This window comes from Tiliqua scincoides, chromosome 1 (assembly GCF_035046505.1).
Source record: "Tiliqua scincoides isolate rTilSci1 chromosome 1, rTilSci1.hap2, whole genome shotgun sequence".
Taxonomy (NCBI): domain Eukaryota; kingdom Metazoa; phylum Chordata; class Lepidosauria; order Squamata; family Scincidae; genus Tiliqua; species Tiliqua scincoides.
Window position 1 is genome coordinate 67,215,842 of NC_089821.1, and position 68,297 is coordinate 67,284,138.

Genomic DNA, 68,297 nt, shown 5'->3' on the forward strand with positions numbered 1-68,297 from the left:
GTTGTCTTAGGGCTCCTCCAGATGATTATTCCTTTCTTCAGTTAGTGAGCAGGTGTTAATATCTTGATCTTGGATCCAGAGAATTTCCTTTCAAGTAACGCTTTCTGTGGCAGCCATTTCCTCACAAAAGAGCAGAGGAAGAAGTGGCTTTTGCTTAGCCTTGAGAGCTTCCTATGGAAAGGTGGGCCACAAAGTGTTCCTGATAAAAAGGCAAAAGGAAAGCGAGAGACCGGAAAACATGACACAGACAACCAATTCCCTCAATGGTAGGGTGTGATGGGTGGGTGCAAGTGGGCAATGTTTGGAGGAAGGTTCAGGACAGTAGAACAATGCAGGAATCAAAGTCCCTTTTCAAGGCTACTTTTAAAATATTAGAGCCCTAATGAATAGGCTCCAGAGTCAGTTGACTGCTTCTCCTCACAACGGCCTCCCAGTGTCTGGCTGCTCCGGTACATAGGGCTGCTGGAAGTATCTGGATGCAATGCTGTGTCAGTCACCTGGGTGGGAAGGGAAAAACAGATATTGTTGTCGCCTTCATTAGGTGGGGGAGATCTTTGCAGCTTGCAGAACTCTGAACAATTCAACTCACGCTGTCCTCTACTAGCAGCAAGTCCTCTTGACATAATGCCTGAGATCAAGAGCATAATTTTCCTGGAAGCCTATATCTTGGCATCTGTCCCCTGCCTGCCCTACAGATCTAAACTGCAAGCCTAGAGAACTCTCACACTCTTTTCTCAAAAATGAATACAACTTATGCATATGTAATTAGTATAACTTTTATACTACTTTGCCCAATGAGCATGCTTTGTCCCAAACCAAACATCTAACTTTTCTCAACACTTGGAATTTCTTTGAGATATGTAGTGATTATTCTAGATCATCTCATAAGCTTCCATCCAGGATGGCATTTGAATTAGCTGATCTTCCTGGCCAAGAGACTGAACTAATTGCTAGGTGGGTGAAAACAGGTTTATGAAAACCAAAACACAACACTGCTTTCTGCACTTCTCATTTTTGTGTAAAAAACAAAAAAAACTCCAAATCTGCTAAAAATAAAACCAGTTTATTTGGTTTTTATTATTTAATGGAAGGAGGGTGCATGGGTAATGATTGTGGCTGCATTTGCTGACATTATACCACATATATCACCTACCTAGTACACTTTTAAAGTGATTATAATGTATGATTATAATGTAAATTTTGAATAAAACTACATACACTGCTTTCTGCACTTCTAACTTTGGAAAACACTGAAATTTGTGAATAAATAAAATCATTTTCTCCCACCTCTACTGACTGAATAACTATTAGTCTGTTCCAAGTAAACCATGCAAAGCTCTCGTCAAAATAGGCAAGTCTGATTTGCCCTGAATTCCCAAGTTTTTGTAGGTTCCTATTTTAAATTGCTAGCAGTGCAAAACTTATTTCTTGCAGGTGGCCAGTGAAACAGAATTAACTCAGTCTTTTCCCCTACGACAGTGGTTCCCAACTTTTGGTCCAGGGACCACAAGTGATCCGTGAGACCCTGGGAAGTGGTGCACAAGGCCTGGGGGGGGGGGGAGATGATCACCTTTGATCACTTCCAGTGTCTCTCCAAGAGAGTGCTCTCCCACGAACCGCTGAGTGTCTGCTGTGGTATAGGTAGACTATTTGCCCTCTCTGGTTGTCCAATGCTTGTTGAAGTGCCAGCTGTAGTCTCTGGAGAAGCATTCACTCAGTGAGATGCTTCCCCATTGACCAGCAGAGAGGGTGGAGAATGGACACCCCCCCCCGCAGAAGGTACTTCCATTGTCTCGCTAAGCACCTCCCCCATGGGCTACCAAACTGAATTGTATTTTTTTGTGTGGTGAGGATGGAGGAGGTTGCATGTGGTCCACGACAATTCCAATTTTTGCCTCGGTATTCCATGGGCTCCTAAAGGTTGGGAACCACTGCCCTGCAGAGTGTGCCTGTCAGGGCTTACAAATTATGAGGAATGGTTTGAACTGCTAACTTTCAGGAGCAAATTAACTCACATCAGGAAAGGATAAGCTTCTTACATCCTTTGCCTATATTGTTTATTTTCTGCATACTTTTTGTATCTAACCTCTTGAATGGTTGAGATGGATTACAACAATGTAATACGTTTGAATTTACAGGTCTCCTGTCTGCCCCCATCTAAAAAGACATGGTAGACATTCCTAGAGGACTGCGGTCTCTTGCATTTACTGTGTTACAAACAAACTAGAGCAGTGTTTCTCAAACTGTGGGTCAGGACGCACTAGGTGGGTCATGAGCCAATTTCAGGTGGGTTCCCATTCATTTCAATATTTTATTTTTAATATATTATACTTGATGCTACCATGGTATGTGACTGCAATTGGGGAAATGTAACAGATCTGTCCTTTTAATAGGCTGCTATATGTATGTTTTTAACAATGACAGTAAATGGGACTTACTAACTGGGTAAGTGTGGATAGGACTGCAGCCTAAGATTGTTAAAACTCTTTCTGCTTGAAGAGGTCACTTCCAGTCATGACATCACTTCTGGTGGGTCCTGACAGATTCTCATTCTAAAAAGTGGGTCCTGGTGCTAAAAGTTTGAGAACCACTGAACTAGAGGCTATAGAAAGAATTCAGGCCCTCTGCTCAGAGCAAGCTGTATTGTGTAACAGAAAGTGCAATGATAGGAAGGAACTAGGAAGCAAGTGTGCAAAAATCTGAAGGAGTCATGTAGCCATTCCATTCCCAGGCATGAAACCAAGAAATGAACAGCATTTAGGAGGGGAAGCAGATCCTTGCAGGATAAGGTTAACAGTTATTTCTCTATTTTACTCATTTATATCAGGCACTTTTTATTCCCAAAACTTAGAAGGGTTCTTGAGTGGATCCCACACATTCAGCTGTCTGAAAGAGAGTCACAAGCTACATTGGTTAGAAAACCCTAACCCTGGGCAGTTTCCTGTGTATCTCTTAGCTTTAAGTTTCCACTGAATGCTATCTGTGTTGTGTACTTAAAGTATATAAGTAACGGTCTGATCTATTTTGGGCGCTGCTGTCTGAGGTGAGCAGAGTCAGCCTTTTGCTTGCAAAATAAAACACTGCAATTAGCTTTACTCTCTCTGGTTCTGTGTTGCTTGCGGCTGGACAACAAACTAGTCCCGGTGTGACCCCCATGGGTTTAATAACAGAACCTTTATGTTTGAAAAGCAGCACAAAAATACTGTAAATAAATGTGAGCAGGAGAAGATTCAAGGCACAGATGAATTGAAACTGAACCCAGGAATATTAGGGCAGACAGAAATGGAGGCAAAGCAAAAAGCCAAACCAGGGAAAGAATTCAAGGAAGGCCAAAGACTCAGGGGAAAAGTTTATAGTGTATATACTAACTATACATTTGTGTACAGAGTTTCTAGTACACACACACTTTTCATATACTGTATCTTGCTTACAGTACTTGTGTAGGAAGAAAATAGGATAGGAGTTAAATGTGAGTTGTAGTTGTCGTCCCCATCAAGCACACTGAGCCCTACAGGAGGCTCAGACACAGCCCAAGGATGTCACTGTCTACTCCATACAAACTCACCTCTTCAAACTTCTTGGCCTTGTACTGATCTGCTCCTTTCAGGAAGTTGAGTAGAATGATGTCACACAGGACAGTCCCCTGAGAAGAAAAAGACATAGGTGAGATGGCTGCTAGGATTTGAGAAGGCAAACTGGTACAACAGAAAGACTGGCACTGTGAACACCACAGCCAATGCTACACAATCAGCATTTTTGATTAATCTTATGGTAGTAGAAGTGTGAAATGCTAGTTCAAATAAATGTGTAAGTTTACCTAAGTGTATGTAATGGCATGATAGCATTTTTCTACGGGCTATATTCTTCAAGGTAGGTTAGGTTATATTCTTCAAGCCCCTTTTTCTAAGCTTAGTCACAATGGTCATTGGCTCTTAGAATATGATTAGAAAGGCCTTCACAGCTGATATTGACATATGGGAAAATCTTTACCCCTCCACATCACTGAATCTTCCCCAAGTCTACAGAAGCTTGTGCAACAGAAAAAGACACTTGGGGGCTTTCTTTACAATTAAAGGGAATCTGCACTGACTGCAGTACTGTACTTCTGAATGTTTCAGTCTAGCCCCATCTGTGTGCATAATGTGTTGTAGTCTTGCTTCAGGAGCATTGAAAGTAAAGGAGGTACCCTCTGAAACCAAGTTCCATGCCAAGCAATGGTAGAGTAGCACTAGTACAGCACATAAGAGGGAGCATGCTGGATCAGATTGAAGGTCAGTCTAGTCCAGCATCTTTCCCCCAGGAAGCCATTGCTATTTTCCTTTCTTCATGGGGTGGAGGGAGGGAGCAGGCTACAGTTTCTCAGTGGCGAGGGTAATGCACTCTGCAGCCCTAAGTACAACGAAAAGCACTTCAAGTGCTGAGGAAATGCACTGTCCAACAGAGGTATAATCTTGGTAGAAGATGTTGGCAGTATGTGTGGCAAATGCAGACCAATGCATTATTTGCACTTGAACAATCTGGAAAGGTCCTGTCTGGGAAACAAGGGAAAGAAAGCATGATGCAGTGGTGAAGACATGGAGAATGGAGCTGCCACACAAATATCCAACAGATGCCCCCGGCATCATGTAGCCACATTCTACAGAGCAATCAATGTTCTAGATGAGGAGAAAGAATTGCATCTTTTTCACCTTCAAAATATTTTCATTTGAGTGCTGGCAGCAACGGTTTGTACAGTATGTAAACTGAGCACTTGCTTTACTAAAAACCAACTTTAGAAAAGCTTTCACTTAAACAGAAAATAGGAGGGAAGAGGGCTTTATTTTGTAACTCTGAGGGTCTTTGAATGTCTAAAGAATGATAGCATTTCTGGATACCTGAGATCTGTTTGGTGCAGAGCTAGGCAAATAAATGTTCTAACTGAAGAACAATGAAGGAAGCTGATGACCAGACACACTCGGCTGAAATTAACATGAACGGTGGCCCTCAACAAACAAACTATTCAATCAGCAGGGCAGACTGGGCTATGGTCTGGATCTTGGAATTTCTGCAGTTTTGGCAGAAGGGGGTATCTTGGATTTTCCAGTTGGATGAATCTACCTCAGTGGTTCTCAAACGTTTTAGCACCTGGATCTATTTTTTAAAATGACACTCTATTGTGACCCACCTAGGTTTACAGACTTTTAATAAAGGAGATCTAGAAAGAAATATTTATTTATTTATAAGTAGCAATGACCAGAAAAAAAGACCCTCAAACATTTATCTACCTATATTTACACATGCTTGCAAACTGCAGGAGCTGGGCTCTTTGCAGGATCACTAGCAGTTACAGTATCTGATTTTTGGATAGCCTCAGGGCCTGAGGCAATTAGTTATCTAATGTTTCCATCACTCTTTGGTGACCAACAAAAAATCAGGTGGTGACCCACTCCCCACCCACAGTTTGGGAACCGCTGATCTACCTTGATCACTTGGACTGTAAGATATTCTGTAAAACACTCTGTAAAGTTTTGTTTTGCACTAGCTAAGAAACTTTATCCTGAGGCATTGTGCTAAGTTTGGACAACAAGACAGATCTTGCCTATTGACGATTCTCTCCTAAAGCATACCAGGTTCTGTGGAATAGACAATGAAAGGAGACAATTGACAAAACCTTGGGAAAACCAAAATACTTACCACCCCAACAGATGTAAAGGCTGCCACAGTATTGATAAGGGTTGGGATGATGTTGAACTTCCCAGCCTGAGGCATCAGAAGGCAAAATTAGCATATATTAAAAAGCTTCAGTTCAAAGAAGTAGGAGTTGGCACAGGGGTGAACAAAATATGAAGGCAGTTGACTGGTTTTCCTTGCTTCTCCTGAGAAATGGTACCTCTGGCCATTCATTTAATATGTCTTCCTGTGTCATGTAGGGTTCCCTTGGAAAGACTACTGGATGGTCCACTGATCTTTGAACATTTCAGATTACCATCTTTGTTTTGTGCACTAGTGGCGTTTTAATTGTCACGGATCCATCATTCCTCAACAGCAAGATTACAATAAGGGGGCCAGTTTGCTTCACTCTATATCTATTGTTGATCATTCTGAGAGAACAGGAGCCCTTATTATTACTCATGGAGTAAATAAGAGACTTGCCAGTTTCTGTGCAACAGGAAAAAGGGGGAAATATACAGAAAGCAGGAGTTTTAAATCACTCCCTGTACTTGTATCCTCAGATGGTTTCCTGTTCATATCCAACAAATTGACTATTAATCCCTCCCTGACATACTTATCAATGACATACTCTCAAATAAGCACTTAATAATGCTTTTATTTTTGCCCTCTAGGCATTGGGGTGAGAGTGGGAGAACACGGTGTCTCATATAATATAAAACTCAAATACCTATTTTCCAGTGGTGCATAGCACACAAGACTATTAAGCCTACACTGGTTTTGTAGAGGAGAGGTTCAATTCAGGGTCAGATTAATGCAATAGATACAAATAGGCTTATTATGTAGGGAATCACAACATTTGGAATTCAAATCCTAAAAAGGAGGACTGTCATTCTCGATCTGGCTAAAATGTACACTTTCTGAGTCTCCTGATAGAAGCATCCAGATGCTTTTCTAAGGGCCCAATCCTACCCAACTTTCCAGCATTGGTGCAGTCACAATGCAGCCCTGGGGTAAGGGAACAAATATTCCCATACCTTGAGGAGGCCTCTGTGACTACCCCTACACCACAGGATACTGTGCATGCCTCATTGACATGGCTGTACTAGCACTGGAAAATTGGTTAGAATTGGGCCCTACAATCCTAATACACTCTTACCTATGAGTAAGTCCCACTTAAATAAATGGGATTTACCTCAGAGTAGACATGTATAGGATTGTGATGTAAAAGTCCTTGGTCAGCAGGGACACAGCAGCCCCAATACAAAAACATTAGATATGTTTCTCCTTGATTTTGCAACCCTTCATCAATCATTTATTGTACTTTCAAGTGTAACTTTCCAAAGTTTTCTCAACTTCTCCCTTTCTTTCAATCACATCTGCTCCAATATAGAACCAACTCAGAGATTTCATTTGCAGCCCAACCTGATGCATATTAGCTCCAAAGCAAAGCCCACTGAGCAGAGTAGAACTTACTCCCATGGATGTGTGCATCAGATTGCAGCCACAGAGACTGTGAAATGGTCTTCTACAGCTACCAAGACACTGCTGTGTACAGCAGAGCTTCCCTTTATTGTGCATCTCCAATATTGATTGCCTCTTTCTGTCTGGAACATTCACTTTCTTCCTCTAGCTTGCTGGAACCAGTTTTCCATGACCTGTGCTAAGGTCAATCCTACAGTTCTCTTCTGTTATTTTTGTTTCCAAATAAACTATGTATAGCCACACAAAGTTCATCTCACACAGCAGCCAGACCATGTGTAGTTAACTGAGAAGGCTGCTGGGTTACCATATCAATAATAAGGATATTATATATTTAGCATGTTTGTATTTAAGGGAATTCTTCCCTCTGCCTATAATGGGAGTTTAAGTCATACAAGCACCACCTACTAGAGACTGGAAACAGCAGTAGGCTGAGAAATCTCTGGTCATGAGCCAATGAGCAACAACGGACCATCTCCACCACAAATTGAAGACATAAAGCCTTCTCTCAGATGGAGCACTTTCACTGTGAAACACAAAATATGGCTGGAGACCATGAGAAACTTTCACCTTTTTCCAGGGTCAGCAAGTAACCGAGAGCCCAATCTTAAGCATGTCTTCTCAGAAGTAAGTCCCATTGCAGTCAATGGGACTTACTCCCAGGAAAGTGTGGATTGGGCTGTAAGTTCCCTCAGAAATACATTCTTTTCTTTCAACTAAACAACTGGGCAGGCCAGTCATACCAAACTCCTCCTGAGCCGATACTGTTGTGCCAATGGGGAGCACATTGCATCCTGCAGGGAACTTTCAGGTTCTGGAGGCCTTCTCAAGGTAAGCAAACATTTGTTCCTTGCCCTGGAGCAAGCATCTGCTGCCCTGATGAGTCTATTCAGATCTGCACCGCTATTTTGCTGGTGCAAGCCCAAGTGGACTCGGGTAGGCGAACTGAGAACAGGAAGGCTGTTGTCGTTGCTGCTGGTGCCTATATTGCCCCTCTTGGCCTCTATCCTGCTGGCCCCTTGCACTGACTTACTGGTGGCAGGCCATGCTGCATGGTGTATCACTTTTTGTGACAACCGGAAAGCATGCTGTGCCACCAGAGTGTGCGTTCCAGTGATGCAGCAGGCCATTAGGATTGACCCTAGTCCTATCCCGGTTTGGGCTGTACTGTGTAAGCATTTGTGACAGTGGAACACAGTTCTGCTGAAACAAAATGGCTGCCAATAGCGTGCAGGGCACTATGCCGGTGCCCATTTGGGGAGCACTGGCACAAGAAGTAGCTGCACTCTCTGGACATTACGACACTGCTTGGTCACCATCAGACCCCACCACAGCCACCAGAGCAGGTCAGGCAGGGGCACAGAGGGGGCAAAACTGGGCAGAGAGGAGGGAATTGGGTGGCTGGACTGGGAAGCTGCAAGATGAGGTGGATCCAGTGATGGTGGTGTGTGCTGGATATAGATGACATTCGGCAGCCAATCACAGCACATCAATCCCAGTACTAAAGCAGCTCCCACAGAGACCAGGGGAGCAATCCTAAAGCCCAACTCCCTTGCGCTGGCCCAGGAGGGGCATAAACATGCTGTAAAGCACGTCTGTGCCTCCTCTACAGTTGGCTGGGATGGCGCAGGGATGTGTGCTGGCCCGCAGAGGTTGAATCCAGCCTTTGCACTGGCTTAGCCAGGGAGGCTTTCATCGCCGAGCTTGGCTGATGGAAGGGTCTGGAGTGGGGGGAAGGAGATGAGAAGCAGGCCAGAGGGAGGCATTCTGGGGCAGGGGGAGGGTTGTCCTGGGGGCGGGCGGCCGGGGCTGGGACCCTGCAGATATGCCAGATCCTAGCCCCCTTTCCCAAGCAGCGCAGAGCAGCTGCAAGCCGCTCCACTCCCCTCGGACTAATGCCACCTCCAGAGTTGGCACAAGTCCGAGGAAACCCATTGGGGCTGCGGTGGCTTACCCAGGGGTGAGGGGAAGAGTTTCCTCTTGCCCCTGGCTGAGCCACTTTGGGTCCCTATCTTGTGCTGGATATAGCGCTGGCCTCCTGGCCTTCTTGTTCCAGCGCAAAATAGGATTGCGCTGCACAGCTCCAATGATAAGACATGTGGCATGGGGTTACACAGCTCTGGAGTCTCATAGGGGAACTTTGGTTATGCAAACCATGGTGAAAGTTTACTTGGTGCACAAAGGGAACATTTTGTGCATTCCTTTATGGAGATACATTTGAAGCTTAATAATATTTGTGCTGCCTTTTGTGATGCACATCTTTTGATTATGGAAACATTTACTGATTATTGGCTGACTCAAAAAAATTAAACTGGAGAGCACCTCCACTATGCGCAAATAGCAGGATACACAGCTGCCAATTTGGAAAGCTTATCCTACTATAAGATTTCTGTTCCCTTTGGTCCTAAAGGTTGGTTTGTATAACCAGGAATGATAGACTGTCTATTTGACACCCTTATGTCTGGCAACAAAACTGATTAGCATTTTAGTTGGAGATTATAAAGAGGGAAAACTGCTCACATTCCTATTCCCTGAGCATGACAAACAGTGTATTAGAGCAGGGGTCTCCAAACCGTGGCCCAGGGACCAGATACAGCCCGCAGCAAGCCTCTTTCAAGCCTGCAACCAACCTCTTGTCCCCTGAAAGCCTCTGGCCCACTCAACTGCACATGACCAGAACAGTGCTCTGATTGTGTCCGGAGGGTGTTCTGAGGGCCAGAGGGGTTGAATGAATGAGCCCATTCATTCATTTATTCACTCATCTAAGTTCCAACTTTAATTTATTTATTTAAATTTTATATTTAATTTTTTTTTCTGGCCCTCCACACCATGCCAGATATTTAATGTGGCCCTCTGGCCAAAAAGTTTGGAGATCCCTTTGTATTAGAGGGACACATGTATTAGAGGAACGCATGGGCTGAATTCCTGTGTCTGATAATGGAGACTTGTTCTTTTTTCATAGCAGAAGTAACTATGTCAAACTAATTCAGGTTCACAAGGGAGCTGAATAACATATGTGTCATGGCAGTTCAAACATTCTGAGATTTGGATGGGATAAGATGGGCTCAAATGATGTGGTATGAGTCAGATACTCCCATGGGCATCTTGCAACTACACCTTGAAAGTTCGTTCTCTCCTGCCAGATCACCCCCTGTTTGGTTCTAGTTTTCTCTGGTTTGCATGGCTGCCCTGTCACACTCACATTTCCATAAACCAGGACATCAAAACGAATACCATATGCCTTCATCAGTGTGCGGTACTCTGTTCCATTCTCTCGCTGGTAGTACTTGGCATACCTGCAGGCAAGGGAAAGGCACGCACGCACATGCATGCAAAAGAGTAATTGGCCTGTTAATTCCAGCAGCAAAGATATACTTGTATGTATGCATACATGCAATTAAGGGTTACCATATTTCACTAAATCAAAGCCAGGTGGTCTAATTTGTACAATAAGCGAATCACTTGCTGTACAATAAGCGTAAATTAAGTGGCAGATTGGGGTGGGGTTTAAGCATCGTGGCTGCATTTCCATTCCAAAGTGCCCTTCTCCAATGCTGCTTTGTAGAAAGGACGTGGTCCATTCGGCCTTTCTTGCACATTGTTGAATATAACATGTTCTGTTGCATGTAACTATTGCATGTAACAGCTATACAGTCTGACTTTGATGAAATGTCAGAGCATAACTGGCAGACTATATGCCTGTCACTGGGTGCCTCCTGGCATTTCAACGTGTGGTTAGAAGACACGCGGGCAGTAATTTGCAGGTGATGTACTGGGGTATTTGAAAGTGCATTGACAAAATTGCTAGGTGTGCCATGAGAATGCAGTCAGAAAAACTAAATAATGAAAATATCTGATATGTCCAAAGTACCCACTTACTGGGAGGCTGCCTGTTGATTTTCTGCATTAACTTATCTGGCCCATCCTCACCTCCTTCCTATTGGCATCTGTTGGGGGCAGGCTGTGCTGCTGTATATCCACTTCTGGCATGACTGGATCACTTGGAGAGCAATACTGATCCAGTGCTGGGCCAGCACAAGTCTCTTGCACTGGCCCAGGAGTGCCACAAACGTGCCATAAAGCATGTTTGTGACTACGTTTGAGCCAGTGCAAGGACATGCGCTGGCTCTCAGAGGCCAGATCCAGGCCCTGACCAGGTAAGTTTGTGCTGGCCAAGGGAGGCTGGCACAGGGGGTGGAGAGGGTGGTGGGAGGGTGGAACGGAAGGGGCATTTTTGGCAGGTGTGGGCAGATCTGGAGGCAGATCAAGCCTGGGAGGGGAGGCTGGATCAACTGTGGCACCTGAGGCCACATCTTAACCCCCACTCCTGGCCTGAACACACAGGCCACTCAAATTTGCATCAGTGAATTTGCTAGCACAAGTCTGAGTAGCCTCATAGGGGTGGCTGATGTGTGACATGGGGTAAGGGGTAAAAAATCTCCTCACCTTGAGTTGTGCTCCAGGCAGCACCTATCTTGCACTGGACACAGAACAGGACACTTGGCCTGCCTGTTCCAGAACAAAATAGAATTGAGCTGCCCATCACACCTGATGTCAAGGTGCAGCAGAATTCCTCTGCAGCCTTCTCTTCATGAATCATTGCTCTAAGACTGTCTCCTTCCATTTGGATGCTCAGATCAGAGATTCATGCAAGGAGTGAACTCATCTGAGGGGGAGTGGTAGGTCTTATTTGTACATGCTTTAAAAGCAAACCTTTGGGGCGTAAGAGTGTTCCTCCCATTTTAATTCAGAGCATAAATGTGCCTCAGGTGTTGAGATGTTTCAAAAATCCTTACTGGGGATATGCAAGACCCCGTCTATTTATGCATTGTCATGCTCAGAGTCTGGATGGCAGAGTGTCGGCCTGTGCATTGGCTCATAAACATGAGTTAGATAGATGAAAAAGTTGTGCTTTTATTATGGTATGTCTCAGGTGTGTCTGCATAAAATGAAGGTACTATGTAAGTGGAAGATGTATAACGTCTTTCTGTATGAAAAGAGGAGACTGAAAGCTTCCATTTTTGACTTTGAATGACCTCCAGTGTCCTGTTACATCCAATCAAAAGAAACTGGTTTATTTTATAGGAAACTGCATCTCAAACTGAAAGTGGGCATTTTTGATCTCTTTTCCTTGTGTGGGAGAAGGAGAGTCCAAGGCTTGCCTTAGCTCACTCATGACCCACCTAAGCTAGGATGATTGGACGAACTGCGCTGACCTGTGCAAGTGAGGCTGCAAGCATGGGGAAGGATCTTAGTTCACACAGTAGTACAATGAAGGAGAAATTTCTGGGTGCTGCATTGATTTAGGAAACTCTGGACTTGCCTGAAGTTGTATCCCGGAGAGACTTTGTTCTTTTCAGAGACACTGTCAAGTCGGTTAAAGGAGTACTTGGGGACACAGCGGTCCCAAGAATGGTCCAGGTCACACACCCATCCAATCTTGATCCCTATTATCCCCCCCTGGACAGAAAAACATCACTTTAGGACAAATCTCATTAAACAGCAGCAGTTCCTGGCTACTGGACAGGGGTAAGCAATTTGGCATGCACAGAACTCATTCTAAGGGACATACTCAAGATGATGTAATGCAGAGATTAATCATCCCATAATGCTCCTAAACTATTTTATTATACTGTACTCTCCTTTCAAGTACCAATAGGGTAAATATTGTTCACTTTTTCCATTCATCCTTATGAGTGGACTCCATAACCATGCTAGCAATGGTTTGTGAGTGGGTGGTAGTTCTCCCAGATTAATTAATTTAAGGGTGTAATCTTGTACATGCATTAGTCTGTCACTAAGAAGGTTCTCCCCCCGATTCCCCACCCATCTCCACCTGCAAATACTGCTATCCTGGCATCACCCTTGGAGGCAAAAACTGGTACAGTAAACAGCATAACTATTTATTTCCACACTTATTCCTATCCCTTCTGTTTCCTTACAGAGCTCAGAGCAGCATTTGAGAATCACATCCCTGCAAGGAAGGCTGAGTGAAGCAATAGGGACTATTCAAGTCCACCAGGACAGCTTCTTAGCTAAGCTGGGTGTCCAGGTCAAGCACTTCGCTGCACCATCACGGTCCTACAGCACCCACACCAGTGTCATCTGCTGACAGAAAAATTCTCACCGTGTTAGCCAACGTGGCAAAGTCTTGCCCAGCAAACTTCACTATGTCCCCTAAGCGCAGGATGGGGCAGAAAGGTTGCTCTACAGGGTCAAAGCGGCATTTCTGAATATCTTCAATGGTGAGGCTGGGTAAGATGTTTCCCCTGAGAAGGAGGCAAAAGAAGCCATCATGAGATGAGAACTGGGTCCCAAAAGAAGATGGGAAAAGACAGGAGGGACAGTCCTGAGCTTGTGTCCTTTGGCCCAGAGTTAGCTTCATGGCCAAGAATGATATGGTATGGGGATAGCTGGGCACCACCAATCTTCTTACTGGTGTGTAATTTTTAAACTCCACCTATTGCACTGACTCTGACATTTCTCCTGTTAGCAGTGAAGAAAGGTAGGGAAAAGTCTGAAGATGGTCAAAATGTGCACAACTGGGGTTGGATCTGTATTAGAGCATATTTGATGGAGATCTGATCCTTCAGCGGTTGACTCTGGTTCAACATATATGCTGAACATATATAACATACGTTTTATCCTGATAAGCCACAACTGCTGCAGCACAGCTATTGTTGGTCTGTGCCACAGTTTCCTTCTCTTGACACACAGGGCCTCCAACAATCCCCAGGGAATAAGTCACACCAGCCATGGGGCATTTCTGCGGCAGATGACTTTTTGGCAGGTTGTTTTTAACCAAAGTTCACCAAAAATCTACTAAATGCAATGTGAGCTTGAGTTTCTTACTCTAGAGTCACTCTAGTGACTCACTTCTCAAAATTGAAGAGCGGAAAGCGGATGCTGTTCTTAATGAAGAGGGTGAAGTTTTCTGCCTCCAGCATGACGGGTCTGTTGGGAGAAAAATGGTTTGAATCAACCTCTTGGAGCAGTGGATTTGGGGAGTTCTGGTGATGGGGGGAACATATGGAACAAACTAGTACTGAATCACATCCCCCACACCCTCAGAGGAACTGCCCTCTGTTCCTTAGCCTTGGGAAGCCCATTTTGATCTGGATAAAGTATGCATACATTGTAGAAGGTACCACTAAATGTCTCTCTTGACCAAGTGCATTTGATCTGAGCTCTTGACCAAGAGTCAACTGTTGCCAAAGAAAATAATCATTCCTCCCTTTGTTATCAGTTTGCATCTTAATATAATAGGATAATATAATAATGTAGGCCACCCACACAAGAGAATTCTCAGCTTCAAGGAATATTTGCCCACAAACAAAAAACTCAGTGGGTGAATGGGACAGTATGATTCCACTGACCACTTTTCCAACTCTGTTTGAAGGTATACAGTGTGAGCAATAGTGTCTTACTTTGAACAAATCAGGGATTGGGCTCTCCAACCACTTACACAGGTACAGAGTCCATCTCTGCAGGGCACCAACCCTGGATCTCACAGGTCTGGGAAGTGGCACTGTAATTAACACATCGGCCAGTCAGGATCCCTGCAGAAGGAAACAACAGCCTGTCGTGCCAACATTACAGTAAAAACCAAAGTTCAGTGTAATATGAAGCTACCTCTTTTCTCAAATCCTTTCAATGAATTTTGTGTCTCAGATACAGACACTATTTGCAATTCTTCAGTTCATGTTAATATGCCTAATATAGCCCTTAGCACTGAACACATTTGCTCACCCACAAATTAGACCACACTTAAGACCAAACCATCAGAGGTGTGATCCACATAGCTTTCTGAGAAGTGTGTTGCCATCATTGGGTTGATTGGTTGTTGAGTTGTGTTTTGTCAACTCATTTGAAGTTACCTACTAGCTGCTATCATCTGCAGCATTACTAAAAATCTTTGTGGCATCCCCCTAACAACCCTTCCAGGTAGGTCAATATTTTTCCCACTTTACAGATCCAGTCCAGACAATAAGCAGGCAGAGATATGCTTGAGTGTATACTGTATTCAGTGTACAATGTATACAGTGTAACAGCTTCATATCATGTGCCTTTGAAGTATTCTTAATAAAGAAATTATGTTAACCGTGCACAAGTGATTATGCACAGTACCCAGAGCCAAAACATTTTACAGTGAATGTTATGGTGTGAACTGTAACATGTTACAGTGAACATGTTAGAATGTTCCTCTTCTTTCAGTTCTTTCTTCAGAAACATTACGCGCTTACCCCCTCCTGTGGTGGGGACTGGCTTCTTGCATTCGCTGTCTGATTTACACACATATTTTTCTTGATTCTGGAACAGGAAAGAAATGAGACAGGTAAAGAGAAGAAACCTTTGAGGTACAGGTATTTGCTGCCATTTATCTGGTTCCCCTGCTGCTCTTTCAAGATGCATGGACTCCTGTGGAGCAGCATGTATTAAGCCCCCTCCCTGTCCTGCCTGCTGAAAAATAAGCTATCTGCTTCCAGGCTACAGGGTTAGTATGTTACAATATGTTCATATTCACATCCATACATATGGAGGAGAAATATATACAAACAATAGGGCCAAAAAGCTTAAATATAGATAAGTGCAGTTACCATCCACAAGAGCAGTACTTGGTGGTGATAACATGATCATCCTCGATTTGCTATGTTAAATAACACATGTAGAAGGACAGGGAACCACCATCTTAACTGAAGCCAAAATGGATAGAATAAAACTTCTGTTGAATTGATAAAACATGCCTGTCAGCTGAGGATAATAACTTCAGGCATTAGATGCTGTGGGTTCTAGTCAAGGAAAGTTTATGGTACAATAAATTGTTAGTCTGCGTCCACAAGACATCTTGTTGTGTCAACTCATCCAAGGGAATCTCTGCAAGGTGGGGAAGACCATATCCCACCTCTTATCTCACTACCCTCTCTCACTGCTCCTGCTTACCTCAGGGCACAAGCCTTGCACTTGATTCTTCGTCACAATGAGCTTGGTGATTATGACAAAGACGGATGTTCCCTGGTGATGGGAAAGAAGAAAAGGTGACAGGTTGTTGTGGAATGTAGGAGCACAATGAAAGAGGCAGTGCTGGATTGAAACAACCAAGTCTGCCATTATAAGCAAACAACAATTTTAACCTAGCTTGCCTACCTGGATGTGCCTATGCTTGTCATTTCTGGTACACTCAGGGCTTTTTTTCTAATGGAACACGGGGGGACGGAGTTCTGGCACCTTTTTGCGGGGGCCCCTCCCCTTCGGAGGCATTCCAGGAGGGGGGGAGCAAAACAGAGGCATTCGCTGGGTGGGTGCTGGGGGGTGCAGGGTGGGTGAGTGCTTGGCCCCTGCCTGATCGCACAACAACCCCCTCCTGCCCCATCCCCAAGCTCTCGCCTGAGCCCAGCCCGCCTCCCCTCCCCCTGCGCTCGGCTTCCCCGCGCAGCTTCCAAGCCGGTGGAGGGCGTGGGGGACATATGCCGACGCTGAGGAGGAGGACGGACAGCCAGGGCTGTGGCACCCACAGAACACCCAGGTACTGGCTTGGCGGAGGAAAAGGGGAAGGAAGTTGGCTGGTGCAACCTCCGTGCCAATCTGCAGCACGAGCCTAGGCGTGTCTACTCAGAAGTAAGTCTCATTGTGCTCAATGGGGCTTGCTCCTGGGAAAGGGTGCATAGCCTTGCAGCCTGAGAGCCCAAGCCTATGCATATCTACTCAGAAGTAAGTTCCATTGTGTTCAATGGGGCTTATTCCCAGGAAAGTGTCATAGCCTTGCAGCCTGAGTAGACAGGCAGAGGAGGGGCTCTGAGGCTGCAGTCCTCTCCACACCTTCCTGGGAGGAAGCCCCACTGCTTCTAGTGGGACTGACTTCTGAGTAGACAGCCATAGGCTTTGGCTCTGAGGCTGCAGTCCTCTCCACACTTTCCTGGGAGGAAGCCCCACTGCCTCTACTGGGACTGACTTCTGAGGAGACAGGCACAGGATTGGGCCTGAGGCTGCCATCCTATTCACAGTAAGCTCCATTCACTAAAGTGGACTTCTGACTAGACATGCATAGGATTGGGCTCTTAGGCTGCAATCCTAGGAACTTTCCTGGGAGTAAGCTCCACTGACTAGAATGAGACGTACTTCAGAGTAGACATACCTAGGATTGGGCTCTTAATCCTGGCAGACATATATATCTGCACCCATTTTCACATGCTAAGGGCAGGTGAAAAGGGATTCTATGTGTGTACAACGTGCTGTCCAGCCTTGCCAGAGATCCTCCTCATCCTTCCCCCACAAGCATGCCCACCGCCAGCCAGCGTTTGCAGCTCCTCTCCAGCAACGCACAGCAGCTGCTCAGGGCAGCAGAGATCATACAATTGCATGCCAAGCACCTTCCCAAAGACACAGAGTATTCTGATACCTGAATTAAACCATATTTAATCGCTTGTTTGCGAACGTAGCTGTTTCTGTGTGTACCTAAGGACCCCTCTTGTGTAAGAATTCCTTTTTTGTTCTTACTCCCACAGTTGCTTAGAGTAATTTTACTACATGGAACTCATGTAAGCCATTTTTCGGAATCTATTCACTGCTTCCTCTCCTCGAAGCAGTGCCACACTACATACTACATGCTACAAGTGCACCTGTACAGTATTTTTCCCCCTGTGTAGAAAAAGTAGCTAGGGGGAAGGGGATGTGGAGATTGACCGCCCAACCCTATGCATGTCTACTAAGAAGTAAGTTCATCTTTAGGGGGGAAGCACATAAAAAATATTTTATTTCTCCAATAAAAAATGGTTTAAAAATAAATAAATAAATAAATAAATAAATAAATAAATAAATAAATAAATAAATAAAAGATTGACAAGTTGTGAGTTCCTGCCCTTTTTTTTTTTTAACAAAAAAAGCACTGGGTACACTGATACCCTGAAGGTCTCAGATTCAATCCCTGGCATCTCCTGATAGGGCAAGGAAAGGCTCCTGTCTAAAATCCACACACAGTACTGATCTAGATTGACCACTGAGAGTCAAAGACTCAGTAAGAGGGAGATGCATATGACCTCCTAAAGGCTTTTCTTTCTTGTCACAGATTTCCAGGTCGGTGACTGTTTACAAACCTAGATTCAACTGTTTAAAATTTGAGCAATGCTGAGGCCCAAATTAGAATATACAATTGTGTTGTATATTACACATAACAGTGTTGTGTCGGTCATGTCGTGAGAATGGATGATGGCCGGATCCCAAAGGATCTCCTCTATGGAGAACTCATGCAAGGAAAGCGCCCTACAGGTAGACCACAGCTAAGACTCTTTCTTTATTCCTGAATGTGTCAGTAGGGAAAAGTTTATCTCCCTCATAATCTCCCTCATAATTTCTCCTTCTGTGCAGTAGAGAAGGACTCCGATAGTGGAAAGGGATGAAACTTTGTTAAAAATCACAGGAAAAGCAGAAACCACATTACCCACATCGAAAGGGAGATCTTTATGGCCTGAAGGCTGCAATTCTGAGCACCCCTTCTAGGAAATCAATCCCCCTGCACTTGCCTGGGAACAGAATCTGCTGGAGAGGGAGAGTGGAGAGGGGACCAGGTGCAATCCAACACAGTCCAGTCCACCTATGTCTGCCCAACAAAGGTACTATAGACTGAATATAACAGGATATTCATGAGAGAAAGTGCAATATCCACCCAAGCGAAGATGCTTGGTTGAAATTCTGGATATAGCCCAAAATGGAAACACTAAGATCTCCAGAGAGGAAACAACCCTGCCCTGGATGGTGCTAACGGTAATGTCATTTTCCCAGGGTTGCTAACTGGTGGTGGTGATCCCTCGATAATTGCAACAGCTCAAATAGCCCTTAAAGAAGCAATTACAAAGCTGGCAAGCCTATGACTGCTTTCAAGTTTGTCTTATATTCCTTCAGGGCTGCAGCTTAAGGCTGATGTTGACTGCTTAGAGATGTCTTAAAACATCAACAGGACATTAAGGATTGACAATCAAATTGCCAAACTGGTTCTGTCTTCTATATTTAGACCAAATACTCAAAATCCAATTCTTTAGACTACAAGACAATGTCATAAAGTCCTGAGAACCTAAGGCCAGCTTACAAGTTCCGGCCATCACATCAAAGGAGGATGCCATGTCAATACTTACCTGCAAAGCAGCTTTGTTGACTGTGGTCAGCTTTAATTCCAAGGAGTATTCCTAGGCTTGGGGTCTACAGTGCTCCTTGTGAGAGCTGTTGCCATACAGGGAGCTTTTTGGTGCAGTGGTGTTCCAGCAGGAGGAAATGTTCACCGTATCACCATCAATTGGCCCCGCCAGGGTCTTACCCCCGATAAAGCTGCAGCAGCCCCAATGGGGCTACTTGGATCTGTGTCACTGCAAGAGGTGGTGCAGATCTGAGCAGCCTGGAGCTGCCTCGAGCTGCCCAGGACTGGGGTTAGGATTTGGCCCAAGTGCCGGATCCTGGCCCCACCCCTGCTCACCTGCTGCCCACCCACAGGCCTGCCCACCTTCCCCCACCTCAAAATGCCCTCTTCCTGCCCAGCCCACACCCCCCAAGACCCCCACACCAACCTGACTCGGCTGGCATGGGTTTACCTTTGCGCCGACCCAAGGGGCTTGTGTAGCCTCCCAGCTCTCCTGGTGGCACGAAAGTGCTTTACAGCACTTTTGTGACATGATTGGGCCAGCACAAAGGTCTTACACTGGCCCATCTATGGGTTGGGATTGCACCCTCACTCATTCACCTATTATGGGCCCAATTTATTGCTGTTCTTTGCAAGCTCTTGCAATGGTACAGTTCAAGCAACTGCAGCCACATCAGCTGCTTCATTCAAATAGTTTCTGACTGGCAGGCTGCAGCCACATTGTCCATAAGAATTGGACCTTCAGAGGGTCAGCCTGGAAGGAGTTGAGCTGTCTGGCTCTGTCCTGATGAATGGGGCCCACATGTCCAGAATAAGGTCTGTAGTCATCCCAGTGGTGGCACAAGGTTGCTGGGGCCCCACATTGTGCCAGGTCCCATGTCACCCCCTGATGACGCACTGGGGGCTAGTACTGCTACTGGTATCAAGGGTTCATGGGTCAGCCTTGGTCAGTCCCTGACCCCTCATCTCAATTCTTAATCAATCTAGATCAGTTTTTCTGAAACTGTGGATCAGGACCCACTCAGTGGGTCGTGAGCCAATTCCAGGTGGGTCCCTACTCATTTCAATATTTTATTTTTAGTATATTAGACTTGATTCTACCATGATATGTCACTGCATTTTGTTAAGTTCTGATTTCCTCATTCACAATGACCAAGGTATTGTACAGTACTGTATTACGCTGCTGGAGAGGCTGACAGTCGGGCACACTCCAATACACAGGTTCAGCCATTACCCCAAGCTGACAGACAGCCCGGTGTGCTGCAGCCTTGACTTCTCTGGATTCTACCAAGCCTAAGATCTAGGGAAGGCTCCAGTCAGGTCCGGCCCAGCCATGAAGTCACCTGAAGTGGTCATCTCAGGCAGCAGATTGATGGTGGTGGTGGTGGTGGTGGTGGCGGTACCCAATACTGTCTGCCTTCTTACCTCCACTGCTCTCCTCCTACTCCTTGGATTGGAAAGTGGGGGGTAGAGAAGCAGAGGAAATGTGTAGGGGAGGAGAGTGCTAAGCTAGGACACACTGGAAAGTGGAAGAGCAGAGGATGGCTCATCGATGAATAAGGGGGACAGCATCTGGTATGCCATCTTGGGCCGACCCCAGCCCCAGCCAATACACTGTCTGAGCCCACCTCCAAGTTCTGCCATTCACCTTCATAAATTTCACTGCCCACAACCTCCTCCTGGTGCACATTTCACCAGTGCAAACTTCACCATCTTGATTGTTCTGCTCCAGCTCCAGTGTCACTTTTTGCAGAGTGGGGAGAACTCACAGCACAGCAGGGAGAACCCTGAACTCACAGCCTCCCCATTACCAGTATTCTCTCCACTGGTCATTTTACTGGAAGCAGTGGAAATGGGGGTTGAGGAGAATGAAAGCCCTCCCTGTCCTGCAAGCACAAGCTCTCTGCATGCGTGAGAAAAGGATGGGACTGCTGGGTGGAGAGGCTGGGCAAGCTATGAGAGATGGTAGGTGGGTGGGTGGTGTGGGGCACTCTCTGAAAGCTCACCACCTCCCCTTGCAAACTGCCTGAAGTAAGGGGTTCAGCTGGCTTTATGGATGGGCCACTCCTACCCTGCCTTAATACACACCCGTTTGACCGGAAGATGCAGCAGTCATTACAAACACAGAGAGGGAACACAGTGTCAATGGGACAATGTTGATGACTGCAGGATTTAGAGCAGCTGCTCCTATTCTCTTTGATAGAAGTGCCAGTCCATGCTTTGCTCACAGTGTGTTTACATTCATGCAACCTTTCCCTTTGGCATGCTTTGGATTTTTAATGGGCCTGTACTAGTTTGGGGAATTTCTTGCTCAGCTGGGGAAGGTGAGAGCAGCATTAGATTTCTGTGGCAATTGCATTGGGGGTGGAGTGGTGGTGGGGGGACGGGAAGAGGGTTATCTGCGGTCCTACAAAGTACACTGCATATATTTAGAACAGAAAGTGCTTGTGCTCACTGACCTGTCCCAAATTTGATGCTGAAGGTACAATGAAACCTGATTGCATATCCGTAGAACATTCTGACTTTAGAGTCCAATAACCTTTACCTACAGTGCTGCTGATGCCAGTAGTTTGTTCTCTCGGACCCACAGGATGGGATCTTCATGCCTGCAGCAGTATGGATGCTACTAATAATGTCACATTACTATCTGTTATGCAATGGTGGGCAGGTATATTGTGAACATGACGTCACCATTTCCCTGAGCAGACATTTTGAGCTGCTTCAAACAAGACTTCTTTATGCTCATGCATGACTCCCCAGAGCAAATAAATACTTCCACGGAGCACATGTGTATTTATAGCTGTCACCCCTTTAAAATACAAGCCAACACAACCTTCAAGGACATGTTCGCTAGCAAGGACTTGAACCACTGAAAAACAAAGCCCCCAGACCTAGCTTAGCCAAATGTCTCAGAAGGACACCATGGTCAATGGGGTCAAATGCTACTGAGAGATCCATCAGGACCAACAGGGACCCACTCCTTTGTCAAGTCCCCGGAACAGATTATATTACACAGCCGAACATCCCAAGATCCAGTTGGATTTAGATGCCGTTCTCTGTTGTGTGTCATTTCATCTTCCGGCACTTCAGTTTTCCTATTCAAAAATGTCTTTCATCTTGGACTGGGCAGTGATGGTTCCGTGGAGGCATGGAACATCTGCTCCATTGCCATGATGAGAGCACTAGCCCTGAACCTGCTTCACTGTACATTTTTAATCACAATAGCTATAGGCAGAAAAGCCTGTTCATTTCCTTTAATCCACCCCCCCTCTGGTGTACAGAGAAAAAATGGATTTTTAAAAACAAGGACATGTTTTTGAAACAGTACAGTGTTCCTGTGGGAGACAGTAGCTTCACACTATTTTTTATTGATTTTAAATAGCTAAAGTGAGAACCTATGTGAATAAGCACCCATCCTTTTAAATACTCTTTTTAAAAAGATAGGACAGGGTTTTCTTTTCAAAACCATTCCAAGCCAAAACAGCTTTAGGGTTGGAATGGGCAAAGAATGTGTTAGTTACCAGAGGTACCATTTCATTGGTGCTTGCAACAATCACATAAACACAGATATACTTCTATTGCAGCACCATTGTGGGGCAGGGGTGGCAAATATAAGACCTGCGAGCCGGATGCGGACCCCTTTATAATTAGGCTCTCCCAGCATGATAATTCTGCTCTCTCATATCTTGAAATTATGAACAAGTTTTGCACATTTCCTCTTCTGTCATTTGCAGCTAATGAGTTTCTATGTGAGAATAAAGCGCTTATTCTGGCCATCATCTGCTTAACGATGTCACTTTCTGCTTAATGATGTCTCTTCCAGCCCTCAGTAGGCACCATGAATGCTAACTTTGCTCCTCTGTATGAAATGAGTTTGACACCCCTGTTCTAGAGGCTAGTGTTGGATTTTTCAGGATACAGCTTGAAGTGCAGTGAAAAACTGGAACTACTGGTACTTTAAACCATCAGAATAGGATTTAACAAAGAGACACACGGAACAGGTATGGGGCTGCCGTGGTGGGTATACAATATGACACACATCTCTGAACAGCTTTCAACCTGTTTGATCCATCACAAGGGGTTCACATGTGAAGATGAGGTGGATGCTGGTGAACATCTAGGCATGTACTTGCATCTACATGGCAATATGCATCCAGGTCCCACTGAACCAGTGGATATATCTCTTAACATGGATGGGGATGAAAAAGGTCCTTATCTGCAGCTATTAATCCTTGCATACAACTACAGCTGGAATGAGATCTCATATACTGCTCTAGAAGGTAGTCCTAAGCACATCACTGAAAATACACTGAACTCAAAGGGACCTTCTCGCAAGTTAATGCACTTATAATAGAGATGTAAATCCAAAAGGAGAGGAGCAAAACACAGCCACTGACACCAAGAGATCCTGATTTAGGGGATCCCCCCTTGTTGTAGTTATATTCTATTACTCCATTTACTTACAAACCAAATTCCCAAGTCTATCCTTCAGCATACCTGAGGAGGTGTGACGTAATCAGCTGTGTCCATGACGTGGTTGCTGTACATGCCAAAGCCCTTCACCTTTGTCACCACAGAAGATTCGATGGAGGTGTCCCTCATCTGATAGGCCTTCTCATGCAGGAACACCCACCTGGGGAACAAGAGGCCAATTAGTAAGCTCTGGAGTGAAGAAGGAGGTAGTGCTTGATATGAAATGGAAAGATACAACAAGAAAACGGGGCAGAGAGCTTCCCTCAGGCATTGGTAGAGTTTCCAGTAAAATATTAAAATGGCTTCCTCATGCATTAGATCCTGGTCCCTGGCGGCTTCTCTCAAGCTTCTGCTTGGTGGATCCTGTACAATACATTGTGAGGTCTCAATTATTTTCATAGCTACCCTGTTCTATTGTCCCCAGTTCACTTAGTCCGTTCCTTGTCTCTTAGGGCCTACATGCACGATCAGTGTTTACTGCAATAAATGAGTACAGCATTAGTGGTTGACCAATGTCGGGCAACCGTGCTCATTAAAGGGCCTGTATAACTGGGCTGACCCTGAACCCTTGGTGCCAGCAGTAGTGGAGGTGTCCATTGCACCATCAGGAGAAAGGTGGAGGGTGTCATGAGGGCTAGCTGCAGAGCTTTGCTCCAGGGCCTCTAGCACCTTGAAGCCAGCACTGGGAACAGCTGTTACCCATTTATTCAGCTCAGTTCAGATGCCATCTTATGGCTGCCTTTCATTAAGGGGGTAAGGAACAAACAGGAGGGCCCAGCTCATGACCCTCCACACATGGGCTTGCAACCCACACTTTGGGAAACCCTGCAGTAGGTGTTGAGTCTGAAAAACTGCCTTTCTCCTTCCCTACAGTGCACCTGTTGCTACCCCATGTGGAATGATATGTGTGCCTTGTGCGAACTGCCTATTTGTTTCCTGTGACAACTTAAGTGACAAGATATTTGCAGTGCTGAATCCAGCTTTGTGGGAATACCAGACTGACTAGGGAATAAACACCATGGAATATGTGAGACTTACTTCTGAGTAAACATGCATAAGCTGCATTTATATAACATGACCAAGCATTTTTTAATTGCTTTAACAGAGAGAATCTTGGTCCCTGGGCCTCTCAAAATGTTCCTTGTTTCTAGTGACATGCCTGCCATATTTTCCCTGCTCCCATTTTCTGCTACAGAAGACTATTGCCCTTTCCAATGCCTAGCTGGCCCCTCTTGAAATCTGGCAGGCTCCGTTCCTGAATTATTTTAGCTGACTTGTTTAAGATATTTTCCCATTTTGTTGAGCACAGGGATTCTCAAACTCCCCCCCCCCATAACCCACCTGTTCTGCAATTGAGTGCACAGCAATCCCCCCTCATTCTCTGGCGCTGGGCCTCCACAGGACTCAGAAGGCATCTTCAGGCCTCTGGAAGTCACTTTCATTCACCCAGAAGTAAACCTGAAGTGACTTTACAGTTGCTTCTGGAGCTCCAACTTGGAGCCAACTGGATGCAAGGATGGGTGGGAGAGCTCTTTTGTTACTTTGAGGCTCCAGTGGATGAGGACTTTTAAAAATAAATAACCTCTCTATGTGTGTATTTGTAAAAAAAAACACTGTTTTCTGTTTTATAATATATAGGTGAACCAGACCCAAAGGAGGTTGGGACTCTTGTACTTGTAATAATTGTTTCACAGAAGGCATTTCAGTGGGGACCACTTTATTCTCCTGTATTTATTTTGTAAGCAGCTTTTTCATTCAAGAGGCATATGGTGAAAAATCAAATTATAACGAAATAAACAAATTATATGTTATAATATATAATATAATAATATATAATATAATTTCATTTATTTCGTTATAATTTGATTTTTCACCATATGCCTCTTGAATGAAAAAGCTGCTTACAAAATAAATAAAGGAGAATAAAGTGGTCCCCACTGAAATGTCTTCTGCGAAACAGTTATTACAAGTACAGGAGTCCCAACCTCCTTTGGGTCTGGTTCTCCTACTACTGGTGTTACTAACAGTGTTGTCACTTATATATCACCAGTGTACATAACACTTTATAATTTCATAAGCAGGAAACAGAAATAATACCTGATCCTGAGCATTTATATACTGCATTAGAGGGTAAAAAGAGCTTCCTATGCATTATTTTGTTGTAACAATAACCCTTCAAATTTGACCAGGATTATTTTCCCCATATTGCAGATGACAGCAGGGATAGAGGTTGAGAGGTTGTGGATGTATAAGGTCATCTGGTGAGTTAATGTAAGAGTGAACTGAAGATTTTCTAGCTCACAGCTCAGCCATTACACAACACCAGACAGGTCGCTGTTCCAAAGCAGTGCTGAGATAGGTTATTGTTGCTCCCACAAAAGTGCTATTCCATACACAGCATGTTTCTCTACTCGGAAATCAATAAGAGTCAATGTTTTGTCCTCCTAACAAAAGATTTTTTTTAAGTTGGTATCCTAACTAAATAAGGACAACACAGGACCTGGTTATTGGTCTCATTTCTTGTTACGTGCTGCCCTCTAGTGCCCAGATTTATCTTGGTCTGTTGTAACCACAGAGCCCCTTCCAGCCACTGCAGAGTAACAATACGAAGCAAGATGGATCAGTGATCTGATTTAATATACGGCAGCTTCATATGTTCAAAAGAGCACAGCCTTTCATGCAATTTGTCTAGTTTGGTCTTCAGTGAATCACAGATGAAGGGCCTTTTCATCATTAGCCTGATTTCCAGCATAACGCTGAGTACATATGCCATCTCCCCACTTATCCTTAGACAGCACCTATTACAAAGTAAGAGACATCTAGTCTTGAATCTATCATGTCCTTTGGAAAACTGTTCCAGCTGCCAATTATATTTCCTGTTAATATTTGCACTGAATCCCCAGTCTGAGAGCTTCAGTCTCCCTGCTGGATCTCACTCTGCTTGCCTAGATTAAAAACATGATCCATTATGAGACATCACTGCCCTATTCAGGTCCAGGCTCCAGAAGAATGTGTGACACCAGTGGCTGCCATACACTCTGTACTGGAAATAATCCTTTGAACATCATAAGGGAGAAAAATGAAATCAGATGCCATCACTGAAGGCTGGAAGCCACTAATGGATGAAATTAAATTACACTTTTTTTTCTCCTTTCCCCAAATCCACTTAGAAGTTGGTAAAATGCTAACAAGATTAAACACAGGCATGTTGAAGTGAAGCTTCTCTTTTGGCTAAATGGATCAGCTATTTCCCTTGATACAGAAGTAGAAAGGGTTACCTCAGCTTAGAGGTTCCTCTATTAGGGCCCGTGAAGGTGTTTAGAATGTGTGTGTGTGTGTGTGTGTGTGTGTGTGTGTGTGTAAGATTGGCACAGTTGTTGTTATTCATTTATTACAGAGGATGCAGAAGTCTTCTCTCAAGGAAGAACTCTACTTACAGGGATACTGCATTTTCCCAGCATGCAAACCACTTTTGGTCACTAGGAAAAGGGCTTCTTCCTACCTGCAGAACTATTGCTAGTATAGCAGATGCTGTGGAGAAAGTGCCTGCAGGCATAAGGATCACTAGCACAGCCCCATGAAAGCCAGGGTCATTTTCTAACCTTTCATACTTAGGTTATAATTTGGAGTTCTTTTACTCTTTTGGAAGCTACAAGCACAATTGCACTGAACAAAGAAGCAGCAGCAATTCACTCCAGGAAGGCTTCTTCTTCTTCTCCCTCTAAGTATGCCCTGATCTTTTCTGAACCTTTTGTCTCTTTAATGTGTGTTTTTATTTTGTTTTGGGAAGCCTATGCACTCCCCATCTTCCCCCACCCCTAAGAGACGGGCCCCCTCTGCAGCAGCATCACCCCTTCTCCATTATGTAGTGTTGGGATATCATGTTGCTGAATTTGGGGCTAGCATGAGCATAGTGGTTTTAACTGGTTTTCTTGTCTGGGGCTCTTGATTTACACAGTTAACATAGGGACCAAGATTTTGATGGCTTTGGTAAGAATATGTCTGACTAGGTAGGTCCCCACTCCAGTGCATTCATTGAAAGGTCTGTAAGGGGTTGAAACTTCTTTAAGAAGACAGACGTGTTCCCTAGTGACGGATTTTAGAGCCAGTTTCCTGTGTTGTAGCAAGGTAAATGGATACTGATGAGATACTGACATAGGCTTTCTCTTGGTATATAATAATCTCCAAAAATGATTGTTCCTGCAATCCTGCAATCTTATTCTGAAATGATTTAACTCAAGAATTCACCTTACATTGTGTCCTGTCATAAAATGATTATTTTTAGCCACTTTGAATTGAACATGATAAAGCTAGATATGCATTTTATGTCAGTTCTGAGAAGGCAATGATAAATATCTGCAATAGGTTGCTCAACTCATTTGCATTTGACATTTGCAAATTTTCTTCCATGTGCAATCTATGCCAGTAGCAATTCAAAATGGGAAAAGAGATTATCTTATCTTTAACTAATTTTGGTTGGTGTAGGAATATGATGTTAAGTATCACAGGGGTCTGATGATGAGTTATGTGTAACCTGGAAGCATGCATGCTCCATCAATATAAGTCTTTCCAACAACACTGTGATCTGCAGAAATGTTGCAGTGTTGCAGAAATGTTGGTGAAAGCTTCACTGAATTACATGGGACTGTGCTATACAAGATACTACCTTACCCATGTGTGAGGCCACAAACATTTTGCATTGTATGGAATGCAACGGAATTCTAAAGTGGTGTTAAATCAATGAATTACAAACTGCACTTCATTCTTGGAGCCAAGGGGGTGTCTGTTCTGTACGGTAATTAGCCAATGCAGAGGTAACTTGAGTTTGTGCTGCTGGTGCATTTTTCTTCCAGTAAAGAAGGAATGCTCTCAGGATTTCTGGCTCAGCAAGCAGAATGATGCAAATAACTGAATACAACCATGAAAATGTCAAACTTAAAATGTAACGAGAACTATCAAAGGGGGAAGTCAGAACAAAGTTTTAAAAACAAGGAACACTGCAATGCAAAATCAAACCCTCCAAAACTTGTTTACTAGGTGAGAAAATGGGATATGATAGGCAGTGATTCCCCCTTTTAAATCACCTTAAACTCTCTGGAAAAACAAAACCCTCTCATGTATCACCAGCCTGAAGCTCACAAAATGGCTTGGACATGGGGCAAGAGGGGCTTCAGGAATTCTCCAAGGCCGGCCCAAACCATTTCTCCAGAACAAAAAAAGCACTGACTGCGAGGTGGTGAATCACATTTAACAGTGACAAAATATTGGCATCTAAGCACTGGGGAACTGCACAACCTTGAGGATTAATTGTGAGTAAGACCCACTAACAATAATAATTTAAAAAAAACTAATAATCATGGAAAACTGAAGCCCCTCTGCTTTCAGTGAGACAGGCAGCCCATTCTTCTTCCTGGGCATGTTTGCATAGAAGTTAGTTCCACTGAATTAAATAAAGCTAATTCCCAAGTAAGCACACATAGATCCAACTTCTTAAATGGTAATCCTAAATGCATGTCAGTGGGCTTCATTGAAAACAATGGAACTTGCATCTGAATAAACATGCCTCGGGCCCAAATCCTAACCAACTTTCCAGCACGGCATAGTGGTGCCAATGGGATGTGTGCTGCACCCTGCAGGTGGGTGGCACTCAGGGAGTCCTTCTCAAACTAAGGGAATACTTGTTCCCTTACCTCAGACCGGCATTACTCTTATGTCGGTGCTGGAAAGTGGGTTAGGATTGTGCTGTAGGATTGCTCTGTTACAGCCCTATTCTAAGTAGCGTGCCTGCGGAACACACATTCTGTCAGCACACACTGCTGCAAAAGCGCTGTAAAAGTGCTTTGTGGCGGTGTTATTAGCCGGTGTTCTGGTGGGAAGGGCTGAGCCTTTCCACATGCACTGGTGGCCTTCCAGACACCTGCTGGAGCAAGTGAGTCCAGTGTAGGGTCGGGGGGAGGGGGGCGATGATGGGTGTGGGGATGGGATGGGCAGATTGAGCTTAGGAGGGGGTGGGATTGATGGTGCCAGCATGTGCTGTATCCTATGCTCCTTCCTGGGTCCAGTCCACCTGAACTGATCAACACGGACTTGTGCCAGCAATGTAGCTCATGAGGAGACCTCCAGCAGCCGAAATTCCCCCACAGGGTGCAGTGTAGCCCACGCCAGTATTGCTGCATTGCCGTATGGGGATTTAGTTAGGATAATGTTGGTAGCCCTGGGGCCTGTGCATTTATTGCTCTCAAAAGCAACTGCCTAAAGAACCACATATGCATCATTCTGTTAGGCCCCCTGGAAGGCAGAACTTACAGGCTACTTTCCCTCAGCAACACTTTATCTGAGAAAACACTGTGTTTCCCCGGAAGAAGGAAGGATGCAGAGGGGGTGGGCAAACAGAATGGTTGGCAAGACCAAAGTGCTATTCACACTAATGGAACTCTGGTTAACATCCAGGGGGAGGGGAAACTTCATCCAAGCACTCAAGCAGAGCTGGGGGAAGGTAGTGGGGGCTAGGCAAGGGCAGCCGCCATTTCCTGTCATCAGCCCCTTCACCCATATTTCTCTGGAATGGTGCCCAGGAAGCAAGTCTGCGCCAGACTGAACAAACTCTCACACTTGTTCTGATCTTGTTGCAGCTCCCACATAACACCACCCCAGCTATACTGCTAACCTCCCCCCCCCCCGATATCGAGTCACCTGTTATATTGCTGCCACTCTCACCATATCACCCTCTCTCATCACAGAATACGACTGTGGAGAATACAAATTCTTATCTATATAGTACTTTTATAGCCCCATCCCAGTCATGTTTACTGAAAGATCCACTGATCTCAGTGGGACTTCCTGGTTCTTTTGCAGTCTGTCTTGTGCTTCTCACAGCAGCCATAAAATTATATTTTATGGATGAGGAACTGAGGAAACAGTGATTCATCTGGGGCCACGCAAGAAATGAATGGCACCAGTGGAAAAGAACTCATTTTCAGCATTCATGCAAGAAACCTTGAGTTTCTAGGAGAAAAAGGCACTATAGTGAATATATTGTATTTTCTCCAATATAATAGAACACTCAGCTTCCAGTTCAACATTCTAGCCACTAGACTACATAGTTGCTCCAATCCAGATCCTTCTTCACAGGGCTGCTGCCTCCTCACAATCACTTTCCAGTGTTTGTAGTCAAGTCAAAAGGTGAAAAAGGGCAACATTGACTGGGGAATTGGGCTTTTGCCTGGCAACACAGACCTGCACTGAGGTTGCTGCTTCCACACTGTGGGCTTGTCACTGATGGTTTTCACAGTTATCATAACTTAACACTGGGGTGGCCAAACTTTCAACTTTAGGGCTCCTGGACACCAATGGTGTAGAAGAGGGAATTTCAACAGGTGCAGCTTGTCATCTCACAGGTGACAAGTTGCACCTGCTGAAATTCCCTCCTCTACACAATTATTATAGGTCCAGGATCCCTAAAGTTGAAAGGCTGACCACCTCTGACTTACTGCTCCCAGGCCTCAATTTTATGCATGTTATAGCATGCAGCCACACCAAGAGGGTGCACCGCATATGGTGACGGGGTGAATGGCTAGCCTGCAGGGGGTATGTAAAAATATTTTTCACTTACCTCCTGGTAAGCTGCCCGATTGCCTATGGATCTCTTCAGATATATGCCAGCCATTTTGGTAGCATATGTGTGAGGAGAGAAAAAGGGTGGGGAGGTTTTGGAAAGAGGGGATAAGATCCAACATGCACAACTGCCACCAGATCTAACCCCTCCCTTTCCTGATGCACCCCTTGATTCCTCCCCTTCCCTGCCCATGAACCACTACCCGCCCCATGACAGCTTACCTGCTCCAGTGCAGGTTGCCAGCTGCCACAGTAGGCCTCCAATGCTGCCACTGCTTTGTGGTGGTGGCGGCTTGGAAATGGCCAGTGGCAGTGTACTCTGTGCACCATTGGCAGCCACTGTTCCATTTTCTTAGTGTTCTGCTACTGTGCATCCAATGATAAGACTGGGCAGTCATTTACTTGCTGGATTTCACAAGTTACCCCACCCCCACAAGTGCCACCACTGCAGTTTATTCTATCACAGTTATTATCCCCATCCCTTCCCTCCCCATTCCAAGCTGATTTCATTCAAACTGCTCAAGTTGCTCACAGTCTAATACTCCAGAGCCTTCTCACAGAGCCATCATCCCACACAGTCATCCCTAGATGGTGTCTTCAGTCCTCAAACATAATCTCTGAACAGCAATGTCAGTCATAAACTACAATCCTGAAACCATTTTATCTGAGCTATTCTGTCAGAAATCAGTGAATGACTCCAGAAGTGGATTGAGGATCAAAAACTGCAGTTGCCATTCTAACAGTCAACAGACTTTCCTTGCTTCCTTATCCCTTTCTCACAGCTCTCACAGTGACCCTTTTGCCTGCTCTGTGCATTAACAACAACCCCCACCAATGAAATAATCCTCCATGCATCTTTTCATTAAGCACAGTTATCCACTGCCATAGTTACTGTTCCAGGCATGATACATAGCTACCCATTTCTGCATCTTCCCACGTACAAACCTGCACATGTCCTTCATTTGTGTTCATGTCCACACGAACACCCATTCCATATTGTCACACATTGCGTGAATTTCAGACCCTGTGTTTCAGACCCTGGAGCATCCATCCATGTGGTACAGCCAATTTAACCTGATCTCCACAAATTGGGGTAGCACACCTGTAGTAAAATTTGCCTCTCCATGTGAAACTAGACGCTATATTTCAGAGACCATTTTCAGGTTTCCACATGGCAGTGAATTCAGAAGCACACACTGCAGTGCAAAGTATGGTCTGAATCCACCCAAATCCACACCTTCCTTTGAAGAAAAAGATTATTATTGTGTAAGAACAATCTCGCCTACATATCCACACTCCCCAACAAAGTCTCCTGTGGGACCAATATGCATTCAGCTACTCAGAGTCCCTGCTGGACAAATGGCACAGTAGCTGCTAACCATTAATGTTCATATACTACAAAAATGACAATTCTCCTCCACCTATTAAAATGATTTCCTTTGGGGAACTTGTGAGCAGACATCCAAGAACTGAGTTCTTTGAATTTCCTTGGAGACTAGTTAGATGACGAAACAGGCCCTTTGCAAAAGAAGAGCCCTTCTTGTTCCGATCCAAAGTCTCTCTAAACCAACTTCCTGCTCCCCACAGTGGTTCATCAGATACTTCCAAGAAGCCCGCCAGCAGAGCTTGAAGACTCCTGCTGTTGCTCCCCACCTTCTGGTATTTGGAGGTATACTATTGCTGAACCTGGAGGTTTTATATCACCGTTATGGTTGATAACTGGAAAGATCTACTCCATATGAATTTGTTTAATACCCTCTCAAGCCCGTCTACGTGAGTAGCGATCACCACATCTTATTCCAGAAGTTGTTGTGACGCTGAACCCAATTCTCCTGCCTCTTGAAAAGAGCCTCTCAACTCCAGCACAGCAGAACCATTTTCCAAACACAACCAGCAGCTGGGAGCCTTCCTGCCACTTTAATAATAAGGCAAATTCAAAGACAGTCTCACTCTTCCCCCACCACTTTCCTAATTCCATCTTCTATACAACACCTTTCTGCAAAGACCTAAATGAAGTATCTTTCAAAGGTGATTTGTGGGGTTTAAAGCCTTATCTAGCCTCCACATTCCCACTATAAGGATATATTGCCCCATTCACCTGCCTTCCCTCACCCAATGAAGTAGGAAATGATGAGCAACTGGACAGCCCGGTTGATCACGCCGACGGTCCAGCTCTTTACCACCACTGATTTGGTGGTTTCATAGGTGAAGAATTCTGCAACCCAGTTCATGCTGGAGGAAAGACAGGGCATCAAGGAACAAATCAGCGAGCCACAGGAGAATGGCAAGGTGTCCTGGTGAGTCTCAGAGTGGACACTGTGGTGCAATCTGTCCCACGAGCAAATTCAGAAGCTGTCTTCTCAAGACATCCAGCTGGCTCCCTCTTGCGCTTCTCTGCTGCCTACTCTAGGCAAGCTGGAAGTGCTGGGACCCCTCTAGTAAGATCTCTCCCCACCCAACACTACAGTGATGCTATCAGCTGAAGGTGGGGCTTCCCAGCTCATCAATTACAAATTGGATTCTAGCAAGCATGTGGATGAAAGAGATCTTAGCATTAAATAATGAATCCACAATTGCTGCATTTTCCCTGAGTGGTGTTCCGGCCTTACAGATGGCTTATGCAGCGTTAGATCTTCTTACTGTCAGAAAGTGGGGGTAGGGAGAACTAGGAAGGAGGAAAGAAGGCGAAATCCCATTTACTTTAGCACAAAATTGAAGACAGGGATGACTGTGGAATGATACCAAGTTCCCATTTGCTTTCCAGCATCGTGAAATCAGGAGGGTGTGTGAGCAGCAACACAGGGAAACTCCTGGATGACCCTTTGGAGGATGGCTGAAGGGATACAATGCAGCTTTGTTTTCCAAAGCACATTCCACTCTCAAAGGCAGCAAATTCAGTCAGTCCTGCGCAAGAGTTCAGTGCACCCATCAGCTACCATCTCTTGGGACAACATCTGGCAGAGATCGAAGTGAGGCATAGAGCAGATCCCAGGTCTATGCAGACAATGACTGTAGCATGAGCAAACTTTTGACAACCTTGGCAAGATAAGAAGCAAGCATTCAGGTTCAACCAAGCAGGATCAAAGGAATTATTTCAGTTTGTTGTGCCAAGGGTACAGCCATGTTTGTGTGGAGAAGGGCAGACAGATGATTACTTACCAATTACCAAATTTGGAATTTATTGCTTGCAATCACTGAACTGGAAAGTATAGCACAAATGAGAAGGGTGTGTGAGGCAATCCTTTATGCCGTTGCACCTGTCTCCCAGGCAGAGGGTTTGGGTGGGTTTCATAAACCTTGGGTTCATGACAGGCAGAAAGAGATCAAGGAGTGCAGTTGTGGCTAACCCCAACTGCCCCAAACAAGGGCAGCTTTTCCTCACCCAGCCAGGTGAAAAATGGGATGTTAAAAAAACTCTTTCTGTGCAACTTTGCTATTATCTGGTGTCCTTCACAGCTAGTCATTCTAGAGCAGAATTTCCTAAATTTCTCATGGCTGAAGTATACATCGCACTTATACCCATGAAGCTGAATGCTTAAAGCATGAAAAAGTAAACATTAACCATCCTGTATGTCCACAGGTTTTCAAGGCCAGCAATAATCCAACAATTTAACGTATCCAGGTGAGAAGACCACGACTGTGTCAAAGGATTAAAATCCAGGTTGTTAAAAAAAGTCTGTTTCGTACTGTAACTTTTCCAGAACATCATCAGGGAAACGAGCCTAGATAGGACATATTGCTAGAGAGAAAGCCAGAAACAGCAACATGTCCATGTGTAAGTGATGCATTCTGGGGCAGGGGGAGGACAGAACAGCAGAGAGGTCAGGGTGGGAGGGGTTTGGGACCAGAGGCCTCCTCCAATGGATCCTATCCTCCATATCAGGCTGCAAAGCCCAACATGGAGCTTTTCAGGTATGTGACAGCAAAATAGTCGGCACAGACTCAAGTAGCCCCATTGCGGATACAGCGGTGGCCATTTTGGTGCCACTGTTCCTTTGGGCTCTGGGAACTAGAAGATCAGGCTGTTACACTCCAGAATGACTCTGCATGAACCAACATCTAGAAAAAGCCCAATAAACTTTCACTTCTACTGCAGAGAATTACCTACTACCTTACTTAAGTGGTAATCTAGATTCAGAAAACAACTGAGAAAGCATGGGGTGTGGGTACGTGGCTAAATGAATAGGCTGCCACAACAGGGGCCCTGTGTCACATGCCAGCCCAATGATTGGCCCAAGTACTATAGCCTTGGAGCCAGGTGTGCCTGTTTGTGATGCTGTGAGATGCTAAATGTTCCATGAGGTGCCTCTAGTCTGTTTCCTGCTGTGATTAGAAAGCAGCTTTGTAGGCTGGTCAGTTAGGGTTCCAGGCCTGTCTGTAACCCTTGTTTTGTCCGTGGCCTGGATTTTTGACTAGCCAAACAGAATGCGGATGTGCTATTGATTAGGGCAAGCTCCTTGCCTAGGCTTGAATCTGTTTTGTCTGGTTTCTAGCCTACATCTCCGAGCAATGGGCTACTAACACTAATGGGCTTGCCAGAATGCTGCTGAGGGCCCCCTTGTGACTTATCCTAGTCCTTCCACTGGCAAAAGGTTCCTTCCAGTTAGTGAATTCCTACCATAGGACCTCAACCCTTTGCTACTTAAGGACTTGTGCATTTATTTTAAGAGTTGCTTTCTCCTGAGGGAGCTATCTTCCCTTTCTCTACTGCAGTTGAAAGGGTATTTCTTGGAAGTGTGTATTTGTTTGCATGGTATAAAGGGGCTTGAACTCCTGGTGCTGAGGTTTATAGAAGTCATTGCTCTCTCACCTCTTTGCTGTCTATGTCACTGTAGTTACTACAAGGGGGAGGAGGGGGGTGTTTTGTGTGTGTGTGTCTGGGGGACATCTATGTTACTCTGTGGCCACTGGTGTCAGGACTGGGTGGGTGTGCTGGCTGACTCCTTGTACATTGGGCTGCCATGATTGCTGGTTTCCCCCCTTCCCCTTTGTGCTGGAAGGCTTCAGAACAGAGATTCTCAAACTAGGCATCACAGTGCTTTGGGCTATCATGACAAGTCTTCAGGGGCATTGTGGGCTGCACGCTGGCCAAGCCGCTCTGCAGCATGAGCACCAGAGACCTCGAAGCAGAGGCTTTGCTCTGCTCGACGAGGGCCATATGTGATTTGGTGTGGACCCTACCTCCCTGCCTGAGTGATTTTACACTGATTTTTATGTGTTTTTTTTCCAGGTTTGACCCGGAAGTAGGTGTTGATGATGACATCACATCGTGTCGTCAGCAATTACTTCTGGGTTCTGTGACCGTTGTCAGCAGGTGCAGGGCATCACAAACTTGGTACCTTTGGGAAGTGCTGGTTTAGGATATAATGGACCTTGCTCTCATGTTGCACCAACATAGCAGCAATGTCAGTGTAATTTCAGAATTGGATTACACTGTTATTATGATAGTAATGACACTGTCCTATGCATGTCTACTCAGAAGTAAGCTCCACTGAGTTGAATTGGACTTCCAGGTACATGTGAATAGGAGTGCAACCTTAGGATGGAGATACAACTCAGCAGCAATCCTATAAATATACTTAACCTGACAGTAATTCAACTCAGTGGGGCTTACTTCTGAGTAGACATGCAAAGATTTGTGTTGGAGGTGACCATCTGCTCCAGTACTAGGAACAGGCTAAGCAACAGTCACAAAAGGTTTCAAGATTTACATTACATTATTCTGTCTGAGTGGAACCTACTTCCAATTTCAATTTTTGATAGGTGATTCAAAAGTCGGTCAATTTCCCTTAAACTTTGGCAGAAGCATGAAAGTATTTTTTTTAAATGACAAGAGTTTGGATAATTCCCATTGGCAAGTTAGAGCAGCACTTAGGAATGTGGACCCTAAAGACAATACTCTTTGGCTTTTAAACATTTCTAACCCTCCCCCCATATGGTTGATTCTGAGAATGATTAGAGATAAGCAGTATAGTAAAGAAAGAATCCAGAGAACTAGATAACAAACTGAAGAGGTTATTATAGTAATATTCTGGATGAAACTTATACTAATCGTTAGTCTACTACTCTATCAGCGATTTGCAACTGGTGTGCTGTGTGTGTTTGGGGGAGGGTTGTTTATTAGTAGGGCCTTTGGGGGATGTGAGCCCCCTACCAATAGCATGGTGTGCTTTGTCAATTATCCAAAAACGGATGGTATGCCTTGACAATTTTAGCAACTTGTCAGTGTGCCCTGAGATGAAAAAGGTTGAAAATCGCTGCTCTTTCTAGACTAGAGTGCATGGCTCTGCCAGGCAACTCCCAGGGAAGTGTGTAGGACTGCAGCCCTAGTTTCCTATCTGATTTGGGTCATTTTATATGCATGCAGTGCAATCCTTACGTATGCTTACTTGAAAGCAGATCTTGTAGCACTATGAAAATATTCACTAGAGGGAGCTGGTTTATACAGTACCACATTCCCTGGAGACTAGTTTAGAGCCCACATCTCCATTTTGTCATTTATCGCAAAGCTAGAGAGGCTTGAATGGAAGTCCTTTTTAGAAGTTTAGAATAACTGAATAAGTTATTGCTTGTTTTAAAACTTCAGAGGCTGGGTGCTTGAAAGCAAGCATCACTCCTTGAAACAGGTCCTACTATGTTCTGTTCAAGGGATGACAGCTCCATTCCATGAATGTTCCATTAGCCAATCAGGATTCAATTAGAGATGCAATACATCAGCCCTTATAAAGGCAATAGGGCTGCTCTTCCTCAGCCAGTCCTCTCCAACGTGTCAATATACAACCCCCCCCCCTTTCTTGAGACTCTCCATTCGCCTCAGTGATAAGCACGATGGGGGGGGGGCACACAAAACAAAATACAACAAACCTGTTCTGGGCAGAGAAAACTACAAGCATGGGGGGGGGCAGAGAGTCATTTACAGCTTAACTGGGCAACATTTCCCAAGTGGTGCTCCTCTCATACTTAGCTGTGAGCCCCTTTGGGACAGGGAGCCATTCAGAGCCCAATCCTATGCATATCTACTCAGAATTAAGGACCATTATAGCCAATGGGACTCACTTGACACAGTGACAAATCTGGGAGGAAACTGGGCTGCTATAGTGGCTCTTTGGCTTGTGGATCTGCTTACCAAAAAGGAGTGTATAGGAGCTCAGGGACTACAGCTGCTGCGGTGTGCACAGGACACTTTCCATTCTAGTGTAAGCCTAAATATGATGATGTTAATTTTCTGCATGATTTTCCATATTTAAAAGTTTTTAGAGAGACTTAGGAGTGTGTTTGGTTTTCCATCTTACTGTATCTAACTGCTGATGCCGGGTGAGTTGGTAGACCTGGGCTCCTAAGACTTTTCCAGCCGTCTCTTCCCTCCCGCCACTCTGTTCTGCCCCTCCCTGCCCCATTCTGCTTTCTCCCCTGCTCTGTTTCACCCCCCCCCCTCTTGGCAAAGGGGCCCAAAAGAAACTTTGTGCCCCCTGCTGAAATTCCTCCCAGAGGCCCTGGCCTAAGGGCCCAATCCCACCCCACTTTCCAGCTCCTGTGTAGCCACAATGCAGCCCCATGGAAAAGGAACAAACGTGCCCCAGTGACTGCCGCGTCCTATGCATGTCTACTCTGAAGCAAATCCTATCAGAGTCAATGGGACTTACTCCCAGATAAGTGTGGATAGGGTTGCAGCCTGCACCAGCACTGGAAAGAGGGACAGGATTGGGGCCTGACTTATTTCACTTGACTGTCAACCGCTTTATGAACAACTGCCTTAGAGCCCAGTCCTCTGCCTGTCTACTCAGAAGTAAGTCCTATTAATGTCAGTGGTGCTTACTCCCAGGTAAGTGTGGATAGGACTGCAGCCTTAGAGCCCAAGCCTCTGCCTGTCTACTCAGAAGTAAGTCCCATTCTAGTCAGTGGGGCTTCCTCCCAGGCAAGTGTGACGAGGACGTGGGCTTTCGGGTGCAACCTTCGGCCCGCCTCCTCTGCGCGTTCAGCGCTGCAGCCACAGCCGCCTGGGACCAAATAGAAAATGTCCACCGCAGCGGAACTGCGGGGTAGAGACACCCCCTCTCAAGGGCCATGAAGAACCCTATCCTAGAGCGGCCCTTCCCGGAAGTGCAAGCCGTGCGTTGCTCTAGGACGTTCCCCTCGCTCTATGCCCGGAAGGCGGAAGTGAGGTTTGGTTTCCGGGGAAAGGGTTGCTGCTCGTGCTGCGCAGGCGGGAAAGTGCCGGAGCGGGTAAGGGTGGTGCGGGCAGTGGCGGCGGGGGCCGCAAGGAGGGGCGGTCGGTGCGTGGCTGGAGGGAGCGTCCGCTGGCGCAGCAGCGGGACCGGGCGCGCTCTTGCGGGCGCCGCGTGCCCGGTGGTCGCGCCTGCCCTGCTCTACCGCAGCTGCGAGGGCTGCCTGTCGCTGACGCTCTTCCTCCTCCCCCCAGGCGCCTCCTGCTGCTCAGCCTCCCCGCCTTGGGACGCCTCTGCTGGTGCTGCCGCACGAGATGCCCAGTGCGAGGGGCTGAGGAGCCTCCCCGCCTCCCCTCCAGCCCCGATCCAGGACAGCAGGCTCTGTGCGCCTGGCTCCGGCCCCTGCCGCAGAGGGCGAGGGTGGGAGGAAGCCGGCATGGGGGACACGCTGGAGTTCAACGAGATCTACCAGGAGGTGAAGGGCTCCATGGTGAGTGGGGGAGGGGAGTGGGGGGGTGCAGAAGATGCAGAGCAGACCTTCTGGCTGGAGGAGGCTGGCTTTAGAAGGGGCTGTCTCAGAAGGCCAGCTGCAAGGGAGGGCGCCGGGTGGGTCTCTTGCGTGCCCCTGAGGCGTCTGGTGGGCCTCTGAGGTCCAGGACGAGGGACCTTTGGCCTGAGCCACTAGGGCTCTTCTTATGTTCAGGTGACAAGGAAGGGTACCAGGATGCAGGTCTCTTGTGGTCTGGGAGCTCCCTGACACTGTCAGGTACAGGACGACGGGCCTTTGGTCTGATCCAGTAGGGCTCTTCTCAAGTTCTTATGGCTTAGTAGGGGGTGGCTGTGTAAGATCCATGAGCGAGATCCCACTGCTTTGCTGCTTATTGCTTATGTAACCCTTCCTGTCCTTCTGGTGCCCCATTTAAATAAAAAGAAAGTAAGGAAAAGTTACAGCACTTGTTTCTGAGAGGCTTAGTAAAGGTGAATATTCTTCAGCTTGAGGACTGTGAAGTCTGCTAATATATTCATTAGGCAAATAAATACATAAAGGAAGTTATTTGATTTCTCTCCTCAGTGTGTTAGCTGTGGGGGTTGCTTGACAAGCTAGTTGTGTATCGCTTGGGATTTTTTTTTCCTTTGTGAACATGACACACTATTTATTCCTAAGTATAAATATTTACTTTGCCATTGGAATTGTGAATGTTTCCAAATGTTTACAAGTTATTTGTTAGAAATCCAAGTATCAAGATTTGACTTAAATTGCTTGTTGTAGTATTGTCTCTCTCAACGTTTCAGTGCTGATATGACTTCCTAGTGCTAAATTATCTGCTTTCTATTTATATCAGCCTTATTAGTGAACTTCTGATAGCTGCTTTTCCATTGTCACTGTAGTATTTATTGCCTTACAGTGGTGATAGAACAGAACACAGGAATATTTCCATAAAGTTATGTACTTGAGTATTTGCTGTGTTAGGGAATATTGTTGTTCATGTAATCTTTTCCAGGACAGCAAGTTTTGTTTGGGTCACTCTGACCTCTACCATAATGGATGAAGGGTTCAGATGAAGCTGTCAGTAGACATTGATGTTTTACAAAGTAGTATGACGGTAGTTTGTGGCCTTGAGGAGCAATTCAACATGTGAGGGGGCAGCACCAGAAGAGAGGAAGATGCAGGTGTCCCTGAAGCAAATTATGTAAGCATAAAGGCCAGCAAGAGAGAGAAGGCAAAGTTGGTGAAGGGTACAAATGAATGAGGGTTGTGCAAAGTGAACATCATAGGCAAGCATATATTGAAGTATGAGAGTAGAGGTTTTTTTTGGGGGGGGGGTGGTAAGACCATGGACTACTTTAAAAGTAAGGATAAAGAGTATTCAGTACTGGACATATTGAATTTAAAATGGCAGTAAAATGCCCAAGAAATATTAAATGAGCAGTCAAGTTGCAGCTTAAGACAGAGCGGAAAGGTTCTGAAGTAGAGCTGGCTGTCCATCTATAAGTGGTACTGAAAGACAGTGGATTTTATGAGAACTTCCATAGGCAGCATATAGAGACTAGAAGAGTGCCATCAAATCCTCAAGAGACTCCAGTAGAAATGGGGGAAACAGAACAAGTTTCTGTCTGTGGTAACTGAATAAGTGATTATACAGGAAGGAAGAGAATCTACTAGGGAATAGAGTTAGACACCTAGGACAGGAAGGGGGTCAAGCAGAACTGATCAACTATATCAAAAGGAAAGAGGTCAAAGAGGAGAGAGGAGTTGAACCCTTGGATTTGACAGTGAGTAGATTTGGTGATTCTGTTGACTGATGTTTCAGTGGAATGCAGAAGCCAGATTATAGCACTTAAAATTAATTTTAAAAATATTTATATATCACTTCTCAACACAAAGTAGTTCACAAAATGATTTGCATAGCTAAACAAATAGTCCCCTGTCCCTAAAGGCTGCACAATCTAAAAAAAGTTGCAGAAGAGACACTAGCAACATCCTCTGGAAAAACATCATGCTAGGATGAAGAAGGATAGTTGCTGTTCCCATGCTAACCAAAAGAGGACATCACTTTAAATTTAAAAGGTGCCTCTTTGCCCAGTTAACAGGTATTCGTAACAGACATTCATTTTTTTTAAACTAAAAATAGTTTTGTTGAATCAGATTAAAGTTCCACTTAAATCTGTTCTTTCCAGTCAGAGGCCTCTGGGAAATTAACAAGCAGGTGATGATTTGACATTGATTTCCTGTTCTGAAGATGCTGGTATGTTTGAGATTTTCTAAACTGTCACAAAATCAGACGGTTATTCCAGCAGTGCTTCACTTATAACCTGGGTTTCAACACCTCTCTGAGGTGCTGAATGTTGAGTGACCTAATCTAGGTTAGATTCCAAAGCATAAAAATGAATATGAAACGTATTTCAGTTCTTTGCCTGTCCTATCTCAAATAACTGGGCAGGAAACAATATTTCTAGAAGAAGAAATTTCCATGATTGTAGAAGAGCTATGAAAAATGCCACTTTCCATGTGTGCTTACTGTTCAGGTGGTTTTGAATGATGTTAGTGAAAAAGGCATTTGGTTGATGGTCAAGGAATGAAATTATATAAAGAATGCTCATTTGGGAGGGATCTTGGCCTCCTTTTTGTGGGAATTGGAAAGATAGCTTTGAATCTATCATCTCTTGCTAATTATATGTCATTCCCTTTAAATGTATAGATAATCCTAGTTTTGCTGCTAGCTCTCTTTCTCTCTCTTGGGTTAGAATGATGGTCGTCTGCGACTGAGCCGTCAAGGTGTAATTTTCAAGAACAGTAAGACAGGCAAAGTCGACAACATTCCAGCCTCAGAACTGGCAGAGGGTATTTGGCGACGAGTGGCATTGGGCCATGGTCTCAAACTACTTACTAAGAATGGCCACGTCTACAAGTACGATGGATTCAGAGAGACGGTAAGGTCCTTTTTAATACGATGTTGCTTCTGAGCTTGATATGCTAGAGCTCTCTGCAGGGTTTTAGGACTTGGGAGGAGAGCCATTTTTTATATTAAAAATCAAGGCAGATAGATGCTTTTTGAAATTTGCCGGTGAATAAAGTGCAAATCATTATGCAAATACATCTTTAGTTTGATCATGTAGGTTTGCCTTTTTCTTCTTGCCTTGTTCTCCTATTCATAGCTCATATTAGTTCCTGACATTTGTTGAGAATATACCTGCTTAGCACTGGATTGTGTCTAGAGAATTTCCAGCATGGTGCACCTTTTGTGGGAGGTGTTGCTGGCAATTTGTAGATTCTTAGCTTTGGTTTTATGGCTCCCCTATTTCCAATGAATTGTGTTATGGTATTATTTAGTTTCCTCCAGCCTGGAGAAAACTCTTTTGATATCAAGGCATGTTGGGCACTTTCCTTCTGGTGCAGAGAGCTTACTCTCATAGCCAGTGATTGTTCTGTGGACCATTATCTTACTGGTGTGTTAACAGGGTGTTGTCTGATGAATCTTTCTTCTCCCCTAGGAGTTTGACAAACTCTCCGATTTTTTCAAGACTCACTATCACTTGGATGTGGCTGAAAAAGATCTGTGTGTAAAGGGGTGGAACTGGGGGACAGTGAAGTTTGGAGGTGAGTTTGTGTGGGTCAGACGGTACTCCATGGAAAATAGGTGCATGGAGCTGAATAGATGTAACCAATAGGAAAAAAAAAGGTCTTTTCTATCTACCTCAGGGTGGGGTTGGTTGTGTGCTAATTTGTCTGAAAAGATAATCTGGTTGCTCCTTTGCAGGGCAGCTTCTCTCTTTTGACATTGGGGAGCAGCCAGTTTTTGAGATCCCTCTCAGCAATGTGTCCCAGTGCACAACTGGCAAGAATGAGGTGACTTTGGAGTTCCATCAGAATGATGATGCTGAGGTATCACTTATGGAGGTGCGCTTCTATGTGCCGCCCACTCAGGAGGATGGTGTTGACCCTGTGGAGGTGAGTGCAACCTGAGTAGTAAAGATGGCAGAAGGGGGAGGAAGAGTTGTAGCACCCTCTCATTCCAATCTCTTCTTCAGGCATTTGCACAGAATGTGTTGTCAAAGGCAGATGTCATTCAAGCCACTGGAGATGCCATCTGCATCTTCCGAGAACTGCAGTGCTTGACTCCTCGTGGACGCTATGACATTCGCATCTATCCCACCTTCCTCCATCTCCACGGGAAGACATTTGACTATAAGATCCCCTATACTACTGTTCTTCGCCTTTTCCTGCTGCCCCATAAAGACCAACGTCAGATGTTTTTTGTGGTGAGAAGCAAAGGAGTTGTGGACAGTGGTCAACCACAATAGCAACGGTGGTTGCTTTTTGCAATATGTTCTATTCTGAGGTCCTCTTCTGTGTCCCAGGAGTTATTTGAGGGGCCAGTTGATCTATTTTCTAGGTTACTAATTTAAAAATCAAAAATAGCAACTTGTCTATGTTGTGTAGTTGCATTATTATTTATTACAGTGCCATAGATGTACATGGCTTTTTATGTAAAGTTAAAAAAGGTCTCTGCTTGAAGAGGCTTACAACCTAGAGAAGGGTGCAACTGAGGCAACAGAGAGAGGGGAGGAAGCATGTGTAAACAGAGAATATTATGTGATTGTTTCAGTTAAGCATATTTAACTTGGTTACAACAAGGAATGGGAACTAAGGTGCAGTTTCCTTCACAGAAAATGTAGATGTTCAGGAGGGGTTTGAAGATTGTAAATGGGAGACCATCCCATGGGTACTTGAGGAGGCAGTTCCAGGCATAAGGGATAGCAAGGGAGAAAGGGCAAAGTTTGAGGGGCCAAAAGGCCTTCAGATAGTTTATAGTAGAATTGGAAGAGTGCAAATTGTGGGCAGGATCATAGTGGAATATGAGAGCAGAGAAGAGCGGAGAGCTTTAAAAATCAGTAAATGGGGAAGCAGGGTGGAGGGAGTCAGGTATGAAAATCCTCACCATGTTATGAGAGAGGATCTGCTTTGGGATAAGTGGTCAAGTTGGGCTCTGTGGGATAACCCACATCTAATATAATTGTCTGCTTCCTCCCAGATCAGCCTAGACCCTCCTATAAAGCAAGGCCAAACACGCTACCATTTCCTTATCCTGCTCTTCTCAAAGGATGAGGACATCTCCTTGACCCTCAACATGAATGAGTAAGTACTTGTTGTCATAACCTGTTCCTTATGTATAGCAAAAGCATCTGCATCTTGACTCCACCAGATGCATTCCAGTTCTTACGTCTAAGCTTTGACCCTACTGATCACTTCCAGTGCTTTTTTAAGGACCAACCTCCATGTGGCATTAAATCCATTTGCAACAGACAGACACTTCAGGAGCAAGCTGTTGCTTCCCAAGCAGAGGATTCTCAGTACAAAAAATGTATAGGAAGAAAATATTAAACTCCTCCTTATCACACATTATGCTTCCATGCTAGATAGGCCCCCTCCCACAGCTACACTTTTTTTATGAAAAGATAGCTCCTTTCCATTTCCACATTAAACCTGTCTTCCTAAGACTTCTGTGTTTAATGTTGTGTATAGTTTGACCCTTATAAATATGTCTACTGGTTGCAATAATAAATGTTGATACAAGAGAATTGAGTGGTAGCTCTAAACATTTTTGACAGTTAAACATTTTGCTAGTTAGCTCTCAAATGCTCCTTGTCATCATAATCCCCTTTGCATCTCTTGTAGTGTCTTAAGTTACTTATTTGAAAAACTTATACCCCACTTTCACCCTTGTGGGAGCTCACGGCTCCTGGGATCTAGATTCGTCTTGACTTGTGTACTCTTTTCTTGTAGAGATGAGGTAGAGAAGCGCTTTGAGGGGCGGCTCACCAAGAATATGTCAGGCTCTTTGTATGAGATGGTCAGTCGTGTCATGAAAGCCCTCGTCAACCGCAAGATCACTGTGCCTGGCAACTTTCAAGGGTGAGGAGTGCTTGAATGCAGGGAAAGAGAAATGTGAAACATCTGCTTTTGTTGTCTGAGTGGGGAGTCAATGTGAAAAGGGGACACTATTTAAATTGTTCCTAGTTTTATGAACAAGACTCAGACAGCTGGTAGAGTGGACAATAAAGGGATTCATACACTCGGGCTGCATTTGTTTTTAGCTAGTAACGCTAGAGAGGCATATCTAAATCTAGTGCGCTAAGGTTACATATGTTTTTGAGCTGCTAGCACACTCGTCACATTAGCAATCTTTCCTTTGAGCTTGAAGCTATTAAACATGGTGGCCTCCATGTGTAGTGTTATCATTTCCTCTGTTCTGAGGAAACAACTGGGTGCAGCCATCTTATATGGCAAATTGCAAATGTATGAGGCAGTAGAGGAGGGGTTTTTGAACTTGGACAAAAGGAACCATCCATTCTCAATTTTAAAAGCATTATACAGAAATTAATAACTTTAAGGCAACTTTAATAACTATAAAGCAATGATCTAACATTGTGAAAACACCCTGAAGCACCGCAGACACTCACCTATAAGTCGATCTCACAGATAAGAGGGCAGGTTTTGAGCCAAGAATCATAGAATTTTCTGTGACCCTCGGATAAGTCGGGGTCATAAACTTGGGGGGGGGGTGTCTGATTTTGTCTGATTTTACCCTGGGCCAGATCCTGAAAAATAACCTGCCAATAATTGTTACCTAAGAACTGATAGTCTCTAATTTATTAAAAATATAGTAAAAGATCATAAGATTCATTTTCATTCATAAACTTTTAAATTCTGTTCTTCATCTTTTTGTAAACACTATCAGAGAGTAACTGCACTGTAAACAACATACTGATATAACGGTAGTTCCCAACCTGGGGTTCATGTACCCCCAGGGGCACTCAACAGGACCTTTAGGGGTACTTGAAAGAGAATGGAATAATGGCAGTACTCCAGAATGCCTTGCAGGGCCAGCAAGGCAGGAAGGGAGGTAGCCAGTTGAGTGTGAAAGCCTCACCAATAGCTAATTTTTGGTGATCTATTCATGTGTGAACCAGTGATTGAAAACCAGCACAGGAAAAGGACTAAAACATAAAAAAGTGATCAATCACTCAGAATTTCTCAGGACACTTCTGGTGCAAAACAGTGCAAATGCAGGGTCTTCTGTTCTTTGAACAGATAAAGAGAGAAAATACTGTGAAGAATATATGAAGTTTGGTTTTTCATATGGAGGAGATGAGGGCTTGTATTATTACAAACATTTTGCTAATATGAAGGGTACAATTTTTGGAAATGGGCTGCCAAGGGATATGCAAGTGAGAAAGGTTTGGAACCACTGCAGGAGAACCATGAATCAAATCCACCTTTAAGGTGTCTGATGTGTTAAGCCAGAAGCTCTACATATAACATACAACTTAGAACACAACTGGAAGTGTGCAGTTCAATTCACAGCAGAGACAAGCTACAGCAAATGGCTGTGACCAAGTGCAGCTGCACATAGCTGAAACCCTATTTACTCAGAAGCAGACCCATTGCTTTCCACAGGTGTTACTCTTAAGTAACGGTGCTCTGAATTGTAGCTTGTGAGACATTTGATGGGAGTGTTTCCACTTTCAGGGAAGGTGCGTCCTGCAACTGGAACAAACCCACCCTCATCTGGTCTGTTTCCTCCTCTTGATTTACAGCAGGATCAAGGCTGACAGGGGGGTTTCAGTCTTAAAGAAGTGGGGTGATTCTGGGGAGCTGGTTCAGCTCTGCTCTTTCTCTTGGGGGGATGTGCGAATGGAAACTGCTGTCTGCTGCTCTAATCAGTCTCCTGGTCAGTTTCCCTGATTGCATGGCTTGTAAATAGGGGGCAGAGAAAGAGGGACAGTGGGGAAGGGAGAAGAGAAGGGGGGCACAGCGGGTGAGGGGGAGAAAACAGTTCAACAGAGTGAAGGCTGGCGGAGGGAAGAGAGGGGCTGGGGCTGAAGGGCAGAGAGAAGTAGGCAGTGCAGGAGTGGGGGCGGGAGGGAGGGAGGCTGTGTGGGGGGCTCCTCTCCTCCCTCTCGCTTGGAAGAAGCAGATGCAGATCTGTAGTTTCTGCATGAAGAAGCAGCCCTCCCTGTCTCTCTCCCCATCTTCAAGCTACAATCCTTCCTGGGAGTAAACTCCATTGACAATAATGGAACTTACTTCTGAGTAGGCATGCACAGGCTGGGCTCAAAGGCTGCCATCCTATGTGCACTTTCCTGGGAGTAAGCCCTGAGCAGGCGGGACTGCAATACCCAGGAGCAGCGAGGAGGAAGGAGTGGCAGGTGAGCCGAGCAGGCTCCCCGCTTGAGGTGTGGAGTCGCGCGCTTCCTAAGCGTGCGGTGGGGGAGCAGGTGGTGCGTCACCCTCCCCAGCAGCACCACTACAGCTCTGCAGCATGCCTGAAACAGCCCTGACCCCGAGTGGCCCCGTAGATAAGGTGAAGGGTTGATTCAGGAGCGATCTGTTGGGACAAATTTTTCACCCTATAGGCGAGTATCTACATTAAGTTCAACACCATTTTTGTTGTTTGATTTTTAATTGAGCTAGAAGCATGCTATCATTGTTGCTTCCTGCTCTTTTCTAGTTGAGAAACAAGCCTTGGTTTGTATCCATCTCAGTTGCCAAGACCTGGAGCTATCTGACAATCTCCATCATGAGATATTGTTTCTGCATTCCTGCGGTAAACGGAGTGTCAGATCATTGCCTCCTTGTGACTGAATAAGACATATGTTGGTTCTCTTTTCCTGTACAGGCATTCTGGGGCACAGTGTATCACCTGTTCCTACAAGGCTAGTTCAGGCCTCCTGTACCCTTTGGAACGTGGTTTCATCTATGTGCACAAGCCACCAGTTCACATCCGCTTTGATGAAATTGCTTTTGTAAACTTTGCCCGTGGAACCACAACCACTCGCTCCTTCGACTTTGAGATTGAAACGAAGCAGGGGACACAGTACACTTTTAGCAGCATAGAGAGGTAAGTGAATGTAACTCCACAGAACTGTGGTGGTGCATGTGTACATATTAACCAACCCTTCCAGCCACCACTTTGTTAGAGACAGAGGATTGTGTCCTGATGAGTGGGAGTGGGTAGAAGCTTGTGCATACAAAATTTCCACCACCACCCCTAATGAAAAGCTGCTTCAGAAGGTCAGGGCATCCTCCAGAAGATACAGTAATTGAAGAGGACACACAGAGAAAATATCTCTCTACTACTTTTGTGCAAACAGAAATGTCTTCTTTTCAGGGGGGTTTGGATACGACCCAGAATATTTTCTCTCATGGAAAAACAGGATAAAGTTGTGACCATCATTGAGACTCTTCCACTCCAAAAGACAGTGTAAAGGACTGCCTGCATGCTACTTGTGACTTAAGAGTTCCAGGTGGTTTCCACAAAATATCTCCACCTTGCTTTGCTCCTACTCAGACCCTAGAACTGTTAAGTCACTACTATTTAACCTTACTATTCTTAAAACTGCAAACCACAAGTTTTGGAACTTGTTAGAGGCAGGTAGACATCAGTCCTGTGCTAGCTGTCCCCATCTATTGTTTCTCTTTCCTGCAGAGAGGAATATGGCAAACTGTTTGACTTTGTAAATGCCAAGAAGTTGAATATCAAGAACCGAGGACTCAAGGAGGTACCTGTTATGGGAGAATGGGCAAGAAAGAGGGCAGGGAAAGGCAGTTTCTGCCTGCTCCTGTTCCTGATATGCTGGGGTGGGATGGGGGTTTCTCTTTCTCTCCAGAGCTTTCTCCCTTCTCAATTTCTGTTCTCTCCTTGTAGAAGAAAAAGGTCTGTGCGATTGTCCCCTCCTCTTCCTCCTCCTCTTGGTTCAGGTCTCCTCTGCATGACTGTGGTGAACATTCCTAATCACCATAGTGTAACCTTGCATGAACCACAGGGAAAGGGCAATAGCCTGCTTGGCTCAAGGAGTGGCTTCCAGCTAATCCACCTTAAAGTCACTAGCATGGTTCCTCCCTTCCCCTTGGGAGGGGAATCGTGTCCTAGCAGACCTGGGAGGCAGCATGTACTTAGTTGTGGAGGAATCAGCTGTGTGTGTGTGTGCGTGTGTGCGTGCAGCAAACCTTTCCTAAGCGGTATGTGTGCCCAGGAGCATGCTGGGGGTTGTAGTTTTAGAATCTTTGCATGCTTTGGTTGTGGAAAGTGTTGAGAGATTTTATCTGCTCAAAGACTGGAGTAGGGAAGCTCTGTGTCATCTCCCATGGCATCCCTCCTATGTGTTTTTTAGGGCATGAAACAGAATTATGATGAATATGCTGGGTCAGATGAAGACTCGCATGATGCCTATTTGGAGCGTATGAAGGAGGAGGGCAAGATCCGTGAAGAGCATGCAAATGACAGTAGTGAGGACTCTGGGGAGGAGACAGGTACGCTGTATTCTGCTGAGAAACAATTTCCCCCAAACCACTCACTATATCAGTCCTTTTGCCTCTTAGAACCACAGTTGGAAGGGACTTATGGAGTAATTGGACCCCTTGCCAAGTGCATGCAATCCATAACTATGGCATTCCCAACAGATGGCTATCCAGCCTCTACTTAAAAACTTCCCTTTATTGGTCTCTCTCTCTCTCTCTCTCTCTCTCTCTCTCTCTCTCTCTCTCTCTCTCTCTCTTTCTGTGATTTAAAAATGAGGATGTTCCTTTTCTAGATGAATCATTCAATCCTGTGGAAGAGGAAGAGGATGTGGCAGAAGAGTGAGTATTGGTCTGCATGGTCTTGCTGTTCAGTGAAAATGTGGTGGCAGTTGTATGTGTAAACGGGATAGTGTCACTTGCTCTTACGGCAGGACAGAAGATCAAAAGGGACTATTTTATGGTCAGGGCTTGATGCTGAAGCTGCCACTTTTTGCAGTGAAGTTTGGTGTGCTGTGGCCACATTTGGAACTTTTTGAGTATGTCTGAGCCTGGCTAAAGGGTCTGGAAGCCAGCAGATCACATGATTGGACTATCCAGTAGGGGAAGGTTGCATGCTGTACCTGTTTTACAGCAACTCCAGTAATAGGATGTAAGGGATAATTAATGCTTAAATTCAGTAATGCCATGAGGACTAATAGGTTGAAACCAGGAACTAATTGGGGAAAAACTGATGCTATAGTTAGCGTTGCCCTGAGGCTTGCTTTGTCTCTTCTTGTATGTGTCAATGTCATCTGTCAAATATATTGTCCTTCTATCAGTCCAATATTTATATGCTGAGGTTTAAATTTTCCAGGAAATATCGGGAGCTAGTAAAGTGGGATTGATGTCACTTGCTGCTGGAGAAGATTTTGGAGGGGAGTTATCATGACAGTGGATGCTTTGTATTTAAGATATATGTGGACCTTGAACTGTTTGGGAGGCTTGTTGGTATATATGGTACAAACATTTGGATGGGAAAAAAATGAAGAAAAACAAATCTTTTTTCATGTAATGGTTAGCAGTCTTTCAGATACTTGTTGCTCTGTTCATTCTTATGGAACTGGTATCTGACAAGATACATGCTATAGTTTAGCATGCCCAAACATATGTTTAGGAGTAAAGGTAGGGCTTCTTGTGGTGGTAAGTTCATAATACTTGCTGCAATCTATTCTTGCCTGGCTGTGTAGAGACATAGGTTTATGGATTTTGTTCGTGATTTTAAAACGTGGTATAAGAATTCATCCAGGAACAAATGGAGTTCCGTAGATCCGACACTGGAAATTTGGTTGGGGTGGGGGCCATGTGTCCAAACTATTGGAATTTGTAGTGGGTGTGTCAGAGTGTGAACCCACTTCTCCTGAGTGACTTTTCCTTGAAACAGGTTTGACAGCAAAGCCTCAGCCAGCTCATCCAGCAGTGAAGGAGATAGTGATGAGAAGAAGAAACCTGCCAAAAAAGCCAAAATTGTTAAAGAACGCAGGCCTCGTAAGAAGCAGTCTGAGGTAAGAGCAATCAGGGCATGGTACTTGTTGAATTCTGATTAGTTCATGACTACTCTTCCCCTGGCATGTTCTGAGCATAAGAGATCATTCTTGGAGTTAGCCTCTAGAATTGGGGGAGGCTGTCCGAAGGCAAGTAGAATACGATTAAATGTTTGCTAAATAGTTAAGTATATTTTATAGCTAAATGCATGATGACATTCAGTTCAGTTTAGAAAGACCTTTATTGGCATAAAAATGATGACATTCAAGAAACTGCTTACAACTAGAAATGCATTTGTATCTGCTTATATTGCTCAAGATCATCCCTATGGCCAGTGCTAGTAGAACTAGTGCAGTGTTTTACTGGGGAAGTCTCTGTACATTGAAAGATTGTTCCAAGAGTTGCATTACATGAGAGCAAATGTCACTCCATAGTTCAGTTCCATTGTTTTTTGGAGACATTTAATGTGTGGCCCTCCTTGTCAGCTGCCCAGCTTCAGTGTGTGATCTGTAAGCAACTTCAGATGCTGGTTTCGCGATTGTCTTCCTGGGTTGTTAAAAGAAAATTATTGTGCTTAGGTAAGATCAGAAAGAAGCTTCAAGATCAAAAGTAATGGCTGGAAATTATAGCTAGGCTAATTCCAGAAAGAAGCAAGGTACAATTTTAGTTTTGTGCAGGGTGATTAAACCTAGGATAGGGTGTGTACTGAACCCCTGGAACCTTCAGAATTGTCATAAAAAACTAAGATGTTTTGGCACAGAGGTGGGCAACTTTTTCATTGCGAGCCATATTGCCAGTTCTAAATTGACCAGCTGCTACACCCACACATGTGTACCTGCATGTGTCATACACATTCCCTCTCTGCTCCCTGCAGAAGCTTGAATGACCATACACTTAGCCCACAGATTCAAAGGTGACTTCTGTACACTCCAAAGAAATCTGCGCCACCTCCTCCCTTCTTTTTCCAGAAACTGTGCCTGGGACTGGGTAAGCTGTCTCAAAAGCAACCACTATAAAAGAGTGGGAGGAGCTGGTGCTGAAAAAAAGAACAGTGATACCCCATTGTTCATGCCTGAACCATGCCTAGTTTGGATCTGTTATAATTGCCCATGACATGTTAAAATGCATACTCTCAAGTTGTGGTTTCTCCTTTTATTCATTGTCACCAGTTTAATTAGAATTGGTGTAGAACACTGATCAGCAACTATATTTTTTTTAAAATTGAGAACAGGGGCTATGTTTTGAATTGATGATCCCCCACCCACACACACACGTGCAGAGTTGCCAAGCTGCTGGGGCAAAACAAAAGAAGAATTTTGTCAAGTTTTTGCTGTTCACATGGTGGCACTGGGGAGACATTAAGGATCATTTTGCCTGTGTTGTTTCTTACACAGGAGAAAGCTGCTAGGAGATGGGTGTTTAAAATGGGGTATGCTGTGAACCAGGCTGGGCTCTAGTTTCTTATCAGAACTGTAGTTTAAGATGGAAGCTAGCCTGGAAGGTCAGGGAAAGGGAACATTGCTGAACTCCCAGTGATGATTTTCCTTTCCCTGTGTCTTGTCCACAGTATACCCCTTTGGAGCTTCTATAATTTAGTTGATCCATTCAGTGGAAATGGACTGGACTAAAAAACAAAAGCAGTGTGAGGCAATTGGGATAGTGGTGGGTTGCCATATAGGTTATCCGTTGAATTAACAGCATGAAATTCTTTTCTGCTGTAGTCAAAAATTAACTTAATAGGCTACATAGGACAGAATTTATCCCTTTGGTTGAATCTGTGGGATGTTCTTGGAGGAAGGCTTGTCTTGTCTTGGGCAGGAGGTCTGGTCTAGAGGGTAGAGCCTCCGTCTGCCTGAAGATAACATCCACAAGGTCGCCAGTTCGAGGCCACCGGCACCCGCACGACCTTGAAGCAGCTGACAAGCTGAAGCCGAGCTATTCCATCTGCTCTGAGCTTGGGAGGATGGAGGCCAGAATGTGAAGCCAGATCGGAATGAAACACCAGAATGTTGTGGTTCTTGAAAGAAAGAACCTTTCAAATTGTAAAAATCCCTATTTAATAAGGGATTTAAATAAAGCCTGCCTATGTAAACCGCCTTGAATAAAGTCTTGAATAAAGACCAAGAAAGGCGGTATATAAATACCTGTTGTTGTTGTTGTTGTTGTTTACCATGAGGTGACTTGTTGTGTGCTCTTTCCCCATCCTCTGTTCTTTCACTCACAGAGTAAGAAAGGGAAAGACCCCAATGCTCCAAAAAGACCTTTGTCTGCCTACATGCTTTGGCTCAATGCCAACCGTGACAAGATCAGATCAGATAGTCCTGGCATGAGTGTCACAGACGTCTCCAAGAAGGCAGGAGAACTCTGGAAAGGGATGTCAAAAGAGAAGAAAGAGGTGGGTGTCAAGCGGGTGGTGGTGGAGCTCTTATTTTATCAGAGTAAGAAATGAAGGTTATGTACCTGATCAGGGACACTGCAGATTGTGTTACAAATCCAAATTTTGCACCAATGAAATATAAATTGGCTTTAATTCTAATTAAATATTTGTATTTAGGTGACTTTCAACGTTTGTTTAGAAAAAAGGCTTCTGACATGAGGAAACATGACAGAGGTTAATTATGCACAGTGTGGAGAAAGTAGATAGATTTTTTCCCCTACTCTCAGCCCTAGAACTTGAGGCCAATAAAATTGATTGGCAGCATATTCAGGACTTCTTCAGAAAGCACAATTTTAAAAATGTTGAGTTTGTTGCCCCAGAATGATGACTTGGATGGTTCATAAAAAGGTTAAGACAAGTTCATGGAGGAGAGGTCCATGAATGATTTTTAGCCATTTAATTGGGCCTCCGCGTTCAAAGGCATTGTGTATCTGAGCACCAGTTGTTGGGAGACAGGCAGAAGGGGGTTGCCCAGCAGTATTTGACTAATGTCTGTGGGAAATGGAATGCTGGACCAGATGAACCCTTGGTCTGACCTAGCAGAACTAGATCTGAATCATTGGCTTCAAGGTCTTGAGTTGAAAGTGAGAAAAATTCTATCTACTTTTCTGCATAATCTTAGGAACCTCTGTTATGGTTCCTTTCCGCTGTCCCTTAGAAGCAGGTTAAAGGCTGCAGGTAAAGACCAATGAGCTCAGTAATTCTATTCTGATCATTGGATGTTTCTGTTATGTAGTCAGATCCATTCTGGCTTGTGAGCCTTAAACATGTGTATTGAATCCACTCAAAAATATGTATTCAAAATATGTATTCAAAAATATGTATTCACAATCATGGGATTTTTGATGTTTTTATAACATCTGGATTCTGTTCTGAGTCTCCAGATGTTAACGCCCATGGTATTTGTGTGGGATATGGATTGTTTTTGGTATTGTTGGTAATAATACGTTAATCTTGTGTGGGGTATGCAGCTTATAGGAGTGGTGAGTGGGACTTACTATATGTGTTTGTAGGAATGGGATCGCAAAGCTGAAGATGCCAAGAGGGAATATGAGAAAGCCATGAAGGACTACAGTGAGGGAGGCAAATCGGACAGCTTTAGGAGGTAATGGCCTTTCCCCCATAAATGGAGAAACAAGTGCATCAGTGTCTGCTTCTTTAGGGGAAGCACCATATCCACATTTTTCTATAGTGATTTCATTGCTGCAAAGTGGTCTTATAAACTCTGCAGTCATAGAATCTTGTTAATTTTCTTCCATGTACAGGGAAAAACCCAGAAAGAAAAAGAAACCAGAAAAACCAGGGAAAGGAAAACCAGAGAAGAAGGCTACTCCTGCAAAAGTGTCTTCTGCTAGCAAGAGCCCCTCTAAGCTGCCAGGCGAGAGCTTCAAGAGCAAGGAATTTGTTTCCAGTGATGAAAGTTCCTCTGGCGAGGACAGGAAGGAGGTGGGTGTTCTGTGATGCCGTTGAGCTGGAGCGAAATTCATGCTCCCTTCAGGTTTGACACCTGTTGACAGCTTTTCCAGGTTCCACTCAGTATTTCCTTTACTAGGCATGTGATGGTCCTCTAATCCCTCCAAATCTGCAGGCTGGACTCCAATCTGAGCATGGTTCCATAACCCTCCTGCTTTAACTGGTTGCACACTTGAGACAATTCATTCCTTTGTCTCTCGTTTGCTGAACATCTGTTTTACAGTATTTGGCATTTCAGCATTTGTATAGACTTTATTTTTGTAGGGAAATGAGAGGAGGCAAATGCATGGGGACAGGTATTGAGGCAAGGGTGATGGAGTGATGGTGATTGAGACCGTGGAGGAACAGGACATTCTGGAGAGAGCAGAGGTCTACAATCTGGATAGGGCTTACTGGAAGATCCATTTTGGCTTTCTGAGCCTTCGAAATTATGCATATGTGCCTTTACATCTGCTGTGTTTCACAACCATGAAGAAAGTTCATGGTTTCAAACCATGAAGAAAAATGAAAACTGAGATTGTCCCAAGACAATTCTTATGAGGTACCATACACAAAAGCAAGAAGAATCTTGGCTATAATCACACACCATGTTAACACATCCATTCCTTTTCAGTTTTTCCAAGCTCATTTGTTCATTCTTCTTTGCTTCTTGCTGCCTTATTTCAGCCGAATTTTGCATGCATTTTGCATGTTCTTGTGTTCCTTGTAAACACTTCTGGATCTTTCATTTTTTTACCCAGCTTAAACATCCTGTTTGTTCCCTTTATTAGACTTGGTTGCAGAGCCAAGGCTTAATTGATCTGGTTCTAGCAGTGCCCTAAGTTGATTGTTAGCATTATCCTCTAGAACAGGGGTCTCCAAACCCTGGTCCGGGGGCCAGGAGTGCCTCTGTCCGGCCCACGTCCAGCCTCTGATCCCCTGAGAGCCTCTGGCCCAGTTGACCAAACACAACCAGAGTTGTGCTTGTGGGGTGGGGGAATGGCGGTCCATTTAAGTGTGTGTGCTTTATTTCTTGGGCTGTGTTGGTGCTTGGAGAAATCCTGGACATTTGAACCCCTTCATTCATTTCAGTCATTCATCTAAGTTCCATCTCTAATGTATTTATTTAAATTTTATATTTAATTTTTTTCCGGCCCTCGACACCTTGCCATATATTTGATGCAGCCCTTCGACCGAAAAGTTTAGAGACCCCTGCTGTAGAACAGTGGTTCTTAAACTCTGGGTCCAGGATCTACCAGTGGGTTGTGACTCATTTTTTTTTTCTGCCTACGACAAGGCAGATTAGGCTATGTGCGTTGGGGTTTAGCTGCAACTTGTAGGGGAGTACTGACTGCCCATCACCATTATAGCCAAACCCCTTCAAATTTATAAATTGGTCAGCAGCCTCTAAGGCCTCTAAAATGTTTGGGAACCACTGCCTAGAGCATGTTAGTTTTTTCCCTGTTCCTAATAATTCCTGTGTTCCTTTCTTCTTCTTCAGGACTCTGATGAAGAGGAGATTGCCAGCACCCCACCAAGCTCAGCAGAGTCCGCTTCTGGTTCAGATTAGCAAGAAACATCTTGCTTGCAGTAATCCACACTCTCTCACACAGCTACCAATCCTCTTACCCCTTTTGCAGGTGGTGTGGTTGCTAAATACTGAGGTGAGGTTGACTGGACACTGTTTCATTCAGGCAAGTAGGCTGGAAGCTGGCATCATATAGGAGTACCCACCATGCTTCATTGACCTATTCAACCTGCTTCCCTCCAGTATTGCAGGCTGCAGTCAGGACCAATTGTTCCATCCAGAGAGAAGGGTGGCACTAAAAGAGGATGGAGAAAGCCAATTATCCCTTTTCCTGCCTCCATGTTGTCGTAGATGCACTGTATCCTATTAGACAGCAGGTTGGGGCACATGGTATGCAGCTTGAAGCTGGGACACTATGCAGACTTCCTAGACAGATTCAGTGGTTTTTTTCCCCTTTTTTGTAAGGTTATCTTCTGTTCTGTTTTGTTGTGGCTGATTTAATAAAAATCAAGTGACTTTGGATGGATTTTGTTGTTGTTGTGTGACTCAAAGCAGGAGATAGACAAATGAGCAAGCATCTTCCATAGGGTTGAAAGGGAGAGCAACAAAGGCTTCTGCATCAGCAAGAGAAGACACCTCCCACCCTGGACTGAGCTGGTGATTTTCCTATGGAATTTGTGTGGGAGCTGCATCTTATGTTTTGAACCTTGGGGCTTAACTGTTCTACCTTCCATTAGCAGTTGCGCTAATTGTGTTTAAAGGACCATTGAGTGCTACTGGGACTTGGATAATGCAGGCAAGCAGTCAATAGAGATGAGGTCTGGCGGTGTAGGAGACTCCATCAGCAATAATTTATTTGAGCATCACCAAAATTGACACTTGGGACAGTGTTTGATTCCTGAGCTTGCCCATAGCAGCCACTGGTATCCTAAAAATTGTGAGGAGCTTCTATTGTGCTTCCTCCCTAGTGCCACTCTAGTTGCATGCAGGCAACTTTCTTTTTTTCCTCCTAGCAATTCAAATATTATTAAGAATATTATTAAGAATATTTATATACTTCTTTTCAACAAATGCTCACAAAGCAGGTTACAGAGAAAATCAATAACTAAATGGCTCCCTGTTCCAAAAGGGCTCAATCTAGAAAGATGCAGAAGAAAGAAGAAGATGCTTTCCTACTAGCAGTAGGAAAGATGCCGTGCTGAGGTAAAGAGCGACAGTTAATTTCCCACTGCTAAATATAAGAGGAGCAACACTCGGGGGGGGGGGGGAGTGCCTCTTTGCCCAGTTAGCCAGATTTATGGGGGCATGTATCTATTTGAATATGGATTTACAGAGAGAATCCTGGTGGGCTTGGGCTGACCTTTGAGTAAATGCTTTCAGTAAATGCTGCTTGAGTTGCTGCCTGCAAATGGCTGTCTGGGGATTTGTGAGTACTTCTAAAGTCAGGAGGGACTAATACTAATCTAGTTGGACCTCACAGCCCAAGGAATTCACAGCCTCTTCATTAAAAATATAATTGCAATTCTGAGCCAAAACAAAAGTCAGTCTCTCAGGATTCTGTCTTCTAACCAAACAGACAAATCATTGAAAAACCTCCAAGGTTTGATAGTGAAATTGTGCCATGTTTAATTTCCACATTCTGTATTGTTATTTAATTACAGAGTCTGCTCTTTTAGCTAACATCTCATAATTGTTTCCTTTTTCAAAATAATTTATGCTATTGGCTATTGCATCATCTTCTGACAATAGGTTTCATGTGCTAATTATACTCTTCTGTCAAGTTAATGGCCATGAACTGATATTTGGAAATAGCTTTTCAAATTCTCATGAAAAAAAGAATCATTCTTGATTTTGTATACCTGTTTTCTACTGTCTGTCTCAGGGCCCAATCCTATCCAACTTTCCAGCACCAGTGCAGCTGCAATGGAGCCTCGAGGTAAGGGAACAAATGTTTCCATACCTTAAGGAGGCCTCTGTGACTGCCTCCCCAACACAGGATGCGGTGCATGCCTCATTGCCATGGTTGCATCGGCATTAGAAAATTGGATAGGATTGAACCCTCAATTCTTTCTCTTTTCTGCTTAAACGAAAATCCCTTTATTTAAGAAAAGTGATCCAACCCCCCCCCCCCGCCATAGCATTTTTTTTATTTCTCTAGCTCTACTACAGCCTTTCTGAACTGGAGTAGCCAGAACTGCACATATAATACTAAATGCAACACTGATTTTCATAATGATATAATGATGTTTGTTTCTACTGTATATTCAATCTCTATTTTACTAACTTTTAATCACATTGTTCAGTGCTGCTTCAAACTCTATGAATGAATCCATCCTAAACACTTCTTAAGCTGCACTCCTTTTCGTACTTACCTGGGAGTAAGCCCCTTTGACTATAATGGTACTTACTTCTGAGTTAGACATCCATAGGCTTGGTTCTTAGGAGTAGTTGTGGCCCGTTCACCCCTGAATCTGTACTTATACATTAAAGATCAGTTAACATGGGGAAAATAATGCTTTTGCAAAAGTATTTCACAGTACTGCAGCCCTCTAAATAAGCCTAGTAAAGTTAAAGCCAGTATGCTGCTGTTATAAGGTGGGGATAATGAGGTTGAAAGTAGGTAGCCATAGGCAAGCCAATGAGCTAAGATTTGAATCGGCGACTTCAAATTCATCATCCTTACATTTACACTTTCCACTGAGACTCATTTGCCGTTATCTTCCCCAGTTCTCTGATTTGGATAAATCCCTGTGCAAATTTTCACAGTCTGTATTATATGTTACTATTTATTCTAGAGCAGTGTTTCTCAAACTGTGGATCAGGACCCACTAGGTGGGTTGTGAACCAATTTCAGGTGGGTCCCCATTCATTTCAATGTTTGATTTTTAATATTTTAGAATTGATGCTACCATTGTATGTGACTGCATTTGGGGAAATGTTATAGACCTATACTTTCAACAAGCTACTATGTATATTCTTTGAACAGTGATAATAAATGAGACTTACTCCTGGGTAAGTGTACATAGGATTTCAGCCTAGGATGGTTAAAAAATTTTTCTGCTTGATTATGTTGCTTCTGGTCATGACATCATAAGAGCATAAGAACAGCCCCACTGGATCAGGCCATAGGCCCATCTAGTCCAGCTTCCTGTATCTCACAGCGGCCCACCAAATGCCCCAGGGAGCACACCAGACAACAAGAGTGAGTCCAGATAACAAGAGTGAATCACTTCCAGTGGGTCCTGACATACTCTCATTCTAAAAAGTCCTGGTGCTAAATGTGTGAGAAACACTGTTCTAGAGATTTCTATCCTGCCTTTCTGTCTCCAAAGAGGCCTCTAAGATGTTCATGTCGGATTTTTTTCATTAAATAAGAAACTCAGTTGCCCAGAAAACACGCCCAAATCCAGCAACTAAAATACTGAAAGAAATACATTGTTTAAGCTAGGAAAACTTACACAAAAGCCCAAGTAACTCAAGCAAATGCCTGCTTGGAAGAAAAGTCAAAACAAATTGAGGGTATTCAGGGGAGGAAGCTCCAGAGTCATGAATGAGATGATCCTGGTGGAGGAAGTGTGAGAACTTGGGAGTGTAATAAACAAAAGCTACCAGTCATTGCTAAACCATTTTTAATACTTTATTCCCCTGTTTACAGCAACATGCCAGAACCCAAATAGCCCAAATAAACAAGCATGCCTTTCAATTTTTAGCCTTGCTGATTAAATTTTTCTCTTACCAATTAATCAGTTACAACTTATAAGAAACTTTCTCAGTTGAAACTTGCAGTCAGGCTTTCAATTCAGTTGAAAACTGAGGTTCAGTATATTTCCTGTGTTCTTACCTATGTTCTAGGTTTTTACATTGTGTAGGCATGTTTAAAAAAATTAATATACTGAAGCACAAGTACTAAGGTTAGGAGGATAGATTATTGTTACATGCACAGTATCACTATAATGCAAATTCTTGCATTTTTCCACAGTATCCAAATGGTTCAGACACCTCTTTCTGTTTATGTTAAACCAAACTCTGAAAACTTTAATCACTGCTTGAACCTACATGCAATTTAACTCTTCACTAGTTTTTAACATTTACTTAGCAGTAACTGGCTATTGCTCAATGTCTTTCTTTGTGACTTTCTCAGTGTCTCAAATACTGTTGTGGCTGCTTTTGTATACTTGGTCACTGGTGTTTTTCAGTAGGCTTCCAGAATATTTCAATGTTAGATTCTCAGCAGTGATGTATACTGAAGCAAAAATGACTGTTTACTGGCCCCTTGTGTATGTAGCTGAGAATCATGTATGTTCTTTTGGATCTTAGCCTTAGTCAAGGCCAAGCTAGATCTGATAATGGCAGATTTGTATGCTTACGCTCAGAATGTGTGTGGGGGAAGGAAGTTATGATTAAAGGGGGTGTGTGTGTGTGTGTGTGTGTGTGTGAGTGAGTGTGTGTGAGAGAGAGAGAGAGAGAGAAGCAAAGCCCTCCTGTGCTTATCTCGGGCTTCTCTCCCCTAGTACTTTTCTCCTTGACTCAACTCTGATGCAGGAAATTAACCTTGACTGGGTAAAAAGCACTAACCAAGAGGGGTTTTTAGGTAATTTGCAATCACTTGCAGAGGATTTATTTCCTGCTTATATCAAGCCCTCCTCCCCTTTCTACATGATTGGGGTAGTGCCTTATCACTCACATGCACTGACCCACTCCTTTCATGGATTTGTTTACTCTAAGAACTTGGGACTGCATAATGGGATCATTTCTCAGAATTCTGTTCTTCTCTTAAGTGTGTAGATATAGAATAGCTTTTAGCATCTCACTGAAAAGTTTGGTTTTGCAACACTCTCCTTCCTGGCTTGTGTCATTCTGGGCTCCTATAGCCCATCACTATTTGAATATTTAACTGATAGGTAGCAATTGGTATGAAGGTAGATTTTCTATCTAATTCCATTACTGTTAAAAAGAGCCTGAAGTTCTTTCTGCCTGTGCAGCTAATTTGACCTAGGGGACTGAGCTATTATCCAATTAGTGTGGATTATCAGTCCTCTGCCATCCATTAAAGTGGCTGTAGGAATCTTTGGAGACCCTGTTCCAATCACCTGTGAGTCAGACACCATTTTCTTCCTTGGGATAATTTAATCAGCACTGAATTTTGCTGAGGCCTGGCAGGGGAGAAGTCATCTCCTGTTATGCAGCACAGTAAAGCTAGGACTTGAGTGCTGAAGTGCTCCAAAGAGTCTGTGAAGAAGTGTGCTGGTGCAGTCAGCAACAAGCTCCAATTTGCACATTTGGAAGCAACACAAAATGTAAAATTCCCAAGGCTCCCATATTTCCTTCGGCCAAGTTCCTGCAAGGCATTTACTGGAAATGTACATAGCAGCTGCCAAGAATAAATGGGAGATTTTTTTCTTTACCTGTAGGATAGTCTACCTTAGCAACTCTTCAAGTTGCTGTTTTGACTGAGGTGCTGTTACTACCCAATGGCTGCTATTGGCCTTTCAGTGTGACCTCAGCAAAATAATATTTGATGAGGGCTTTCTGTTTGTGTATTCAGAAGGGTAGCAGGCCTGGTGTAAGGAATTAACCAATTCCGTGTAAGGGTAGCAGAACTATATTGGGAATAAGACCTGCTGTGGCATAGGACAGGCTTCTGTACTTCAAATAGTTAGTAGATGTGTGAGAGAGTTAAATTTTAGAGAGGTGATAAATATGGTAATGAAGATTGGGAATAGCCACCCTACAAGGTAATATCGTTTGCATGTTGCATTTGAAGGATGAGTTCAGTAGCTAATTTCTTTTTCATTGGCTACAGCTGCCATTCTAGCACATGTGAAGCTAATATAGCTGTTCCATGTGTTCCTTCATGCCCCCTCCCCTGTTTAGATAAAAAGTGGGAGAGGCTGCAGTTCAGTGAGGGAGCACCTGCTTTAAATGTAGAAGATCTCAGGTTCAGTCTCTGAAATTTTCAGATAGGGCAGAGGAAAATTTCCTGCCTGAAACCTTGGAGAGCCACTGCTAGTCAGTGTGGACAATACTGAATTAGATGAGCTTAATTGTCTGACTGGTGTTAAGCCATTTGTACCCAACATTGCATATACACAGCAGGGACCAAATGTGTACACCTGTGCGCAGGGCAGAAATGGGTTAAGGCAGCTTCCTATACTGTGCTGTGGTATGGCACAACACTGAAAAGACAGCTGGTTTATGGCATGAATTTTCATTGGCCACAATTTGACTCATCAGTTATAAAGTAGACTGAGAAGGTGGCAATTATAAATACATGAGCTGACATTAAAGCAAGGATAATTCAAGTTAACAGTCCAATTATATCTGTATTCCTAAGCAATGTGGATTGGAGCCCAAAAATTAAAGATGGGAAAAATGCATCCTGCTAGCAGGACTGTTCAACATGAATGCAGTGCATATAAAATGGATTCTAAGTAAAATTCAGTCATTGCATTTAACATGAGTCAAGCTCTGAAGTCAGCACATAAGAGTCATTTGGACTATATGACATTTTCTCCTTATGTCAAAAAAAGTGTACTGTCTCTTTAAAAACTAAAATCACACTGTAACAATGCAACCAGAGCCTGTACTGTATCCAACACAGGTCTGCAGGTCACCTCAGCATAAGGGGATATATTTCCCCTTACCCTGAGTAAAGCCCCAGCCATCCCTATACGGCTTCTCAGATCTGCTGTTTAACTTGAAATTTAATAAGCCTGGACTGCCAGAATGGTGGTTAGGATACAGTAGAGGCATGCTGCCGCCCTCCTGGGCCCAATTCCCCCCCCATTCTGCCCTCTCCCACCCAAAAATGCCTCCTCCCTGCCTCTGAACTGCTCTTCCACCATCCTCTCATACCCTTTGCACCTCCCAATGCAAACTCTCCTGTGCCGGACAGTGTGGGAAGCAGATCTGGCACTGGCAGTTTGGTGCACACCTTTGTGCCTGTGCTGCTGGCTCCTCTTACAGCACGTTTGTACTTAGTCAGGGATGCCTGCACACGTGGGGGGGGGGGTTAGGATTGGGCTGTAATCCTCCGGGACACAGATATGCAGGAGCTGAGATGCAATTTCCCATCTCATGCTTATTCCAGGGTATATAATCAATAATCAATGAGTAGAATTGTCCATACAGTTTAAACTGTTTCTGGTTTTTTGTTTTGGCTAAGCATGTATACTTGAGTTTGCAAATTAAATGTGCATGTGATGTGACCTGACTAGTTTGTTTCACAATTTAATTTTTGAGATGTTGCATCATACTCTGTCTTCTGCAATAGGGTTGTTTTTCTGGGAATTCATCCTTTTCTGTAGTGAGTCTAAGGGCACAATCCTAACCTACTTTTCAGCACCAACATAAGGGCAATGCACTCCAAGGTAAGGGAACAAACATTCCCTTACTTTGAGGAGGCCTCAGTGAGTGCCACCCAACTGCAGGATGTAACACATGCTCCAGTGACATAGCTATACCAGTGCAAAGGAAAGTTGGTTAGGATTTGGGCCTTGTTTTTAAATGAGGTACATTGATTTTGCTTCCACTGTGGAAATCTACACATGGAATCTATAGGGAAAAGGTGAATTTCTACTCCAAGTGAAATTCTTTTTCTTGTATGCAAAAATACCACTGAGCTACAGGAGAAACATTTCATTCTGGTGTTTTCAGAACTCCAGCCTAGCTGTAAAATGGGTAGGACTATTTCCAAAGACACACATGGATTAATTAACTACATTCAAATAGAATGATTGATAGTTTTATACCTTGGATGACAGCAGTTAAACATGTGACCAAGAGTTTGCTCCTGGGTAGAATCAAGTGGTGTGCCTCTACATATGCACAATTCAAATTCTCTATCATGTAGAGAAGATGCAGTGTCTTGGGTGCCACAACACCCTTTGAAATTCTCCTTCCCTTGCAGCTTTTTATGTCTCTCTGTTTTCATATGGTGTTGCAAAAGTATGACTCCCTGGTCTAGAATCTCTGTAAGTATTGCAAAGACAATACTGGTTCTTCCAGACCCATGAGTCAATTCCTTCCCTTTATGAATATCTGTGTTGGCTTGGGTGAATAAAAAAAGACACTGCTTCCAACAGTTCTAAGACCCTCTAATTTCTGATGTCTTATAGTTAATACAGTATAACTATTGCTTGTGTTAAGTCCCCATCTAGTGGCCAAACAACACAAAATCAAAATAATAAAACAGCAATAAGTTTTGAACTGTCCCTAGTAGTACTTTTCAAGACAGAACTACTTTGGTGCCTTCTTGTTCTTGCTATAACACTGTGGGGGGGGGGAGGACAATGTAATATACCATTGATATTTCCCCCACTATGTCTTCAGATAGATTTAAAGAACTGCTAGTAACAGTGGTGGGTGTGTATGGGAATGAATGTATGTGGCTGCTTCAGTCAGCAGCAAAGTAACTGGAAAAAGTCTGCTTGGGTAGAAAACATACTGCGGTATATGCCTGTAGCTGCTGGTACATAGCATGTGTAGGACCTTCAAGTAGGTCCTTCAAGTAGACAACTTGCTATCATTTCAATCACATCTAATATCTAATATCTCTTAGGAAACTCAAAGGCTAAAACCCATTCAGAAATGACTGAGAAGTTTGAAGTTTGAAGAGTATGAAGTTCTTGAGGATTCAGAGCAGGCAGCAGAAAATGTAACACTGAAGTGTAAATGGTGGAGTTGGCAGTGCAGGCAAAAAAAGGAGAAAAGACTAACGGTTGGTTTGTGTTTTTGTGTTGGCAACCTTCAGTCTCGAAAGACTATGGTATCGCACTCTGAATGGTGGTTCTGGAACAGCGTCTAGTGTGGCTGAAAAGGTCGATTCGGGAGTGACAATCCCTTCCACACCGGGAGCAAGTGCAGTCTGTCCCTGGTCTGTCTCCCTGGCTATGGGCCTTCCTTCTTTGCCTCAGACTGTTGGCCAAGGGTCTCTTCAAACTGGGAAAGGCCATGCTGCACAGCCTGCCTCCAAGCGGGCCGCTCAGAGGCCAGGGTTTCCCACCTGTTGAGGTCCACTCCTAAGGCCTTCAGATCCCTCTTGCAGATGTCCTTGTATTGCAGCTGTGGTCTACCTGTAGGGCGCTTTCCTTGCACGAGTTCACCATAGAGGAGATCCTTTGGGATCCGGCCATCATCCATTCTCACAACATGACCAAGCCAACGCAGGTGTCTCTGTTTCAGCAGTGCATACATGCTAGGGATTCCAGCTCGTTCCAGGACTGTGTTGTTCCAGGCTGTCCATAGAGGAGAAGTGCCTTAACTACATGAGAACACATGAGAACTCATGAGAACTATGAGTATTCCCATAACTACATTATGAGTAGTTCATAATTGTGATCTCCAGGGAAGGGGGGACTCCTCAATAAAATGAGAGGGGGTTATGAATGCCTGGTTTTTTGTTTTCAAATGTCTTTGTGCTAGGTTTTCATTTCTGCAAGGGGTATAGTATGACGCTATCAACTTACGAGAAAATTAGGAACATTTATGATCTTACAAGGTTAATTTTTTTAGGAAAACCAGTAACACTACAAAAGCTTGTAATACTGGTTTTTTTCATTTTGAGATGCAACTGAGCTCTGTAATCTATGAAAAGTTAACATAATAACAGCCCCATTTGATCTGGCCATAGCCCCATCTAGTCCAGCATCCTGTATCTCACAGTGGCCCACCAAATGCCCCAGGGAGCACACCAGATAACAAGAGACCTCATTCTGGTACCCTCTCTTGCATCTGGCATTCTGACATAGCCCATTTCTAAAATCAGGAGGTTGCACATACACATCATAGTTTGTAACCCATAATGGATTTTTCCTCCAGAAACTTGTCCAATCCCCTTTTAAAGGCGTCCAGGCCAGACGCCATCATCACATCCTGTGGCAAGGAGTTCCACAGACCAACCACGAGCTGAGTAAAGAAATATTTTCTTTTGTCTGTTCTAACTCTCCCAACACTCAATTTTAGTGGATGTCCCCTGGTTCTGGTGTTATATGAGAGTGTAAAGAGCATCTCTCTATCCACTCTTTCGTTCCCGTGCATAATTTTGTATGCCTCAATCATGTCCCCTCTCAGGCGCCTCTTTTCTAGGCTAAAGAGGCCCAAACGCCTCCGCCTATCCTCATCAGGAAGGTGCCCTAGCCCAGTAATCATCTTAGTCGCTCTCTTTTGCACCTTTTCCATTTCCACTATGTCTTTTTTGAGATGCTGTAACCAGAACTGGACACAGTCCTCCAGGTGTGGCCTTACCATCGATTTGTACAACAGCATTATAATATTAGCTGTTTTGTTCTCAATACCTTTTCTAATGATCCCAAGCATAGAACTGGCCTTCTTCACTGCTGCAGCACATTGGGTTGACACTTTCAGCGACCTGTCCACCACCACCCCAAGACCTTTCTCCTGATCTGTCACAGACAGCTCAGAACCCATTAGCCTATATGTGAAGTTTTGGTTTTTTGCCCCAATGTGCATGACCTTACACTTACTGACATTGAAGCGCATCTGCCATTTTGCTGCCCATTCTGCAGATAATAAAATGACTGTGCCTGGCTAGCTACTGCCTGGTGTCATGGACTAAGGGCCAGCTGTAATCCCACACTCTGTTTTGCATATTGGCTAGCCAGGGACTTCTGAGAAGCTCCCAAGCAGGCTAGAAGGACAATAAACTTTTGTCATTTTTTGTACCCCCCACCATTCCTCAGGGATGTGTTGCCTTTGACCATGGAGATTCCATTTAGATATTTTGTGTTGTGCCTATTGCCAAATAGTTGTTAAAGTCTTTTCCTCCATGAATTTACTTAGTCACCTTTTAAAGGCCTCTGCACTAGGGCCTGTCCCTACACTCTTGTGGAAAAGCGACCTATACATTCATTATGTGTTCTATGAAGAACTGGTGCTTCCTTCTGTTTAGCCTGAAACTCCTGCCAGTTATTTTCACAGGGTGGTCTCTAATTTTAGGAGAGGGAGAGAGTTTCTATTAAATTTTTATATGCTGCACAATTTTATTAACTCCAACCATGTCCCTGTTCCTCCTAGTCATTTGTTCCATC

At 44.3% G+C, this 68,297-nt stretch overlaps 2 protein-coding genes across 2 annotated transcripts; one reads left to right on the forward strand and one right to left on the reverse strand.

Moving 5' to 3' along the window:
* Positions 1-371: 371 nt before the first annotated feature.
* On the reverse strand, positions 372-33,576 carry P2RX3 (purinergic receptor P2X 3). The gene is made up of 12 exons (XM_066635376.1): positions 33,455-33,576; positions 23,753-23,888; positions 16,072-16,143; positions 15,375-15,441; positions 14,597-14,690; positions 14,008-14,085; positions 13,259-13,400; positions 12,455-12,591; positions 10,334-10,427; positions 5,674-5,739; positions 3,566-3,643; positions 372-497 (listed from the first exon to the last, which is right to left on the reverse strand). The coding sequence occupies exons 1-12, from the start codon at positions 33,571-33,573 to the stop codon at positions 372-374; spliced, it is 1,209 nt and encodes a 402-aa protein (XP_066491473.1). The 5' UTR covers positions 33,574-33,576.
* A 5,923-nt stretch (positions 33,577-39,499) lies between these two features.
* Positions 39,500-57,769, forward strand: SSRP1 (structure specific recognition protein 1). Its single transcript, XM_066611418.1, has 17 exons — positions 39,500-39,565; positions 39,762-39,997; positions 42,754-42,939; positions 43,501-43,606; positions 43,767-43,957; positions 44,038-44,268; positions 45,042-45,145; positions 45,794-45,922; positions 48,690-48,911; positions 49,500-49,572; positions 50,185-50,323; positions 50,605-50,650; positions 51,732-51,852; positions 54,057-54,227; positions 55,283-55,374; positions 55,535-55,715; positions 57,223-57,769. The coding sequence occupies exons 2-17, from the start codon at positions 39,944-39,946 to the stop codon at positions 57,289-57,291; spliced, it is 2,115 nt and encodes a 704-aa protein (XP_066467515.1). The 5' UTR covers positions 39,500-39,565; positions 39,762-39,943; the 3' UTR covers positions 57,292-57,769.
* The last annotated feature ends 10,528 nt before the right edge of the window (positions 57,770-68,297 follow it).

What these genes read in the sequence shown, in the direction of transcription:
- SSRP1 (XM_066611418.1), top strand. Translation starts at nt 39,944, where the DNA reads ATGGGGGACACGCTGGAGTTCAACGAGATCTACCAGGAGGTGAAGGGC. An exon ending in GGACTCTGGGGAGGAGACAG is followed by an intron (nt 50,324 to 50,604) that starts GTACGCTGTATT and finishes TTCCTTTTCTAG; the next exon opens with ATGAATCATTCAATCCTGTG. An exon ending in TGTCAAAAGAGAAGAAAGAG is followed by an intron (nt 54,228 to 55,282) that starts GTGGGTGTCAAG and finishes ATGTGTTTGTAG; the next exon opens with GAATGGGATCGCAAAGCTGA.
- P2RX3 (XM_066635376.1), bottom strand. Translation starts at nt 33,573, where the DNA reads ATGAACTGGGTTGCAGAATTCTTCACCTATGAAACCACCAAATCAGTG. An exon ending in CCTTTACATCTGTTGGGGTG is followed by an intron (nt 3,644 to 5,673) that starts GTAAGTATTTTG and finishes TTTTCTTCTCAG; the next exon opens with GGGACTGTCCTGTGTGACAT. An exon ending in AGGCCAAGAAGTTTGAAGAG is followed by an intron (nt 498 to 3,565) that starts GTGAGTTTGTAT and finishes CTTCCCACCCAG; the next exon opens with GTGACTGACACAGCATTGCA.